Consider the following 71,604-nt stretch of genomic DNA (forward strand, 5'->3'; position numbering starts at 1 on the left):
TTTGCTTTTTGTTTCTGCTGCATTGTTGGGTCTTCGTTGCTATGCGCAGGCCTTCTCTAGTTGCAGCCAGCAGGGGCTACTCTTGGTTGCAGTGCACGGGCTTCTCCTTGCGGTGGCTTCTGTTGTTGCAGAGCATGGGCTCTAGGTGCGCGGGCTTCAGTAGTTGTGGTGGTGCGTGGGCTCAGTAGTTGTGGCTCGCGGGCTCTAGAGCACAGGCTCAGTAGTTGTGGTGCACGGGCTTAGTTGCTCCGCGGCACGTGGGATCTTCCCAGACCAGGGATCGAACCCATGTCCCCTGCATTGGCAGGCGGATTCTTAACCACTGCGCCACCAGGGGAGTCCCTATGTTACAGCTTTTAAGAAAAGATTTATATTTGGTCTGGCAGCCTATGAGGCTAGGGGCTCCACTCTCCCAGATCACCTTAATCCAGCCAAACACTGAGCTTCAGACTCTGTGTGAATCACTCACTTTTACTCTTGGGGTGTAGCCTTTGGGTATCAACTGAAAGTCTGGGATGTTTACCAGGACATCCTTAGTGGGCCCTGAATTCTAGAGTTTGTCCCAGATCTCTCGGAAGGCTGATTCAGGCTCTCAACTGTGTTCTCACTTTCTTAGGATCTCCTGGAGGAAAGTGGCCCCATGCTGGGGTCACTGCTCTGGGCTCCTCTGTGCTCATAGTCTGTGCACCCCAATTCCTCACTGCTGCTGTCAGAATTATGCACCATCACATAGATAAAACGACTGAGCAGAGAAGCCTCTGTAAATGGTGGCTCCTATTCCTAGTATCAGGGCTCCCAGGCAGACGAGTGCAGCAGCCTGAAGCTGGTCCCAGAGGGGCCCTGGCCACACAGAGGCGGGGCACAGGGGAGGTGGTCCGCGGAACCGGTGTGGAGAGGATCGCTAGGCTGGGGGACCTGCTGGGAGGGAACCTCAGAGACATAAATACCCCAGCCTCAATCTCCTCCCATCTCCTGCCGGGCTTCCCAGGGCCAAATCCACAGGAAGGTGGAGGGCCAGGGAGCCCAGATGGGTCTGCGTCCTGGGGCAGAGAGCAGGGCCGGCGAAGGGAGGCGCTGGGCTGCAAACTGAAGGCGTCAAGCACAGACCCAGGCGTGAACCTTGCCCTGTGCCTGCCCGTCTCGGAGCATGAGCCCGTCTCCGGTCTCTGGGAGCGAGCCTCCGGTCACAGAGTCGGGTCGGGGCCGGGGAAAGGCTCCCTTTTTCCCAGGGGATGGGGCTCAGTCATCCAGTTCCTCTTGGAAAGGTCAGGGTTAATGTATTCCTCCTCTTGACTCCGGGTACAGCCAAAGCTCACGCACCCAGACCCCTCAGCATTCCAGGCTTGGAATGATTCAGACGGGAGTTGGTCTGAAATTTATCTTTGCTGTATTTACACAGAAAGGCCTTAAAAAGCTAGGTGACGGTGTCAACAAGGAAAATTATAATATTTCAGGAGAGAAGGTTTAACATACCAAAGGAGGGAAAAGCAATTTTTAAAGCACAGCAACGGAACCCATTTCTGGCCAATGAAGGAATTAGAAACTGTTCTTTTTCACAGTAATCACCCAGATGTTATCCCATACGAGCGTAAAGGTGATTCGGGGAGCAGGCAGATACCACGTAGCCTTGTTTGCTTAGGGCCCTAAGAGTGGTACCCAGCGGTGGTTAACAGGGAGTTGGGTCCCTCTGGGGTCAAAGTCAGGCTCTTTCCACGTCGAAGCAGTGTGGGGTAGTGGTGGGAAAGCACAGTCCTTGGAGTCAACAGGACTGGCCTGAGACGTGCATGTCTCCTGGGTCCTGTGACCCCGGTGAGGCTTTACTTCCCCATCTGTGAAATGGGTCAGGCAACCCCCAGCTCATGAGCTTTCTCTAGGGATCACCAAGTTCCTATGGGGATGGCCCTACTGCATAATGGGTCCTCAGCTCCTGATTCCCTTTCTTCCACTGGATGTTCCCCAAGGATCCGCCCGGTTCGCATTCTGCATGTCTGCCTGGTGGAGGCCAGCCAGGGAGTGCTGGCTGGGGCAGGGAGGTCGCCAACCCCCATTGTCTGGCTCAGGCTGACCCAGCTCATCCCAGGCCTTGAATCCAGCCTCGTTTCTGTCTTAGATTCTGCCCCCTGAATCACAAGGGCAGTGTCACCCATGGGCAGAACACGGTGGCTTTAGAACGAGCCAGGGGTCATTTCGAATCCCAGCTCTGCCATTTACGTACCACGTAGCAAGTTTCTTAACTTCCCCAAGACTCTGGACAAGGGGGATGGCCAAATCCCTTGCCCGGGGTGTCAAGCGCCCGGGACTGCCCTTGGTCGTCGTAACGACTGGATAATTGGTAGCCATCACTACTGTTGTTTGTGGAGTGTGTTCAGACATTTCTAAATTGGACAGAAGTCTGGTTTTGCCTCTGGGATTTTTCCCTTGATGGGAAGTGGCAGACAGTTGGGAAAATCTGCCGATCTTGGGGGGTGGTGAGCGCGGCGAGGGAGAGATGGTGGCTGTGACGGGGCCACAGAGGCGTGGAAAGGACACTTGCTGTTTTGCCCAAGCCCTGCATCCAGGCAGGGATGCAGAGGTAAAACGTCCTGAGGCCCTGCTCCTGCCTCCTTTCTTCCCCAGGATGTGAGCGTGGACCCCAGAGCATGCGTCCCGGCCAAAGGAGCCCAGGACACTCTCACGCCGTGATCGCCCCCCGGAAGAGGTGAGTAATAAAGCACAATGGCTTGCTCAAGGCACCACGGAAAAAGGCGTCCGTCATCTTAATGGTACCTTTTAGATGTCTGGCTGAGCTGTGGCCTCTTCCTCTCGAACAGCCCCCCTCCCAAAAGCACTGCGTGGGAGCTACTCCTGGCATGTCCTGTGGTACAAAAGCGTGGTTCATCGTCTCAAGGACATGTGGGGAGGCTGAAAGTCATAGCCATTGGAACAAACCTTGGTTTTGGAGACAAGTCAAGAGCTTGTTATGCAAGGGCTTGCTCTCCCCGAGAAGTCAGCGCTGTTAGCAAAGCAGAGTCTGGGGGTTCGGCGATAAGGATGAAAAGGGAACGAGATGGATGCGGGACGTACCGTCTCCGTGGGGAGGGCTGTGGCCATCGCCTCTCGTGGAGGAGCTGGGTCTCCAGCATCAAGTAGGACAAGCCAGGTAGGGAGGGGCCGTGCCGGGTCACTCTGCCCCGTGAGGTCCTGGGGAAGAGTTGGGGTTCAGCTTGGCTTGGCTTTGGAAGAGCAATGTGTGCCCTGCCCTCAGGCCCACGGCCACCGCCTTCATGCACGCAGGGGTTGGGCGAGCAGCGCATGCCGCTGTGAAGAGAGGCTTGACTGAGGCTGGAGAAATCTCTCCTGCTCAACCGAGAGCTTGAACTTCTTTGGCCTCAGTTTCCCCATTGGCACAACAGGGATTCTATCTACTCACCTCTCCTCTGTCTAAAAGGTGAGCTGATAACAACGTCTGTTGATAACAGTGTCTCTTGATAACAGTGTCTCTTGCCAGAAAAGGTGTTCTAGCATCTCAGGTGGGCTGGCTGGACCACTGGTGTCTTTTGATGAAGGAAGGTAGGGCGTCGCCAGAGGACACGGGGCCTGAAAAGGGGAAGAGCCTGAGTGTGCTACTTTCAGAGGTACAGGACGCCCCATCAGGATACCCTCTGGACCGGGGGAGCGTGGCTGAAGGAAGCCTGCTGTGACGTGTTTTGTTTTGTTTTTTTGGGAAAAAAGAAGAGAGCAAGAGAGAGAGACGCCTGGGAGAGCTGGTGGAGCCTCCGTCACTGCCTGGGGGCTGCTGCTGGGCCGGTGGGGAAGGGGGAGATTTGCTCCCACACCTTTTTAAAAAGAAGAGAGCAAGAGAGAGAGACGCCTGGGAGAGCTGGTGGAGCCTCCGTCACTGCCTGGGGGCTGCTGCTGGGCCGGTGGGGAAGGGGGAGATTTGCTCCCACACCTTTTTAAAAAGAAGAGAGCAAGAGAGAGAGACGCCTGGGAGAGCTGGTGGAGCCTCCGTCACTGCCTGGGGGCTGCTGCTGGGCCGGTGGGGAAGGGGGAGATTGCTCCCACACCTTTTTAAAAAGAGAGCGACTACCATGCTTTCATCTCTTTTCCATGTCAGAGTTCTAATCATGATTTTCAATGGACAAAAGATTCCTTAACCGAGCGAGTTCAAAGCCACTGCTTGAAACTGTTGGCTAGCCGGCCTGGGGAATTCCTTGCAAAGCTCTTGCTTCTCCAGACCGGGATCTCTGTCCCAGGTTTCTGTGCTGCATTTCAAAACACACCGAAACACAGTGGCTTACAATAGGGAGTTATCATTTTCTTTTGGGAGTTGACTGAGCTCAGCCGGGCGGTTTTCACTTGGGGCCTCTCTTGTGGTTGTCGTGAGGTGGTGGCTGGAGCTGGAGTCCTGAGGCTTCACTGGGCATCTCATCCTACAGGGCTGTGTCACTGGCGTGCCTGGCATTCCAGCTGGGGTGACTGCGAGAACTGGGGACCAGCCGGGTAGCTCTCTCCCCACACGGCCTCTCTATATGGACTTCCTCCAAGCCTGGCGGGAGAGTCAGACTCCTTACATGGAGCCCAGCTACCCCCAGATGCATCACCCAGGAGACCCTGGCAGAAGCTGCAAGGCTTTTCAGGACTTAGCCTCAGAAGTCCAAGCACCACTGCCATCACATTCTGCTAGACAAAAGCTTCAGCCGTCACTGCAGGGGAGTGGACTCTGAAAGTGGGTGATACCAGAAGGCCAAGCTCTTTTGGAGGCCCTCTTTGCAGTCTGGCTACCAGTCCCAGAAGGAAGGAGGAGGGCCCAGGCCTGCCCCTTCCACGCCCCGCCTCTGCAGCTCTGCCAGGAGCTGGGTTTGGGGGCCTCAGTCCAGAGATCTGTCCAGCTCCAGAACTGGGGCTGGCAGAGTGGGCAAAAGGAAGCCCACCCCCTGCTCCTGTCTCCTGTTCTTTTCAGAGCGGATAAAGTCTTCTTTTCCGTAATCACTGAGATGGGAAATGTCAGTCCCCCTTCAGGAGAACAAACCCAAGTCCCCGCTCCCAGCCCTCTGCTGGGGAAGGTAGGTCACTCTTCCAGACACGTGGCCAATATGATTAGATGGGGAGGGCTGTTCTCTGTCCAGGCTGAGGGGTCCCCTCCACTAGCCTCTTGTTTCTGACAACTGTCCCTTCGGCAAATGGGACAGCAGGATCAGCTCAAAGGGGAGCCGGAGTGAGAGGCGGGGTTTGTTCTGGTCTTCCTCGCAGGATGCAAGCTAGCAGGAGACTTCTGGCTGCCTGGAATTATTGCTAAAACTCAGGCTCTCATCACGGTAAGTTTCAGACACTCGCTCCTCTCCAGTCCTGGGAAGGCCCTGTTTTGCTTTAGCTCCTATTTCGCAGGGATGGAAAGGCCTCCCCCGGACAGCCAGATGCAACCATCATTTGGCAAAGCAGGGTCTCAGCGAGTGGTTCGGAGCATCAGTGGCCTGAGAGGTCTTCCCCGCAGACACACTCCAATGCCTTGCGGCCCATCCTTGGTGGGAAGTGAATCTGCTCAGGGTGGGGGAGGGGGACTGGAAAACCGGGGAAGACGTCAGGATGGCTGCTTCGATGGGGGATGTTGTTGGGGGCCAGGTGCAAAGGGGCAGGGCTACTTCCTCTCTTGCTGAACTTGCAGGCAGCGTTGGTACATCCAGGGTTTCCACTGGACCTCTGGTTGCCTGGGGATCCACTCCTTCTCCTCCCATGGGGAAGGGGGGGAATGTCCTTGCAGCGGAGAGGGGAGAGGGTGGGTGCGAGGGAGAGTGTCCCAGTGTCCATGAAAGCAGCCACCACTTTATCCCGGGAGGGGACCCCAGGGAGCCCTTGAACTCGAGGTCATTTCTGTCATGCCTAGGGAGAGGCGCAAGTGAGCGTGTGTGGGGAAAGGGAACCGCCGAGAAAACAGTTCGCCTCTGTTAGTATTTGATAGGCAGCCAAAGCACTTTTGTTCCCAAGCCCGGCAAGCTACCCATGAAAAAATACATTGCTTTTCAAGAACATTCATCACAGCAAGTGGCTCATTTCCCTGTCCTCAAACAACCCCATTCCTAGGCCCTTTCCCCCATTAAAAACTCCTCCGATGTGGTGAAAAAAATAAAGAAACAAAGGGGAGGTGTGGGGCGCCAGTGGCTGTGCCGGAGGGAAGATGGACCTGGGGGAGACCCTGGGGACAGAGAAGCAGCAAACGCTGGGCCCTGGGATGCGGCCCTGCCTGGATGGTCCTTCTGACGCACTTGCCCCTGAACTTCAGAAACACACCCGTGGAGCCGGGTCCCTCTACTGTCTTGTGCAGTGTGTATCCCCGGATACAGAGTAGATTCTCAACACACCCTTGTGGGATGAAGGAATAAATGAACGAATCCATAATGGGATGCTTGGGGGCTTCCCTGTTGACGCAGTGGTTAAGAATCCACCTGCTAATGCAGGGGACATGGGTTCTAGCCCTGGTCCGGGAAGATCCCACGTGGTGCAGAGCAACTAAGCCCGTGCGCCACAACTACTGAGCCTGCGCTCTAAAGCCTGTAAGCCACAACTACTGAGCCCACGTGCCACAACTACTGAGCCCAGGCGCCTAGAGCCCATGCTCCACAACAAGAAAAGCCACTGCAATGAGAAGCCCACATGCCGCAATGAAGAGTAGCCCCCGTTCGCAGCAACTAGAGAAAACCCACGCACAGCAATGAAGAACCAATGCAGCCAAAAATAAATAAATAAATAAATTTAAAAAAAGGAATATACCTTAAAAAAAAATGGGATGCTTAGGGCAAAAGGTACCATCCAATCCAGGATGCCATTTTTCTGAGTTTTGGGGGTTTTTTTCAGCCACAAATTCCATGATTAATTGACCAGGCAGACCAGAGTCCGGGGCCTGTTGTGTGATCTCCATGTGATAGGGGTGAGCTAGCAGGTTTGAGGGAGCAGCTTACTGCAGGGGGAGGCCACTGGCCTTTGGCTTTACTGTGTGACTTTGAATGAGTCATATCACCTCCCTGCACCTGAGTTCTACAAAAGGAGATTAATCACTTACTTTGTGCTATTTCTGTAGAGACTATAGTCTTTGCAGGGATGTTATGGACTGCATGCCTGTGCCCCCCAGATTTTTTATATTGAAACCCTAACTCCCAATGTGATAGTATTAGGAGGTGGGGCTTTTGGGAGGTAATTAGGTTTCCATGAGGTCATGAGGGTGGGGACCCTACAATGGAATTAGTGCCCTTATAAGAAGAGGAGAGAACAGAGCTCTCTCTCTCTGCCATGTGAGGACACAGCAAGGAGGTGGTCACCTGCCAGCCAAGAAGTAGGCCTTTACCCAGAACTGAATTTGCTGACACCTTGATCTTGGACTTCCCAGTCTCTCAAACTGAGAAGTAAATATCTCTTATTTAAGCCAGCCAGTCTGTGGCATTTCATTATGTTATCCTGAGCTGAGACAGGGAAATGCCTAGTACAGGAACATAGCAAGCACTCAGTACGTAATGGTCACTTTTATTATTATTTTGACAAGTGTAGACCCTCTCAACTTAATAAAATATCAACAAGATATTCAGGAATTTCTGGGCATCCCATCCACCACAGTTCTAGAAAATCCCCGAGGTCTGAGATGCTGGCAGGAGCTTTCCTCCTTTTAGCGGTATCGACGTGTTGAACCATAGTGTCACTTAATACAGGACCCCACGTGGTTCCACTACCAGTGACGAGCCTCCCTTCCGGTGAATGTGGAGGACAGGGCTGTTGGTCAGACTCGTCAATCAGCAGCAAGAATGGCTCCAGGAGGTACTTCAGTGGCATTTTTGGATTCATTCATTCACTCATTCAACGTGTATTGTTGAGTGTCTACTCTGTGTCCTGGGATACACAGTGCACAAGATGGCACGGTGCCCGGCCTGGTGGAGCTGCTGACACTAGCTGGGGAGTAGACAGCGAACAGATGAATTAATGATTCCATCCTGGGATAAGCCCCGGAAAGGAGCTGCAGAGGTGTGCTGGAGAATGATGGGGCAGGAAGGCTCTCCTGCAGGTGGGTGGTCAGAGAAGCTGAGGCCGGAAGGAAGAGAAGCAGAAGCCGAGGAAGACCTTGCGGGGAACGTAGGGAAGGGCTCTGTGTGAAGAGCCCAGGAGCCCAGGCGCAGGGGGTGGTGGGTGAGGAGGACGGAGAAGCAGCTGGGCCGGGGCAGGGCTCAGGCTGAGGCTGTGAGGTCCGCTGTGAGGTCTGCAGGGGCCACCGGCAGCCCCGAGCCCCCGCCCACTTTAGGCCGCTCCAGAGGCGCTGCCGAGGGAAGGTCCCGGGAACCAAACTGGCGGAGGGCTGAAGCCGCCTGCTGCCAGAACCCCAGGGGATGCTCCAACCCCACAGATGATCTTTTCTCCTCGCCAGAGCCCAGCAGAGCAGAAACCACTCGGGTTTTGCCCAGGAGGCCCTTTTGGACACCCAGCACCCCGGGCCTGCCCGGGTCCCACCGACGCGGAACCGGGCAGACCACATCACTGTACTGTTTGGGTTTGAGATATAGATACAAAACTTTGGCTTCCTTATTAGACAGAAAGGGCTCCCTTTCAGGCCCTACTAAGAATAGCTAATTTATTCGTGCTCTCCCGGGCTGGGAAGGGGGTGGAAGCCTGTGGCTGGCCCGGCGCCCTGCCCGCATCCCCACAGACAGCGCAGGCCGGCAGGGAGCCCCCGTGAGGGGCATCCAGAGGACCCGGCCCCGCCCCACCTCGCGCCCATTGGCTCCTTGGGGGCCTTCTCGCGCTCTCATTGGCTCCCACTGGCCCTTGGCCCAGCCCCCTTAAAGCCGCGCCCCCTGTTGCCAGGGAGATGGGGAAGCCGAGGGCGCGCCGTTCTTTGGTGAGCTGGGCCTCAAGGAGATTTGGCCGCGGGGAAGAAGTGTAGATGCTGACCCAGCGCACAGCTAGGCATGTGGGCGCGGGAGGGGACAGGGACCCAGGGAGAGGGACGATTGCCGTTTGCAGGTATCTGCCTTGTACACCAGGCTTCCTGTTGTTTCATCCATTGCTTACAACAGTCCTGCAAAATCGGTGCAGCCAGACCTCATTTTATTGTACTGCACAGATACTGCCCATTTTACTAGTTGAAGGTTTGTGGCAACCTTGCCCTTGAGCAATCCTATCAGCGCCATTTCCTCAACAACATTTGCTGACTCTGTGTCTCTGTGTCACATTTTGGTAATTCTCGAAATATTTCAATATTTCTTTTTCTGTATTCTCCTATTTGTTAAGGTGGTCTGTGATCAGCAATGTTTGATGTCACTACTGCAACTCCCTGAACGCTCAGATGGTGGTTAGCGGTTCTTTTTAGCAAGTATTTTTAAATTAAGATATGTGCATTTTTTAAGACATAACGCACACTTAATGGAATTTGTATAGTGTAAACAAAACTTTTTACACTTTGTATAGTGTAAACAAAACTTTTATGTGGACTCGGGAACCAAAAAATTCATATGACTCACTTTATTGTGATATTTGCTTTATTGCACTGGTCTGGAATGGAACCTGAGGTATCGCGGAGGTGTGCCTGTGTAATTACATCCCTGGTTTACAGTTGAGGAAAGTGATGGCGGAAAGTTTAAGGGACTTGCCCAAAGTCACCCAGCTAGTAAGTTGCAGAGGTGGGATTTGATTTGATTGCTGGTTTGTGTGAGTCCAGGCTCTGCACCACTGTGGCAACCTAATAGGGGTGGGTGAGAGTAACCCACGGATTAGATGGGTGACAGTAGCCCACCGGGCTCTGAAGTACCAGCACACTAGGTACTAGCTGGGTCCCCTGTAAGGAGGCTTCCCACGGGAGACGACCCTTGGCTGTTCTTTGAAGATGGGGGGACTTGAGGATGGCGCTGACAGTGAAGAGCCTGGAGAAACAAAAATCAGCCAGAACAGCCTTTGGACTTTGCTATGAGATAAGGCCCTTGGTGCCTCAGCCACCAAGAGCACCAAATCTTTGTGCATAGTATTTTCCATTTGCAAATCCCTTCACCGACATGGTCTCTCTGAGCCACACAATCAAAACAGCTCTGCTCTGTTGGCACCACCTTAATTTTGCTGAAGAGTAAGCTGAGGACAAGTGAGGACGGATGAGGACAATGTATGGATGTTTCCTGTGGGTGGGGGTACTTTAGACCCCACAAATTCTCACAACAACCCTGGGAGGTGGGCATTGTCTGTCTTACTTAACAGAGGAAGAAACCAGAACTTACGAGAGGTTAAGTCATTTCCTTAAGGTAACACGGGGCTTTAAGAGCAAGTCTGCTTGACTCCAAACTCACCCTCTTTCAGTTATTCTACTGTTTCTTCAGATCCTGAGCCAGCTCAAGGAGTAGATGCAGACAGTAGTTGCGAAGCAAGAATGATTTAAAGGACGACCATGAGACCGCATGCCTGAACTTACCTTCTTTTATTCTTCACCTCATTGCAGATGGATGAAACACCACCACTGACACTTATTTTGTTGAGTTAAACATTGCTTGAGCCATGAGAATCTTAAAATTCAAATCTCCCTGTATGAGAGGAAGGCATTAATTCCCTAGCATGAGTGAGAAAGAAAAATATTTGGAAATTCCACTGGAGCTGTTCAACTAGCTAAAACATCCACCAAGCTGTATTATTGTCTTGACCACATGTTCACGTTTCTCCACCCCCTACATAAGGATGGTCCCATGATAGGCAGCAGTAAAAATGAAGCAGCCAGAGAGGTTCTACTTAGGGGTAGAATGTAGTAGGTAGCAGTCAACCTTTTCTCATGCTTCACCAACCAGGAAAAAACTGAATAAATTACATAAATCATATTTTATAGACATTGGAGCTCTGTGGAAGGTAAGAGGACAAAATGAAACTAAAATTCCAGAGGTGGAAGACTTCTTCCTAGGTGAGTTGGGTTCCTAGTCCTTTTCTTCCATGAGGACATTGCTGGGTCAGGGTCCACACTGAGTGTTGGGCAGAGAGGTCTACTGGCGGAGGGTAGAATCCAGCAGGACTTTGGACAGCCATGTGGACGAGCCTGAATGACTAGAGAATTGTGGTGCTCTACACTTTCCTAATGGACACTGTGTGCTAGGGTAGTATAGGATGCTGGGGGCTGGGCTATCAAGGCACAGTTTTTCAGTCCTTGGGATGCAAAATACAGCCAGAGGAAAAGGCCGTCAAGAAACAGATGATAATAGCACTGTTTACAGTAGCCAAGACATGGAAACAACCTAAATGTCCATCGACAGATGAATGGATAAAGAAGATGTGGTATAGATACACAGCACAATATGAAATAATGCCATTTGCAGCAACATGGATGGACCTAGAAATTTATCATACTAAGTGAAGTAAGTCAGAGAAAGACAAACACCATATGATGTCATTTATATGTGGAACCTAAAATATGACACAAATGAACTTATCTATGAAACAGAAACAGACTCACAGACATATAGAACAGACATGTGGTTGCCAAGGGAGAAGGGGGTGGGGGAGGGATGGATTGGGAGTTTGGGGTTAGCGGATGCAAACTGGTATATATAGAATGGATAAACAACAAGGTCCAACAGTATAGCACTGGGAAATATATTCAGCATCTTGTGATAAACCTTGCCAGGGGCCCAGGTTCGATCCCTGGTTAGGGAACTAAGATCCCACAAGCCATGTGGCATGGCCAAAAAAAAAAAAAATTACAAGTCATGTGAATAGGTGGAAAACATGAGACCAATAGACACGAGAAAAAATACAATAGCAGCAGACTTACAGAGTGTCTCAGTTAGCTCAGGCTGCCATCACAAAATACCACAGACTGGCAGGCTTAAACAACAGGCATTTATTTCTCAGAGTTCTGGAGACTGGAAGTCCCAGATTAAACTTCCGTTTCTGGTGAGATCTTCCTTCCTGGCTTGCAGATGGCCACTTTCTCTCTCTGTCCTCACCTGGTGGAGAGAGGATGCTTTGTGTCTCTTCCTCTTCTTACAAGGGCACTAATCCCATCATGAGGGCACCACCCTCATGACCTCATCTAAACAGAATAACCTCCCAAAGTCCCCACCTCTGAATATATTGAGGGTTAGGGCTTCAGCATATAAATTTTGAGGGAACACACACCTTCAGTCCATGGCACAGATTTTAATAAAGAGTCTGGCTCCATTGTTGATATTTGACTGCTGTTGTCTTTCAAGCCCTACCACTTCCTCTTCCCTCCTGTCTTAGATCCATCCAGCTCATCAGAAAGCTGGTGTGCTGCTTCATCAGGAAGTTCCAATCATGCAGGCCTGGTCCATGCATGTGAACCTTCACCCCCAGCCCCACCCTCTAATGACCCCAAAGCCAGTCTCCTTTCCCTCCTCTCTTAAGCCATTTTTGAACCTGCTTGGGAAGTTTCCAGGCTCTCCCCAGAAATCTTCATATGTGAGTAATACACCTATTCATATTCTCTTTTCATATCCTCCTTTTTTAGCTCTATATTCTTTTTTTTTTTTTTTTTTTTTTTTTTTTTTTTTTTTTTTTTTTTTTTGCGGTACACGGGCCTCTCACTGTTGTGGCCTCTCCCATTGCGGGGCACAGGCTCCGGACGCGCAGGCTCAGCGGCCATGGCTCACGGGCCCAGCCGCTCCGCGGCATGTGGGATCCTCCCGGACCGGGGCACGAACCCGTGTCCCCTGCATCGGCAGGCGGACTCTCAACCGCTGCGCCACCAGGGAAGCCCAGCTCTATATTCTTAAAATTTTTTTAATTAAAAAAAACTTTTTAATTGAAGTATAGTTGACTTACGATGCTATATTAGTTTCAGGTGTACAGCAGAATGATTCAGTTATGCATATACATATATATCTATTCTTTTATATTCTTTTCCATTGTAGGTTATTATAAGATATTGAGTATAGTTCCCTGTGCTATACAGTAGGTCCTTGTTGGTTATCTATTTTATATATAGTGGTGTGTATCTGTTAATCTCAAACTCCTAATTTATCATTCTGCCACCCCCTTTCCCCTTGGATAACGATGTTTGTTTTCTATGTCTGTGAGTTTATTTCTGTTTTGTAAGTAAGTTTATTTATATCATTTTTTTAGGTTCCACATATAAGCAATATATTATGGTATTTGTTTTTCTCTGAAAAACAGACTAAATTTTGATGGAATCCAATCTATCTATTTTTTCGTCTGTTACCTGTACTTTTGGTGTCAAATCTATGTGATTGTTGCCAAATTCAGTGTTGAGACTTCTATTCTTTCTTAGAAGAATTTTAAAGTTTTGGCCCTTAAGTTTAGGTCTTTGATGCATACTGAATTAGTTTTTGTGTGTGGTGTTAGGTAAGGGGTCCAACTTCTTTTGCATGTAGGTATCCAGTTTTCCCAGCGCCATTTGTTGAAAAGATTGTCTTTTCCCCATTGAATGATCTCGGCACCTTTGTCAAAAATCAGTTGGCCAATAACTAATAAGGACCTGTATAGCACAGGGAACTCTACTCAATACTCTGTAATGGGAAAAGAATCTAAAAAAGAGTGGATATATGTATATGTATAACTGATTCACTTTGCTGTACACTTGAAACTAACACAACATGTAAATCAACTATATGCCAATAAAAATTAAAAGAAAAAAGTGGTTGGCCATATTTGGGAGGGTTTAGTTCTGGGCTGTCTATTCCATCCCCTTGGTCTATATAACCTATGCCTGTGCCACACTCTTTTAATGACTACAGCTTTGTCATAAGTTTTGAAATCAAGAAGCATGAGACGCCACCCCACCACCTTATTCTTTTTCAAGATTGTTTTGGCTATCCAAGGCCCCAGGCAATTCCATATGAATCTGAGGATCAGCTTTTCCGTTTCTGTGAAAAAAGCTGTTGACGTTTTGATAGAGATTACACTGAATTTGTAGGTAGCCATGGATCATGTCTGTAATCTATTGTTTACAGAAGCACATGTACGTGGAAAGAATGTGGACACACTCTTTTTGGACACATCCAAGCCAGGAGAGTGGTTTCCTCTAGGGATGGAAGGGTTCAGTCTAGGGAGGACAAAGGAACTCAGAAGGGACACACAAGGGACTTCAATTATACCTGTAGTGTTTTATGCCTTAAAAAAAAATTGGAAGCAAACTTTGTTAAAATTATCACCACTGAACAGGTGGCAGATGGATGTGTGCTATTTTGCACTTGTCTGTAGCTTTGAAATTTCTCATTATAGAGGAGAGAGATGAAATGAGTGTCTTTGTCTCGTGGGAAGAGGGTCTGCTCTGGGAGGGAGCCGAAGGGTGGGCAGTGGTGACTGGAACAGGGGAGGAGGGGACATCAGGGTCCAGCAGGGGCTGAAGCACAGGGGTGGCCCAGCCTGAGTGGGGCGCCCTGGGCAGAGGCTGAGGAGGCCTCCTCCTGAGAGGCTCTCGCCATTCAGCTCCCTCATACTGTCCCCTCGCTGACCTGTCCATCAGGGACCTATTAACAGAGCTGAATTTAAATACAGGTGGGACTTGGCTTTGATCACTTATTCCTTCCAGCTTGTGTCACCTCCCAGGTTAAAACCTAAAGAGGGTCAGCGTGTTACCCAAGGACTCACCAGACGTGTAAAAAGGACCCTGCATCACAGTGCCATATAGATTCTCGGGATTGGGCCAGGCTCGTGAGAGACCACGGGGCCGTATTAGCTCAGAATTCTGGGAGCAGAGAGCAGGCTTGATGCCCAGGGACGAAGGTGTTAGAGCTGATGCCAGTCCTGGGGTGGTTTGTACGTGGTGAAGGATGCTTCTGGCTGGAGGGTGGGCACCCCAGGGATAAGGGTGAAGCGTTCTTAGGTCCACTGGAGTAGCTCCTCAGGACTGCCAGCCGAGAAAGACACATACAAGTGGCTCTATGTATGTGAGTGTAGGGGACAGAATAATGCCCCCCCCTCCAAAGATGTCTACATCCTAGGCCCCAGACTTTGTGAACATGGTACTTTCATGGCCAAAGGGACTTTGCAGATGGAGAGACTTACTGAATTATCCAGCTGGGCCCAAAGTCATCACAAGGGTCCTTCTGAGAGAGAGGCGAGGAGTCAGAGGCAGAGAGGATGTGGTAGTGAAAGCAGAGTGATGGGCTGTGGAGGTAGAGGAAGGGACCAGAAGCCAAGGGAGCCAGGGAAGGCAGGGGCATGGGTTCTCCCGGAGCCTCCAGACGAGCTGAGGCTGTGCCAGCACCTTGATTTGGCCAGCTGGACCTCTGACCCCGTTTGGAGTTTGGGCTCCAGAGCCATACAATAATAGACCTGTGTTTTTAAACACATCACACTTGTGGTGACTGCAATAGGGAATGAATACAACAACTTTTCGAGGACGTGGTATACATAAAAATTAGGATAGTGTGTATCAAAAATGGTTATTAGTAGGACAATCAGAAAGCAAATACAATCATGACAGTATTTCCTGTCCCACAAGCTCCTTGACAATTCTACACTCTCCTGTCAAGAAGTGGGGTCTACTCTCCTTCCCTTAAACCTCGGTGGGCTTTTGTGCCTGCTTCAAGGAGAGAAATGATGGGACTTCCAAGGCTGCGTTGTAAGAAGTGATACAGCTTCTGTCCTGGATCCTTCTTCCTCTTGGACTCGTGCTTTGGGAACCCTGAGCCAACATGTAAGAACTACCTACCCTGAAGCTGCCATGCTGGGGGGAGCACACAGAAACACACGGAGGCCCAAGGAGCTCCAGCTGTTGGAGCTCCCACTTCTTGGAATCTCCCCAGCCCAGATGCCAGACAGTGAGCAAGGCTTCATCCCCCAGCCTTCGAGCTTCAATCCAGTAAAGCCATTCAGGCTCGTCCACGTGGCTATCCAAAGCTCTGCTGGATTCTCCCTCCCCCTAGTAGACCTCTCTGCTCAACACTCAGTGTGGACCCTGACTCAGCGACGTCCTCATGGAAGAAAAGGACTACGAACCCAACTCACCTGGGAAGAAGTCTTCCATCTCTGGAATTTTTGTTTCATTTTGCCCTCTTACTTTCCACAGAGCTCCAATATCTTTAAAATGCTATTTTTGTAATTTATCCAGTTTTATTTTCTGTTGGTGCAGCATGAGAAAAGGTTGGCCGCTGCCTACTACATTCTACCCAATAAAGCCTAAGAGCTTCCAGTCAATACTTGAGTGCTCCACTCTTAAATACCAGCCAGTAAACCAAGATGATCAGACATCTGAGGAAAACTCCAACATGAGGAAAGAGAGAAAAGAAAACAAAGAAAAGAAAACAACCTGAAAGAACAGACTATGCAGAGAGAAGAAAACTTAATGAAACAAACCAAAAAAAAAAATTCCCGTAGCTCTAGTATTGATATTTTTAGAGTGATAAGAGAAGATATAGTACCCATTACATAAGAACAAGATGCTATGGGACTTCCCTGGTTGCACAGTGATTAAGAGTCCACCTGCCAATGCAGGGGACATGGGTTCGATCCCTCGTTGGGGAGGATCCCACATGCCATGGAGCAACTAAGCCCGTGTGCCACAACTACTGAGCCTGCGCTCTAGAGCCCGTGAGCCAGAACTACTGAGCCCGTGTGCCACAACTACTGAAGCCCACATGCCTAGAGCCCGTGCTCCACAACAGGAGAGGCCACCGCAATGAGAAGCCCGTGCACTGCAACGAAGAGTAGCCCCCACTCGCCACAACTAGAGAAAGCCCGCGCACAGCAACGAAGACCCAACGCAGCCAAAAATAAAATAAATAAAAATAAATAAATTTATAAAACATAAAAGATGCTATGAAAATGGGACACTCCGTAAAAACAGAACAAAACAAACCAAAAAAAAGAGAGCACAGAATAAGAAAGAAAATTAAAAGCTTTATTAAAAGATTAGAGGATAAAGAAATTACCCAGAAAGCAAGGAAAAAACACAGAAAAAACAGAGGAAAAGAGGATAGTGAGTGAAAAATTAAGGATCAATCCCCAGGGTTCAAAATATGAATAAAAGGAATTTCAGGAATAGAGAATAGAAAAAATGGTAGGGCGGAAGTCGTCAATAAAATAATTCCAGAAAATTCCCCAGCAATAAAATAATTCCAGAAAATTCCCCAGACTGAAATGGCCCATCAGGCCCCAGCCCAATGGAAAACGTAGACCCAAGATGGCAAACCATCGTGCAATTTCAGGATACGCAGGATAAAGAGAAGGTCCACAACTTCCAGGGGCAAAGTGGGTTGTGTGCGTACTTCTCAGCAGAACCTTGGCCTCAGAGCAAAGCTTTCAAAACTGTGAAGGAAAAGGATTTCCAACGCTATTTATTACTCTTGACTCGTAACAAATTACTCCAAAACTTAATGGCTTTAATTAATACACATTATTATTTCACAGGTTCTGGAGGTCAGGAATCCAGGAGTAGCTTAGCTGTGTGGTTGTGGCTTGGAGTCTCTCGTGGGATTGTGTTCAGCTGTGGGACAGAGCTGCAGGCATCTCAAGGCTCAGCTGGAGCTGCAAATTTGCTTCCAAGCTCGCTCACGTGGCTGTTGGCGTGAGGCTGCCATTCCTGGCGGCAAAGCCCGCTCCATGGGGCTGCTCGTGACATGGTCTACCAGCGTGAGCGTGAGCAAGGCTTCATCCCCCGCCTTCGAGCTTCAATCGAAGCTCGAAGTGAGCGATCCAGCAGGTCGGGAGAGCCCAAGACAGTCTCTTATCATCTAATCTTGCGGGAGATATTCCATCACCTCTGCCATATCCCAGACTTCAGACCACTCCAGTACTGCTGAACCACATGACAGAGTCACAGCAACCGCATTCTTGCCATCACGGGAGAATGTCCTGCTGCAGCCTGTGACGTGCAGGAGTCCTCTGGGGTTCGGGAATCTTCCCAAATTCCATCTGTGCCCACTTCCCAAAGCCACGTCAGCTCTGCAGCCTCTTCATCTGGCTGAACGCAAGGATCCTCTCCAGCACGCTGCCTATCCAAAGCCCACCTGCAAGTGAGAGGTAGGGACCCAGTCATCCGGGGAATTGATGAGCAGCATCACCTCTGAGCTAAGCCCAGGAAATGGGACAATACCCAGGTCTCCCCATTATCCGAAGGCTTGGTGTTTGTGGAGCACAGGAATGGGGGGGATGCAGAGATGACTGAATGTGAAGACATTTCTATGGTCCACCAGTTCTTTCATTCATTCCACATTTTTGGTGCACCTGCCAGGTGCTGGTTTTCTAGAAATACCAAGATGAAGTACAAACCCTCAAGGAGGAGGGAGGTAGGTTATAAACCAGTAACTCCTGTACCGGATGGTGAGGGTAACATGGATGCAAGGAAATAAAGCATTTATATCCCTAACCTACAACAGGCTTCCGTGAATTGATAAGAAAATTAAAACATAGTACACTCATTTCTTTTAAAAAAATTTTTATTGAAGTGTAGTTGATTTACAATGTTGTGTTAATTTCTGCTGTACAGCAAAGTGACTCAGGTATACATATATATATACATTCTTTTTTATTATGGTTTATCACAGGACATTGAATATAGTTCCCTGTGTTCTACAGTAGGACCTTGTTGTTTATCCATCCTATGTATAATAGTTTGCATCTGTTAATCCCAAACTCCCAGTGCATCCCTCCCCCTCCACTGCCTTGGCAACCACAAGTCTGTTCTCTACATCTGTGAGTCTGTTTCTGTTTTGTAGATAAGTTCATTTGTGTCATATTTTAGATTCCACATATAAGTGATATCACATGGTATTTGTCTTTCTCTTTCTGACTTACTTCACTTAGTATGATAATCTCTAGTTACATCTCTGTTGCTGCAAATGGCATTATTTCATTCTTTTTTTACAGCTGAGTAATATTCCATTGTATATATGTACCACATCTTCTTTATCCATTCCTCTGTAGATGGACATTTACGTTGTTTCCATGTTTGGGCTACTGTAAATAGTGCTGCTATGAACACTGGGGTGCATGTATCTTTTTGAATTATGGTTTTCTAAGGGTATATGCCCAGGAGTGGGATTGCTGGATCATATGGTAGCTCTAGTTTTAGGTTTTTGAGGAACCTCCATACTGTTCTCCACAGTGGCTGCACCAACTTACATCCCCACCAACAGTGTAGGAGGGCTCCCTTTTCTCCACACCCTCTCCAGCATTTGTTATTTGTAGCATAGTGCACTAGCTTCTTATTGCTGCTCTAACAAATTATCACAAACTTAGTGGCTTAAAATAACACAAACTTATTACCTTGTAGTTCTGAAGGTCAGAAGTCCAAAAGGAGTCTCACTGGGCTAAAACCGAAGTGTTATCAGGTCTGCATTCCTTTTAGAGGCTCTAGGGAGAATCTGTTTCCTTGCCTTTTCTAGCTTCCAGAGGCTGCCTGGCCTCCCTGGCTCTTGGTGCCTTTCCTCCGTCTTCAAAGCCAGCAATGTCAGGCTGAGTCCCCTTGCTGCCGTCTCTCTGGGTCTCTCTCTTCTGCCTCCTCTTTCAACTTTTAAGGACCTTGTGGTGACACTGGGCCCACCTAGATCCAGGGTGATCTTCCCCATCTCAGTGTCAGCCTATTAGCAACCTTAGTTCCACCTGCAACCTTAGTTCCCCTCTGCTACGTAACCTAATATATTCACACGTTCCAGGGATTAGGACACAAACCATTTTGAAGGGGGGGCATTATCCTGCCTACCACACATACCAATTAAAAAATGGACAAAGGTGGGACTTCCCTGGCGGTCCAGTGGTTAAGACTCTGTGCTTTCAACACAGTGGGCGCAGGTTCAATCCCTGGTCGGGGAACTAGGGTCCCGCATGCCGTGCAGTGAGGCCAAAAAAAAAAAAAAAAAAGGACAAAGATATGAATAAGCAATTCACAAGAAAAGTGCAACAGCACATAAATCTATGAAAATGTCATCAACTTTCTCAATAGTCAGGAAAATGAAAGAACAGCAAATGAGATCCCTTGTACACCCTCCAGATGGCAAATATTAAAAAGAGTAACACTGTCCAGAGCCGAAAAGGATGTGGGAAATGCACACCCTCACCCCCGCTGGGAGGAGGGCAACGCAAGAACATTTGAGGGAAAGTAATCTGACGGTCTGTTAAAATTAACATGCACTTACATTTTTTTTTTTTTCTTTTTTTTTTTTGTGGTATGCGGGCCTCTCACTGCCGTGGCCTCTCCCGTTGTGGAGCACAGGCTCCTGACGCGCAGGCTCAGCGGCCATGGCTCACGGGCCCAGCCGCTCTGCGGCATGTGGGATCTTCCCAGACCGGGGCACGAACCCGCGTCCCCTGCATCGGCAGGTGGACCCCCAACCACTTGCGCCACCCGGGAAGCCCCCATGCACTTACATTTTAAGTCCATCATCTCACTTCTAGGAATCTACTTCTTTCAGACGTAACACATTGTCACTCCATTCCAAACATGACAATGTGTCAGGCACTGAGGGTGTAGCCAACGAACTGGAAAGACAGGGCCCTGCTCTCATGGGGCTGACTGTCTCATGGGAGAGGCAGACCACAGATAAACAAAGAAACTAGAAACGTACTGGGTCGGGATTAGGGCTGTGTATTAGTTTCCTAGGGATTTGTAACAAATTACCACGAACTGAGTGGCTTAAAACAACTGGGATATACGCCGCCACAATTCTGGAGACCGGAAGTCCAGAATCAAGGTGTGCAGGGTTGGTTCCTTCTGGAGGCTCCGAGGGAGAATCCTGCCTTTCTCCTCGCTCCTGGTGGCCACCAACAACACTTGGTGGCCTTTGGCTTGTGGATGCATCCCTCTGATCTCTGTTGTCACATGGCCTACTCCTCTCTGTGTCTTTGTGCAAATGATCTCTTCTTGTTTGGACACCAGTAATTGGATTAGGGTTCTTCCGAGTCCATCTTAACTTGACTACATCTGCAAAGCCTGTTTCCAAATAGTCCCTTTCACAGGTACCAGGAGTTGTGAACCACACTGGTCTGACCTGTGTGGGTCCACTTATATGTGTGTTATTTTCAATGGTAAAGAACAGTACTACATGATCTGAGGTTGGCTGAATCCATGGACACAGAATCTCGGATTTGGAGGAGGCACGTATAGAGAGGGCTGACTGTAAGTTATACACGGATTTTCAACTTTGTGGTGGGTCCTGGCCCCTAGCCCCTGCATCGTTCAAGGGTCAACGGTATCTTTTTCTTTTAATTTTTTTTATTTTTTATTTTATTGGAATATAGTTGATTTACAATGTTGTAAATCAGCTGTATCTTATTTTATTTTTATTTTTTTATTTTTTGTGGTACGTGGGCCTCTCACTGTTGTGGCCTCTCCCGTTGCGAAGCACAATCCAATTCCCATCTTTGAACCCAAGCACCCAAACTCTCATCTACAGGAACTCAGGTTGGACAGCACCTTTGCAGGAAGTTCACGAGCTGGTTTGTTTTGTGCATCATCTTCTCTGTGGAAGCTGCCAGGTGACAAGCTCCATCCTGTGTGGTCCCCACCCACTGGCCCCCATTGCCCTCAGGTGCAGACAGTGGGTTCCAACGTCCGGATAGGTGTGACCAGCTGCTCCTTTGGACGGGGATGGAGAGGTTTCTGCACCCACCTGGCTTGGAAAGACAAGGAAGCCAGAGACTCAGACGTTTCTAGGGGTTTCTGTACTAACGACTGAAATAATTTCCAGGTTACTCTAAATGAACCCTCCTTGTCAGCCCATCCCAAAGACTGCTTCCTCTTGGAAGCCTGCGGCCCTGTCTTCCTTGGTCTCCTGCCCTTCTTTTCAGACTCCACGTGCTCAAGAAATCTGTGTTGATTTCTTGGCCCAGAAAGTGAAATGAATCTGAATCTCCGTTCCCTAAGAGGTCCAGGATCGGGTCCCTCAGAAGGACTATAGGATTTCTCTGCATTTCCCCACTTTCAAGTTAGCTGCTGTTTCCTCATGTTCCAGCTGCTTATCGGTGGTAAAAATGAGAGCTCTTCTTAGGACACCTACAGGAATTTGGGTGGTAGGACAGGAAGGGTGATTTGTAATAGCCTCCACCTGGAAACAACTCCCACGTCAGTCAACAGGAAGACGGATGCACACGTCGCAGTGTGGTCCACGGAGCCATGGTCAGCCCTGAGAACGAACGAGCTAAACCACAGGGAAAAAAAACGTGATTTAATCTCAGAAACCATTACACTGAATGAAAGAAGCTGAACTCAAAAGAACACGTAGGTACAATTTATTTCTGTAAAGCTGAAAAGCTGGCAGAATTAAATTACAGTGTTTAAGGTCGCGTGCTTGGGTGGCCCTATAAGATAAAAAAGAAAAGCTGCAAGGCCCGGTGCTGGCCACCTTTGCGGGGAAGGGGGATGCTGCCCGGGAAGGGCTCGCTGGGCCTGCAATCCCCACTCTCCAGCTGGCCTATGATTTAGCTCGCCAATTATTTGTTAAGCTGAAGAGTTACTTTATGCATATTTCTCTCTATATATTATTTTTCAAAATACAAATGCTTAAGAGAATAAAGTCCATACTTTTTTTAACACGGTAAGATTTCATGTAAGGGTTTGTGGGGACTGGTACTGGGACCCCACGAAGGGTATTTTAAGGGGTTGGGCTCTCTCTCTCTCTCCCCTCCTGGCCCCCTTCCTCCCTCCCTCCTTCAGCATCTCTTCCTCTCCCACAGAAAACCCCTGCGTTCCCTCATCCACACCACTTTGCTAAGCAGTCCCTCTGCATCCAGACTTTCATTTCCTGGAAAATTCTGTCTGAGTTCAGGTACATAGAGAAGAGCTTATGATTGACTGCTGTTGGGTACCAGCCACCCATGGGTCGGCTGCCCTGGGCCAGGCAGTTCTGATCATCTCTGGCCACGGGCCAGGGTAGGTGATGAACAGGGGCAGCCCTGGCCAAACCCTGGTGGCCTTGGTAGAGGGGCTGACGGTGGCTGGGTTCTCTGAGCGGGCTGAGTGGACAGGGCTGTCCCTCCAACACAAGGACTGCATGGTGTGAGCTGGGCACTCCATGGACTGGTAGGTGGCCGAAGGGAAGCAAATTATCTCAGGGCCCAAAAGGAACAAGAGGCCTAACGAGATGGGAAGAACCCAGGACCCCTGGCTGTCCAGCTCTATTCACCTGCTTTGGGGACCCAGGGCTGTGGAGCCCCCCAGAGCCCGTTTATCCCCTGTGACGTGGCCCTGGCCCCCACTCCGGGTCTGCATCCACAAGGGAAGCCAGGTCTGCCCCCCGCTGTGCTAGCGGCCACCTCCAGCAGCCAGGCCCCCAGCCCGTTCCTGGGGGAACGGATCCACAGGTTAGCAAACACTGGCATCTCCCCCAGACCTGTCATTTGTTTTGTTTTTTTCGCCTTTAAAAGATTTCTCTTCTTATTGCCTTGCCAACATCTCCCTCCCACCGTCCCCATTGCTGGGAGTCAGCTGGGCAGGAAAGGGCTCTCCTCACAAACCCTCGGTACCCCCTCGGGAGCTCTGCAGGAGCTTCCATCACCTCAGCCCCTCTCTGCAGCCTGTACCCTCCGGGGCAGCCGCGCCTCCACGTTCATCGCTCTGACCTTCCAGACCGCGAGGGCTGGAGCCGGGCCTTCTAGACAAGGATCCTGAGAGCAGCAACAGGGCGATCACCATTGCCGGGCACCCGCCCCACACCTGGAACCTGGGTCTACGTTCACAGATCCCTGCCAAGGAGCCACTTCCTTTCCCAGGTTTGCAGCTGAGGCTTGCGGGGGTCAAGCAGTGTCCTCAGGGTTCAGCAGTACCTAAGTAGCAGAGCCAGAGCTGGACCCTGTCCCTGTCTGGATTCAAAGCCCTGGGCTTGTCCACTCTGTGAACCATGGTCTTCTAGGCTTATCCTCCCGTTTATCCTTGACAGGCAGAGCCTGCTATCACCATTCCCTTTCTACGTAGAAGAAAATGGAAGGTCAGAGAAGCTGAGTGGCTCAGACCACACTGGGCCCTCCAGGTCAAGCCCTGAGCCTTTGCTTTGAAGGGTCTTCCCAGCTCTCCTGTTCTTTCGGGGACGAGGACTGCCCTGGATTCTGCCTTCCTTCCTTCTGTGTTATCTGAGTCCTTTCTACTATCTATCTGTCTATCTATCAAATCACCATCCTGGGGTCATAAGGGATGAACAGCTGGATATGCCTATCTATCCATCCTTCCCTCCATCCATCCATCCACCTACCAATCCGCCCACCTACCCAGTTACCCATCTATCCATCTATCCATCTATCTATCCATCTATCCATCTATCCATCTATCCATCTATCCATCTATCATCTCTCTCTCTCTCTCTCTATCACCTGTCTATCTATCTGTCTAACTATCATCTATCTATCTACCTATCATTTATCTCACAGCCCACGCTGTCAAGGAACTCACAATCCAGTAACAAGGATGAGCGCGCACATGTGCACACACAGACGAATACTCACAGACGTACATCTTCAGGTAACCACTCATCTATAAGAGAGGCGTCTATTCTGCTCAGGAGACTTCGACCTTGCACCCAGGGATGGTGAGTCAGAAGAGCTGCTTCAGCAGCCTGGTCCTGGTCCCTCGTCTGGCCAGACACAGCACTGGACACCAGGAGGATGGAGAAATGAAGCAGACAGGAGTCCAGCTCCCAAGGAGCTCCTGTCTTTAAGAGGGACTCTCAGATCTAAGCTGTTCAGGGTTTTGTGGGGGAGGGGCGGGTGGCAGGGCTGGGGCAGGGCCTGCCTTTCCTGGTGAAAGGCTGAGGATGCGTCTGCTCGTGAGATGACCCAGGCCCGCCCCCCGTTGGCTCCGTGGCTTGGGAAAGGGACACAGCATCTCTGGGCGGGGAGCGTCCCTTCTGCAGAATGACACGGTTTAGCGGCAGCTCCACCAGAAGAGCTGGGGCCCTTGCACGGAGGGGGAGCTGGTCCCCTTCGCGGTCCAGCCGCAATGCAGGCAGACGAGGCACTCTGTCCTTGCGCTGGAGCATCACTGTAGCCGGGAGGTACTCAGCTTGCTGGAGTTTCCCCTCCAACGGGGAAGGAGGCCCGGTGTGGCCCTGTGTGCCCCTCTCCAGCTCGGGGCTGGAGGCCTGTAAATTCCCAGCTTCCATCACCACCTGCCCGGCAGCCTCTCTCCACCAGAAACAGGAGCCAGGTGCTTCTCCCCCAGGAAAGGGGCTGTGGTTTCCAAGTCACTTGATCAACACCAAGGACTCTGGGTTTAGAGGGAAGAGCCAAGGGGTGAATGAGGAGGGGAAGCCCGCCGGCCTCGGGCCTGGCTCAGACCCAGCATGTTTGCTTCCTGTGTTCGCTGGTCGGAGCAAGCCTCCGGCCGGCCTGGATCAAGGGCTGGGCAGCAGACACCTCTCTCCCACCCCCTGGGGGAAGGTGCTGCAGCCTCATTGCATGGACTCGGAGACAGGACGGAAGAAAGCTTTCGCCTGCTGTTTGCGATCTACCTGTGGTCACAGTGAGGGCTCTGGGCCAACACCCACCCTTGCTCCCGTGTGCCCAGAGGGTCAGGAGCCAGAGGTGCTACACGTGGGGTGGAGGGTTGGGTGGTCTGTGCCAGGTCCTGGTGGTCCCAATCCACACTTTCCCAGACTGGGTTCAGCAGCTTCTTCTCGAGGATTAAGACACGGTGTGTTTTCATTTTCACTTCAATCTAAAAATGCATGTAACTGTGTTCTGAGCCATCTGCACGGCCCTGAGTCCCACCAGGAATTTCACTGTACTCAGCTCTGTGTTTCTTCCCCATCCGTGGTGCTGGGGGCCAAGCAGCAACATGGTGATGGCCCTGGGGGACTGAAGGAAGGGATAGTCTGATGCCATCGGGGCACGGGGCACGCACATGGCACCTCGGGCATTCAGAAAGATGAGAGCAGATGGAAACTGAGTCCCGATGTGGCCGAGTGACCTGGGGGAACCTTCTCCCAGCAGCTGGAAGAGTTTCCCATCATCAGTGGCGATTTCACATCTGCCGATGACAACACCTGCTGCCTTGAAGTGGTGCTGGGGGCAACGAGGCTGGGAGCAAACGCCGGGTGGGCAGTGAAGGTGCCTGCTGGGGTGGAATCAATCTGTGAAGGAGGTTGAAAGTGGTGGGTGGGTCTCCAGAACACCTGAGTCCCCAACAGCCTGACCAGATGAGGACTTTGTTACTAACAACAGCCACCTTTGCCTGGTCCTGGGTGCCAGGCCAACACTGTTTAACCAACAGCCCAGTGGAGGAAGTATTGCTATTTCCACTTAGCAGATGAAGACTGGTTCAGAGAGGTTAAGTAAGCTGCTCAGAGCTGCACAGCATTCCAACCAGTCCTGTCCTCCTCTGCAGCCAGGACCCTTCCAGCCCCGCCTCGACCTTCTCCTCTAGTCTTGGGGAGGGCGGCACCCCTCCTGAGACTTCTCAGGGTCACGTGAGAAACAAATGCATTTGCCCCACCTTGACCTTTGCCAGCCTGCCAGGCAACCCAGTTCATAATTAGGTAATTAAGTCCTTGAGTAAACACCAGAGAAGTCCAACCTGTTTTTGTCTTGCTTCAGGAAAACAAAGTCCCAGGAGCTTTCCAGTAAGTTCAGAGAGTTTCTGGCTTTGCAGCGAGTAAACAGGGACAAGCTGCTTCGGTCCTGTCCACCTGCCGCCCCCCACCCTGCCTTCTACCCAGTGCGCTGTTTGTTCTCCTGGGAGCATGAGCTGTGCATGGTGGGGGCAGCTGGCTCCCTGGGGTCTGGTGTCTCTGGGAGTCCCCAGGCCAGGACCCCAGGATTTAGGAACGTCCGTCAGGGTGCGTGTGACCCTTCAGGCCGGGGCCCACTGGCCAGCGCGGGGCTGGGGGCAGGCAAGGACTGGGGCTCTGTGAGTTTCTGGATCCCCAGTGATGAGCACATGGTCAGAGAAGGGTTTGTTGAGCAAAGTGTGTTGAAGATGCTTCACACTGAGCACCGTCCAGGGCTGTTGTGAAAACCTCCTGGGCTAAGACCTCGGACAGAAGAGATAGGGGCCCCTTCGGAAACCCTCCTCATTTGCCATCGTTTCATTTCATTGGAGATAGAGTCTGCCTCACCCCACGGAGTGCTCAGAAAGGGGGTCTGGGCACATAGTGGCCAGGACAGACAAGAGGGGGAGGGCATGAGAACGCCAGGTCCTGGCGCAGGAGGAGGGGGCAGCAGGGGGGCCAGCGCCACCCACCCCCCAGGACCGCTCAAGGCTGGCACTGCAGGGAGCTCTCAGCCCGCAGGTTCATTCCAGGGCCACGTTGGAGACACCTTAAGGGTCCGCGAGAGCAGACTGGGGCAGGCTATGGTGTGGGCACCTCCCCCGTCTTCACACCTCTGATGCTGCACGAGGGGCTGGCTTCTGGGCCCTACAGGGGTCTGTGGTCACTGTCCCTCACCTGGGGCGCTTGCCACCCCAGGTTAAAATTGTCTACAGACTTACCTGTCTCCCCACCAGAGTGTGGGCATCTTGAGGGCAGGCCCACGTGTGAAATGGCCCTAAATCCTCACCGTCAGGCCTGGCACCTGGAACGCAGGAGGGTCTTGGGATGCTCTGTGTGCGAACGTGTGAACATTGATGAAGGCATCTGTGCAAAGATGTGGTACAAATATACAACGGAATATGACTCAGCCATTAAAAAAATGAAATAATGCCATCTGCAGCAACATGGGTGGACCTAGAGATTATCCTACTAAGTGAAGTAAGTCAGACAGAGAAAGACAAATACCATATGATATCACTTACATGTGGAATCTAAAAAAAGATACAAAAGAACTTATGTACAAAACAGAAACAGACTCACAGACGTAGACAACAAACTTATGGTTACCAAAGCGGCGAGGGGGGAGAGATAAATTAGGCCATGTGATCTCACTGTGGCTCGTGGATAGTAGTGGAAGTGTGCAAATGTGGATGTGTTCTCATAGGGAAGGGGCAAACTCTTTTATCAGTTCTTGCTTTATGAGAAAGGGGCTGGATGAAATGCAATGTGATAGCTGGAGCTCCAGCAGCCATATTGGATCATGAGAATCACTTTGAAGATGGAAATCACACGTGGTGGAGCAATGCTGGTCTGTGAGACCAGGGGGCACCACACAGGCCCTGGGCTGACTCCTTCTGGACTTCAAGAACATGAGGGAGGAAGAAGCTATCTTGTTTGAGCCCTTGCTACTCAAAGTGTGTTCCAAGGACCAGCAGCAATGGCATCTCCTGGGAGCTTGTTAGAAATGTATAATCTTGCGTCCCACCCAGACCTGCTGAATCAACACCACAGGTTAATAAGATCCCTGAGTGATTTGTACGCCCTTTAAAGTTTGATAAACACTGGTGTAAGCCACTTTTATTGGCTGAACCTAATTCTGACTGGTCATGCCTGTGATGGCCTTGCTTATGGCCTTGCTTGAGTTCCCCATTATTTAAGAGTATTGAGGCAATGGCTTCTGGGAAAGCCACCCATGACTAATGGGGACCTGTTCTCATCCTGATGTTGCTGGGAGAGCTCTGTGTGAAGAGTGGGCCTGTCCAGAGTACCGGGAGAGATGAGAACTCCAAAGCCTGTGTGTGCGTATCTGTGCATACGCGTGTGCGTAGCTGTGAGTGGCCCCGTGTGCTTGCCTGTGTTTGCAGAGAGGCTGGTGGGGCCAATGGACTGTGCTTACCCACTAGTTGTTGTTGCATCTGTCAGGAAAACAGAGGCAGACAAGAGCAGGGGGACATCCAGCCTATGGAGACATGATTAAAATCAGATTGGCCCTGGGAATTCCCTTGTGGTCCAGTGGTTGGGACTCTGGGCTTCCACTGCAGAGGGCAAGGGTTCGATCCCTGGTCCCACAAGCCACAGGGCATGGCCAAAACCAAAAAATAAATGAATACATACATAAATACGAAAATATAATAAAATCAGGGAGGCCCTGTGGCATGTGCCTAAATGCAGCCGTGCTGGGCATCAGGCACCTGGGAAGGTGCCATCGCGACAAACAGACCTGGGGACCCAGGAAGAGAAGAAGTCAGCCTGTCCGGAGGATGGAAGCCATGTGGGCTGAGGGCTGATGCCTGAGGCTCCCTTGTCCCCAGGCGTGGGACCAGCCACCTGCCTGCACAGACCGTGGGTGGTGGCATCCGGGTGGAGGGGGCTGACGTCAGGGCGAAGGTCCAGAGCCTGGATCATGAGGCCTGGCCCATGTTTCCCCTGTCACTCCGTGTCGTCTACAGCTTTCTTGCCTCTCCCTGGTCCCTCTTGGAAGAATGCCTTCACGCCTGAGAGCCAGGAGAGCATCCAGTTCCGAGAAATGGGGGAGGTTTATTTTCTTGCTGCTGGAGGCTGTGCCCTGCCGTCACCCGCCCTCTCTAGGTAGGGAGGGCAGCAGCTAGGGAAGCAGAGGCAACATCACCTGACAGGCATCACTGCCGTGCCCGCCACCTGGCGGGGGTTCGTGGGCCAGTGTGCACTCTTTGCTGGACAAACATCCCCTGGACTCTGGCCCAGAAAAGCACCGTGAAGTCAGGTGGGGAAGGACCGCTGGCATCTGGACACCCTCCTGGGCAGGAAGGAAGTCAGACCTGTCAACAGTTACAAGAGTTTTCTGCTATAGAGGAAGTTGCTGTGTGACTTTGGGCAATGCACTTAACCTCTCTGTGCCTTGATGCCTTTATCTAGAAGATGAAGATGCTGATGTCTCTTTATAGAGTTAGAGGGAGGATAACATGAGTTAATATCTGATACCCTTAGTACGCTCCCGTCAGGGTCTGGGACAGACCAGAGGAGGGGCCCCCCGGGCCGTCTGGCGAGGGGCACAGGGGAGATGGTGCTTCACAGAGAGGCTGAGGATAAGTTGGGGTTTGCCCGTCAGAGACGGGGGAGGAGCATTTCGGACAGTACCGGCCAAGGCACCAAAGAAGAAAGCTGTAGAAGGGGAAGGGTTCATCGAGGCTGGAAGGGGTGGAGGGGGAGGCTGCAGCGGTGGGCGGGGCCTCGTCCGGAGCCTCTGAGACACGCAGGCCCGCCCGGGAGCCCTCCCTCCGGCATCGCACCCGCACCAGCGCTCGGCTGGGACCGTTCCCTGGTCCGGGCTGCTCTCTGCTGTGTTTTCTCAGGAAGCTCCTGAGGGCGCAGTCCTGCTGGCCCCTCGTGGTCTCATCCTCGGCCGGCCGCAGCCCGGGGCCTGGACGCAGGAGACTTCCCGGGAGTTTCGGCCAGCACATCCGTGAGTCTCATCCTGGGTACCCACGCCCCCGGCCTGCTCCCCAAGTCACCCTGAAACTCATCCTTCTTTGGGGCTCGTTGCCCCTTGCATGAAGCCTTCGAGAAGACAGCTCCAGGCTCCCTGTTTGGTCCCACGTCCCCACCATCCTGTACGAACTCCGAGCCCAGGCGTGGCCTAGGCCGGCCTAGAGCCCTCACTTGTGTGCGTGCTGCAGGGAGCAGAGGGCTGGGCCCGGAATGGGACAGCCCTGCACCTCCATCCCACGCAAAGCATCAAGACAGGAAGTGACGGAAGCTGCTGAGGACCACGTCTGACTTTCCCTGCAGGCCAGCGTCTCTGTGCTGAAACGCGTGAAGCCAGGTTCCCACCCTCGGGCCTTGACTACAGGTGGCTGTGATCACAGTGCCGGCGCCGACTGCTGGGCCCTACGTTTAGGGCCATCGGGCCATGCAGCCTGGTCGGATGCCAAAAGGAACGCGCAGAATCCTCCCAAGCCAGCAGCCTCTGACCTCGTCCTCTGCTTCCTAGGGCAAGTGTTAGGTTTGGTTTTCTCAAACCCATCTCTGACGGACAGACAGCCGACAAAGAGGACAAGGCTTAAAGAAGCAAGGCCTGGGCTGCAAACAGCAGTCCCGAAGGGCTAATTTGCCGGCCTGTGATGGACAGGCGTGCTCCGCGGTGAGCGCTGGGTGGTCCCAGGACAGGGCTTCGCCATCTGGTCGCTGTCAGTGGGGTGGGAGTGCTGTCACTGAGCTCTGAGCCAGCATCCAGCATCTCCTCCTTTTCCTCTCAGCACCGGCCGCAGGCCTGGGGTCACAGCCAAGGCTAACAGGAGGGAATTGGGACCTGCAGGTTTCCCTCTACAGAGAGCCTGTGGGAGACAGCGTCCACCTGGGCGGGGCCGCCTTCCAGATCGTCTTGGGGGGAGTTACACGGAAGAGGGTCGGTTTAGAGGTTTAACTACAACGCATGGCCGTCGGCAAGTTTTGTTGAATCGTTAACCACGTGGCAAGCGGATCGAGCAACTTTTGGTTAGTAGGAGATTCTGGTTTCAACCTCCCATCCCAAACTCAGTACATCTTACTTTGCCCCCCGCTCAGACTTGACGTCATAGCAGGAACGCCCCCAAAGGGGTCTCTTCTGAGGCATACACTCCCTCTCGCCTCACCCCAGCCTGGCTTCTGGACGTGGCCACCCTCAGGGTGAGGCCAGGAGAGGAGGACAGAGGGAAGTTGTCCCTGGTTTCTGCAGCTGGCAGGGAGCTGACGTGGTGGTCACACACCCAGTGCAAGGGTGTTTCCCGAGGACCGTTTCCCCTTCACGCGGATCCCTCCCTTATTTCAGGACTTGGTCCCGAGATCAGGGAGGCCAGGAAATGCCATGATCTGCCACCTGCAAGCTGAGGGACCAGAGAGTGGAGTTCAGTCGGAGTTGGAAGGACTGCGGGCCAGGGGCGCCCGCGGTGGAGCTCGCCATCTGAGGCTGAAGCCCTGCGAACCCGTTACGGGGGGTGAGGTGCTGATGCTGGTTCTCCACGGCCCTGAGAACCAGGGAGCCGATGTGGAGAGCAGGAGAAGATGGTCCCAGCTCAAGCAGAGAGCGCAGATTCACCCCTCCCCCATCTTTGTGTTCCGTGCTGCCCTCCTCGGATCAGGTGATGCCCACCCACGTGGGTGAGAGTGGTGTCCACCGGGTCAACTGATTCAAAGGCTAATCTCTTCTAGAAACACCCTCCCGGACACACCCAGAAATAATGTTTTAACAGCTCTCTGGGCATCCCTTAGTGCAGTCAAATTGATGTGTAAAATCAACCGTGGCAGGAGGCCACCCTTTTCTCCGTGGGGAGGGGAGGGAAAAACATTCCATCGCAAAACCCTTTCCTCCCACCAAATCCACAAGCCTCGAGTCCGCTCCCCTCCCCCGGCCCAGCCCTCTCCCTAGGCCCGGGCTGAGCAGAGGGTGGCCCTTGACTGGAGCAGGCCTAGGCCTTGGACCTCCCCGTTAACCCTGGCAGCAGGGGCCTGGCCACTGCTCTTGGCTGCTCTCTTGAAGCCGTGGGGTGGGCCCAGGGCCCCCCCCCCGACCCACAGGAAATGTCCCCGTGGCCGTAGTAGTCACCAAAGTTGCCCAGCCGCTGCACAAGAAGCCACAGGAAGGACCGTGGCCAGTTGGTTTTGCACTATACCCGGGGAAGCAAACTTTTCAAAGAACTTTCACAAACCCTTTCTCTTTTGATCTTCCTAATAGCCTGGTGAGACAAAGCATAGGAGCTAGCACCAGTCATCTGTAGGTTTAAGCAGTTAATTAGCATGTCTGCACTTCAGTTCCCTCATCTGGAATATTGGGGATGATTGAATCTACGTCACAGGGACGCAGAGAGCATTAAGTTTAAACAGTATGTGAAGCGTTCTAGCTTCTATCCTCCAAATGCACCAGCTGGTCAGACCTGGGTAGGAGACAGCCAAAAAGGCGGGGGAGCAGGGAAGGGTGGCTGGGGGTGGGGTGGGCTTAATCCTACACTGTCGGGGCTTCCCTGGTGGCGCAGTGGTTGAGAATCCACCTGCCGATGCAGGGGACACGGGTTTGAGCCCCGGTCCGGGAAGATCCCACATGCTGCGGAGCAACTGAGCCCGAGCGCCACAACTACTGAGCCTGTGCTCTAGAGCCCGCGAGCCACGGCTGCCGAGCCCGCACGCTTAGAGCCTGTGCTCCGTGACAAGAGAAGCCACCCCAATGAGAAGCCCGTGCACCCCAGCAGAGAGTAGCCCCCGCTCACTGCAGCTAGAGAAAGCCCGCGCATCAACAAAGACCCAACGCAGCCAAAAATAAAATAAATTTAAAAATCCTGCACTGTCACTTAGCAGCTGTATGCTCTCAGTCAAGTTGCTTACATCCTTGAGACGTTTATTTCCACTTCTGCAAAGTGGGTATACCAGCAGCACTGACCTCAAACCTGCATCCTCGTCACTTTACCCGTGTCACCAAAGGACAATGCGATCCACCAGCTGCTCTTGACAAAACCAGGGAATCATCTCTGAAATCTCCTCTTCCTCAGACTCCAGGGCACACTATCAGTGTGTTTTGTGGGCTCTATTTCTAAGCACGTTTCAAGCCTTGGGCTTTACATCGGGGGTGCCCCAGGGCCTTCCCGGAGATGCGGGTCCAATGTGCGTCCCAAGCAGTTGGAAGCAGCTCTCTTCTCTGGCTGGTGCCAGAAGCCTGGACTCAGTGGCGGCCACCATCGAAATGCCAGAAGCTCCCCGTAAAGCGACGGCTCTGAAGTGAGTCTGTTACACAGGAACTCTCCCTTAATTTTGTTCTCTAAGAGGCACCTCTGAGACCAGAAACACACTGGTGAGGGGCGTGCTAGCATCTTTGGAAAGTGCTGGGATGCTTGTTCTCTGAAGACCAGGGATGAGGTCGGAGACGGTGTGGCTGAACGGGCACTGACTTCAAGGATGCAGGAGCCTGAGGGGCACAGGCTGGGCAGTGGCACTGGACCATCAGAGGCAATGGGCGTGGTGACCCTTGGAGAGGGTGGATCATCTGACCTGCGGGGATCTTGGTTGTGGCTTTGATTTCGGGGGACTTAGGCTGAACTAGACAGACAGGTAGTCTGCTAACAGCCTCTCGGACATGGCTTGGACCATCGTGACAGAGAGACATGGCCTCTTAACCGATCAATCCCTAGACCTGATTCTATGCACAGACCCAGAATCAATGGAAAGAATCCATCACCCTTAAAGCCGGGCGTTGCAGGAATGTGAATCTTCCTCCTGACCTCCCACTAAGTGACCCGGCTCATTGGCCGGGTAATTCTGCGTTGGAGAAATGGCTATTGAACATTGGCTCTGAGCTGAGACTGATTCCTGGAAACTCAAAACATCACTGTGGGCTACCAGCTAGAGGATTTTGCGGCTAAGGTGATAATTGGAGTTTTGACTCCAGTCCACCTCGGTGAAGGCAATGGGAACCAGAATCTACCCCATGTTCATTTGCCAAGGTTTTGAGTGACTAATTTGATTGGACATGCTTGGGAATTGACAGAATCTCCACACGACTCCTTGGTTTGTGGAATAGTGACAATTATAATAGGGAGGGGCCATGGGGAAGCTTCCAGAATTCCACCTCCCTATCAAAGCTATCAGCCCATACAATGCCACATCCTTGAAGAAGTTCAGATATTTGTGCCAATGTGGAACATTTGAGAAAAATTCAGTGAAGTGATTTCAATTACACTATCATACAGCTTGCATGTTTAGTTGGTACAGAACACAGATCCATCTTGGAGAATACAGATCATGTAAGCTTATTCAAGTGGTCATTTCAATTTCAGCTGTTATTTTTTTTATTTATTTTTATTTTATTTATTTATTTATTTGCGGTACGCGGGCCTCTCACTGTTGTGGCCTCTCCCGTTGCAGAGCACAGGCTCCGGACGCGCAGGCTCAGCGGCCATGGCTCACGGGCCCAGCCGCTCCGCGGCATGTGGGATCTTCCCGGACCGGGGCACGAACCCATGTCCCCTGCATCGGCGGGCAGACTCCCAACCACTGCGCCACCAAGGAAGCCCTCAGCTGTTATTTTAGATGAGATATCCTGATAGGCATCAGAGCTGGTAAACCTTTTCCTTTTTGCAGTCCCTTCGAGCATAGAGGCATCAGGAATTCAGTAGAGTTCACCTGAAAAGGATTGCAGTGCATCTTCGCCATCTGCTGTCTGGATTACATCCGTCTCCTGGCTCTGTGGTACAATCACTCTAATGCTCTCATCACCCCACACGATATAACACTAGTGTACCGCCTTGCTGACCTCAAGCCCACAGGTCACGGGGGGGGTAGAAAATAACAGGTACTTAATGCTCTTGCAAGACATACATGCGCTACAGGATCAGCAATAAATCCCGTTAAAATTCAGGCTACCTCACTGAAGTTTCTGGATCCTGGTGTCTCGGACATATTGAGATACTCCCTCCAAAGTGAAGGAGAAATTGATTCACTATATCTTCTACTACAAAGAAGGAGGCATGATGCTTTAGGAACTCCTTTGGGCTTTGGAAGGAGCGTGGAAAGAACCAAATGTCATGTTTGGTTGTGCTCTTCTGATTCATTTACTGAGTGAGCTGTAAGGTTCCCAGTTCTGGGTGGGGCTCAGAGCAAGAGAAGCCTCTTAAGCTGGTCCAGGCTCTAATGTAAGCAGCTCTGTTCTTTGGGCCAATAACCCAATAGATTCAATGGTGCCAAGTTGCTTTAGTAGATCATTGATTGGAGAATCAGCAGAAACCCTAAGATTTTGGAACAAGGCTATGATCTGTTTAGCAAGCAACTCTTCTCGTTTTGGCAAGGAGCCCTTGGCGTTACCCTGGGCCTGGTAGAGAAATGGTACACCCGACTGGAAGGTGTCAGAAGGTCATGAAGCTTGTGCTTCTCTGGTTAGCTGGGTGTTATCTGCTCCGTCAAGCCATAAAATTGAGCATGGCCTGCAAATTCCATCACTTCTTTAAAGGGGTATAGACAATGAAGTATCACCTCACACTGGTCAGAACGCCCATCATCAAAAAGTCCACAAACAGTAAGTGCTGGAGAAGGTGTGGAGAAAAGGGAACCCTCCTACACTGTTGGTGGGAATGTAAATTGGTGAAGCCACTATGGAGAACAGTAGGAGGTTCCTTAAAAAGCTAAAAATAGAGCTCCTATATGACCCAGCATTGCCACTCCTGGGCATATATCTGGAGAAAACCATAATCTGAAAAGATAACATGCACCCCAATGTTCATTGCAGCACTATTTACAATAGCCAAGACATGGAAGCAACATAAATGTCCATCAACGGAGGAGTGGATAAAGAAGATGTGGCACATATATACAACAGAATACTACTCAGCCATAAAAAAAGAATGAAATAATGCCATTTGCAGAAACATGAATGGATAGAGATAATCATACTAAGTAAAGTAAGTCAGAAAGAGACAAATACCACATGATATCACTTACATGTGGAATCTAATTTAAAAAAATGATACAAATGAACTTATTTACAAAACAGAAACAGACTTACAGATATCAAAAACAAACTTTATGGTTACGAAAGGGTAAATGTGGGGTGGGGGGGAGGGACAAATATGGACCTTGGGATGAACATACACCTACTACTATATATAAGACAGATAACCAACAAGGACCAACTGTATAGCACAGGGAACTCTACTCCATATTCTGTGATAACCTATATGAGGAAAGAATCTAAACAAGAATGAATTTATATATATGTATAACTGAATCACTCTGCTGTACACCTGGAACCAACACAACATTGTACACCAACGATACTCCAATAAAATTTTTTTTAAAGGGGGTTATAGACCAGATGGGGCCCATGCAATTCCTGAAGATCAGTGGTGTACCTAGTGTATTTGGTACCCAGAGTCAGAGGTGTACTGGTATGTATTTAACAACCAGCTCTCTTGGCGGCGGGGGGGAGCCCTGATTTATCGTGTTTGCATTTCCCTGGTGTAAATACTACCACTGTGGCTGATGTCAAGCTACCAACAGGACATCACTGAACACAGAGCAGGAAAGAGATTTCACTATTGGGTCCCGTGAGCCAACACGAGCTGGGCCCAGCATCCTGCCACTCCGAGTGTATCCTTCTTTCAAATCCCCTTCCTCTAGGCAATAAGACTATTTTCAGAAAATAACCAGGAAATGAAATGAATAATAACGGCCAGAAAGGAAGCACAGACAGTGAAATAAATTCTTCTCGTAATCATGCTGGTAAATATTTTTTAAATAAAATTAATTTACAGTGCAAAAAGAGGAGAAAATGATAGGACATACGATTTCTGGGTCAGAATTTAAGGAGCTTAGAGGTGCCCACTTCATCCTAATAAATAAAAAGGCTGAACACACTAAAAAAAATCAACTACAAATTGCAGGGAGACCCACTCAAGGGGAGGTGGCCGCGGGGAGCACATTTCTGTGAGTTTTTCCTCCAGAGTTCCACCAGGTCCTCAGAGAAAAACCCCTTCCCGCTTCCAGCAGGGGGAAGGGAAAAGAACCATTTTTAAATACTCTAGAGCATTCTGGTTTTCTTTTTTCAAAAAAATTTTATCTTACATTGGAGTATCATTGATGAACACTGTTGTGTTAGTTACAGGCGTACAGCAAAGTGAACCAGTCATACGTACGTAAGTATCTATTCTTTTCCCGTTTAGGTCATTACAGAATATTGAGTACAGTTCCCTGTGCTTACAGTAGGTCCTTGTTGGTTATCCATTTTATGTTTTTAATAATATTTATTTATTTTGGCTGTGCCAGGTCTTAGTTGCGGCATGCGGGATCTTTGTTGCGGCATGTGGACTGTTTAGTTGCAGCAGGAATATGGGATCTAGTTCCTCAATCAGGGATGGAACCTGGGCCCCCCTGCATTCTCAGTGGGGAGTCAACCCTCTGGACCACCAGGGAAGTCCCCTGGTTATCTATTCTAAACATAGCAGTGTGTGTGTGTCAATCCCAGACACCCAAACTCCCAAGGGCCCCCCACCCTTGTTCTCAATAAGACCTGCCCTCAGGAGAGACTATTTTACCACAGCCTAAGCTTCTGGAATTTTCTCAGCACCTAACGGATGTAGGAGACGGGAAAGGAGTAGAAAAGTAACAGATTCATACTTCGGACGTGCAGGCTCAGTGGCCATGGCTCACGGGCCCAGCCGCTCCGTGGCACGTGGGATCCTCCCGGACTGGGGCACGAACCCGCGTCCCCTGCATCGGCAGGCGGACTCTCAACCACTGTGCCACCAGGGAAGCCCAGGATTCATACTTTTAAGTCACATCAGTGAATTTTCTTTTTTTTTAAATTAATTTTATTGAAGTACAGTTGATTTACAGTGTTGTGTTAATTTTTGCTGTACAGCAAAGTGATTCAGTTATATATATATACACACACATTCTTTTTCATATTCTTTTCTATTATGGTTTATCACAGGATATTGAAAATAGTTCTCTGTGCTACACAGTAGGACCTTGTTGTTTATCCATTCTCTATATAATAGTTTGCATCTGCTAACCCCAAACTCCCACATCAGTGGGTTTTCTATTTTTTTGAAAAAGGGAAAATACTTTTATCGAGATATTGGTCAGTCACAGTAGAGAAGAACATTACGGTTTCTGATTTTGAGCCTTAGCTTCTGCAAGTTCGTCAATGATTTCATCAGAATTGACTTTCTTTGAATACTAATGTTCAGTGGGCAGTATGGTGAGATTTGACAATCTTTGTTCACAGTTGATCAAAGAACACTTTTTGCTCACCTTGACTCCAAAAACTGTCTTACACAGGAAGCAACATATAAACAGATCATTTTTGTGCAGACAGTTTTAGTGGTGCACAGCCACACACATTCATTTACATTTTATTTATAGCTGCTTTTACGCTGTCACAGCAGAGTTGAGTAGTTGAGACAGATTATATTGCCTGCAAGCCTCAAATATTTATTATCTGGCCCTTTAAGAAAAAGTTGGCCAGCCCTGACCCGAAGGATTGAAAAGAAAGTGTAATTGTATTATATTTAAAGTGTATAAAATTTGAATATATTTCCATCAAAAAATCTGAATTATGATAAATATAAGGACAAAAGAGTTTGTTTCGTGTTTTCAGAAAAGTATTTTTTCTCTAAAAAATTCAAAAGGATCTGTTACAATTGTGTGTGTGTGTGTATGTGTGTTTCATATGTAGGCTGCTGAAGCATGGAGCCCAGGGCTGTGGCCCCTCTTGCTGGGTCTAAGGCACCTGGTCTGGCAATTGTCCTATGACCCATAGGCTGTTGGCTGTCATGCCTGTCATGTGGGACCTGACCCCAGGAAAATATCGAAGAAAGGGCAGACATTTAACCCATGCTGCCCAATCACGTTCTCTCTCAAAAAAAAAAAAAAAATATATATATATATATATATTTTTTTTTTTGGAAATTTAATCAAGGGACCAGAAACCAAATCACGTTAATGACAGAGTTCTGGACGGAAGGCCATGAACTTCCACCTTTGGGGTCCTCGGAGCTGTCCCAGACATTCCTGGATTCTGTCCTTTGGGTCTTCCTGTTGGGATTTCTAGTTCCTTCCTCAGATTCCACCAGGCCTCCCAGCATCCTTCTAATAGATTTTTTTTTTCTTTTGCTGGTTTGGTCTGTGTTACTTGAAATCAAAAGAACTCTAACACATCCCATGTGAGGGATGATCTGCGTGCCCAGATTGTATGACTCAGGGATAAACCAGCTGGGTGGAGTCAGATAGAGCTGAAATTGTGTCCTGGCCGAAACCACCTACCTGTGGTGTGACCTTGAGCAAGTTACCTAACCTCTCTGAGCCTCAGCTTCTCCCTCTGTAAAATAGCACCATTCCTCTGAAGGTACTGCCAACCTATGGAGCCTGTTTGTAAGAACGAGAAAAATGCCCCTCTGGGCACAGGGCTTGACCAGTGGACTGCAGGCTGGACCTGAGCCTCCCCACGTCCCCCCAGCTGGGCACTTTGGTGCAGTGCCCGGTCTGTATATTGAGGAGTGGTATCCTGGGTGCCGTGGACTCTTCATAAAGTCCACAGATCCCCTGTGCGCATTAACCAAGTCTCCCTTTTCCTCCCCCTCCCCCACCCTGTCTCAGCCCAACCACAAACAGCGCAGAAACCAACACGCAAGATGTGAGTGTTAGGACAGAAGGAATGAAATAATTATGGAGAGGAATGCCACACGAAGTCTCCTAACAGCTGGGCTAGATTCCATGTCACGCTGACCCTCCTATCTGTCCGTGTGCCTTTGGGCCCTTGGGAGAAAGTGAATGGGTGCTCGCCGATCCTTTCAATCCCGAATTCATTCATGTGGCCAGCTTTGGTGGACACCTGTGTCCGGGCTGGTTCTGCTGGCTGGCGGGAAGCCCAGCTGCCTGAGCCCAGCCCTGCTGAGTGGTGAAAATCTGGAGCGGAGGACCAGACAGTTCGTGGGGAAACTCCAGCATCACTATAATAGCAGGCTTCTGCTCTTGTGTACCTCTTCAGGGCTCACAGAGCCTTCCTGATACGTTTTCTCAGCGCGTCCTCACCCAGGTCCTGGGTAGGCAGGGTGGGGCAGCTGCTGCCATCTTATAGTGGAGTGAACCAAGGCTCCGAGGATTAACATCACTGCCCACTTAATAATAATCTCTGAGTGGAGACGGAAACAATTTCGATGGTCCCTGGGCTCAGCTTCAAATCAGAGGCTCGGAGGGGAAGCCGGCCTTCCACTGCCCCACTGGCTTCCTTGCTTCCTTCCACGTCCCTTCCAAGGGAAGAGAAGCTACTATTCTGCTCAATGGCAAAATGCACCAACGGGCAGGACCCTGGCCCTCACAGATGTGCAGTGAATGGGGCTGCCTTCTTCCAGGGTCTTCTGTTTCTCCTGGCCCAGGAAGAGGGCCCCGGCTTATCCTGGACTGTTTTATCCCTCTGCATGCTGACTAAGAGTTTGGTTTGGGCAGGACTGGCAAGAAAGATTCGGATTCACGTTTGGAGGGGAATAGGAAGCCTCTCCGGCCTGAGGACCCAAATGTGCTCTCCACCCAGCTCTCCGGATCTCTGCATGGAAACATGGAAGAGACCGGTTTTTTTTTTTTTTTTTTGCGTTATGTGGGCCTCTCACTGTCGTGGCCTCTCTCGTTGCGGAGCACAGGCTCCGGACATGCTGGCTCAGCGGCCATGGCTTATGGGCCTAGCCGCTCTGCGGCATGTGGGATCTTCCTGGACCAGGGCACGAACCCGTGTCCCCTGCATCGGCAGGTGGACTCTCAACCACTGCGCCACAAGGGAAGCCCAAGAGACCGGTTTTTAATAAAGTGTTCCTTTCTCCATCTCCTGCTTGGCATATGTTGCAGGTGTGGTCCCCGGGGAGCCCACTGCCATGGAGAGGAGGTCTGCCTGTGGGATGTTTATTGCGAGCGCTCTGGGGGTACACCCCTATGGAAGGGAAGGGCAGACGCAGGGGTGCGCAGCTGCCAGGCAGCCTCCACAAAGGCCTGAGCCCACCCTGAGGGGTTCCTGAGGATGCAATCCCAGCCTCTGTTACCTCTGAGGCTGTCCATCACTCAAGGCAGCAGTCCCACCGAGGAAGGGGGCGTGTCCTCGGGGAGGGGGATCCTGCAGGGGGTTAAGGTAGAGAGAGGTGACTGCGGGCGGGGGGCGGGGGGAAGGGGGGCAGCACTCCCAGCGGCTGCAGGAGTCCTCCCTTCCTGAAGTGGGACCTAGCGAGGCATCCCTGAAGCCACCTTGTTCTCGTGCTTCTTTGCGCGTCTCTCCTGAGGACCTCAGAGGATGCGGGGTGATGGGCGGAGCCGGATCCCGCATTGCTGGTCCTCTAGCCAAACGCCGGGACGGAGCAACAGAACCTGCCCTCAGCTCTGATGGGGCGGGGGCGCAAGCCACTGGCAGGAGTGGTTGTTGTGAGCCCAGGGCTTCCTGGGGGACGGGGATCTTGGTGATGAGTTTGGAAGAGGAGCAGTTATTTAGAAGGAGGACACGACCCGTGAGGCAGGCTGGGATGAGAGCAGTGGGTTCAGGGGCTCCGTGGGGTCCTTCCATAACAGGAAGCCCTGCCCCCTCCTCCAGGGAGGCCGCCAGCTTCTGCCACCCAGGAGGGCTCGCTGCGGGCAGCACAGGCCTAGCTCAGGAGGAAGGCCTGGGGACGATGAAGCCGCATCCCTGCTGGAGCATCCCTGCTGCACGGCGTGCGGGAGGCCCTCCTGCCCCACCCCCCACTCCCCACCCCCCGCCAGGGACGCCCGTTGCTGTTGTACGGATCCGAGGGTGTGGTAGGGGCCACCGCCCAGGCATGGAGTGGGAGGGCCAGGAAGGGCAGACACGGGGCGGGAGCCCAGCTGCGCTGGGGGCCGAGGTGTCCGGGAGAGCGGAGGACCGCGGGCATTCGGGGCGGCCCCACCGGCGTCGTCTAGCGCAGGTTTTTCCACAGCGGAAGGCAGATAGGGATGGCGGGGAGCGCTGATTGCTTTTGGGGTCCCTCCATGACTCAGAGCACCCTCCAGCTCGTTGAACCGGGGCCAAACGGCTGTGTGCCGTTCCCCCTGCGCTCTGGCGGGTGCATAATGAAGAAGGGATTTACCCCATATGTGATGACTCCTTCACCGTGAAGTCGCCCGCAGGCGGCATCTCTGGAGCCCGGTGCTGTGCAGCGGGACCCGCAGCCCTTTCATGAGCTGCTTTGCGCTCTCTCCCCACCCCTCCCCACCCCTCCCCACCCACCACTCTCCGTTTATGTTTAAGGAACGGAAGTTGTGTTTTCTAAATGGACTCAGACTTTGAAAGGTTCAAGTCCTGAATTCTCTGCTCGTGGGACTCCGGCCTTGGCCACCTGGCCTCCTCCAGCCGGGGACCTGGCTTTGCACGCACGGACCCCAGGCCAGGGTGGAGCGGAGCTGGGAAGATCGGGACACGAGCCTCTGGTCCTTTGCTGCGCATCCCCCGGGCCAGGAGCTGGCTGAGGGCAGAGGCAGAGTGGGGGAGGGGCGGAGGGCTCGAAGACCCCTCCCCTCCCCCACCCCAGTGCCTCTGCCGTCAGCGACCTCACCCATTTTGTCCATTCCTTTGGGCTGAGGCACTTCTCCCAGATCTCTAGTAGCGCTGCAAATATTTATGATCTGGGCAACCCACAACACGTTACGGTGGGTTCACTTTTTAGCTGGGAGACCATCTCGGGCAATGGGACACAAAAGGGTAAGTTTAGATGCAAGGAGAGGAGCCCCTACTGGGAAAGAGAGTGCGGCGGAGGGGAGGAGATGTCGGAGGTTGAAAGTAAAGCTCCTGGGGCTGGGGGGTGGGGGGTTGGGACTGGCCTGGGGAGCAGAGTGGGGGTGGGGCGTCCACCATGATTCCCCCAAGAAGAAGCTGGCCGCGAACGGTTTTGCGGCTTAGGCCGGGCGACACTTCCAGTCTGGAGATGGCGGGGCTGGAGATCCGGAGAGAGACTCCGACTGGAGATTCAGATCCAGGGGTTGTCCGCACAGGGGTGGGATTTAAAATCCTGAGCTGGCCCTTGACGGTCGTCGAGGAGGCCGGGGGTGCGGGTGGGGAGGGGCTTTGGCCGGGCTTCACAAATAGGGGGGCCTGGCGTTGAGAGAGACGGAGGGCCTTGAGAGTCGACCGGGAGACACGCTGGAGTGAGCTCGAGGCAGCTTTTGTCCCTTTGGGATGATGGCTTTTTCCCAGAGTCAAGGGCTTAAGGAAAGGAGCAAAGCACAGAGCACCTATAGTGCTGCCTTCCAGACTGGTGGACCCGGAGGGGAAGGCTCGGGTTCCTGAGCAACAGGGGAGCCCAGGGCTCATCCTTTTCACAGGTCCAGACGGGAGGGGCACACGCCCATGGCAGAGACCAAGGCTGGCCATGTTCTGGTGGCTCAGGTCCCAGCAGGCACTGGGGCAGCCTCTCGCAATGGGGTACCAAGGATGCTGGAACTGGGTCTTGCCTTATCGGTTCAAGGGAGCACACGTCCTTCAGAAGATCAGCTGCCAACAAGTGCAGTGCCAGCAGGCTGGGCATCTTGGGGCTCTGGGCACCCCAGAGAGAGAGACTTTGTGTCCTTTCTGCTGATGGGGCCAAGTGGGCCAAGGCCTGCCTCAGTTATCTTTGACAAGAGAAGGTGTCAACCGGGCACAAGTGACTCCCCCAGTTGGTAGCTAAATTCAAAGGATCGCATCACCACCAAGAGTGCATCAGTCAGCCTTGTTCGTGAGGCTTCAACCAGCTGAAGGGACAACCTGGTGCCTTGGGAAAGAGTCTCATGAAAAGGAGGCATTGCTGGAGGGGGCCTGAGTGGAGAGGACAACGTTGGGTCCCCTCCCAGTGCAGGGCCTACTCACCCACAGAGCGTCCTGAGTGGTGTAACTGAACAGCCCAGGGCTGGGAGGATTCCCTTTTTTTTTTTTTTTAATTTATTTTATTGAAGTATAGTTGATTTACAAGGTTGTGTTAATTTCTGCTGTACAGCAAAGTGACTCAGTTATACATATATATATATATGTTCTTTTTCATATTCTTTTCCATTTTTCTTTCTTTTCTTTTTTTTTTTTTTTTTTTGCGGTACGCGGGCCTCTCACTGTTGTGGCCTCTTCCATTGCGGAGCACAGGCTCCGGATGCGCAGGTTCAGCGGCCATGGCTCACGGGCCCAGCCGCTCCGCGGCATGTGGGATCTTCCCGGACCGGGGCATGAACCCGTGTCCCCTGCATCGGCAGGCAGATTCCCAACCACTGCGCCACCAGGGAAGCCCCCATTATGTTTTATCACAGGATATTGAATATAGTTCCCTGTAATATACAGTAGGACCTTGCTGTTTATCCGTCCTATATATACTAGTTTGCATCTGCTAATCCCAAACTCCCAATACATCCCTCCCCCACCCTTCTCCCCCTTGGCAACCACAGGTCTGTTCTCTATGTCTGTGAGTCTATTTCTGTTTTGCAGGTAAGTTTACTTATGTCATATTTTAGATTCCACATATAAGTGATACCATATGATGGTATTTTTTTTTTTTTTTTTTTTTTTTTTGCGGTACGCGGGGCTCTCACTGTCGCGGTCTCTCCCGCCGCGGAGCACAGGCTCCGGACGCACAGGCCCAGCGGCCACGGCTCACGGGCCCAGCCGCTCCGCGGCATGCGGGATCCCCCCGGACCGGGGCACGAACCCGCGTCCCCCGCATCGGCAGGCAGACTCTCAACCACTGCGCCACCAGGGAAGCCCCCATATGATGGTATTTATCGTTCTCTTTCTGACTTGCTTCTCTTAGTATGATAATCTCTAGATCCATCCATGTTGCTGCAAATGGCATCATTCCATTCTTTTTTTTATGGCTGAGCAGTATTCCATTGTATATATGTACCACATCTCATTTTTTATCCATTCATGTGTCGGTGAACATTTAGGTTGTTTCCATATCTTGGCTATTGTGAATAGTGCTGCTATGAACATAGGGATGCATGTATCTTTTTTATTTATAATTTTGTCCGGATATATAGGTCTGGGAGGATTCTAATATCAGTTCTGTCACTCACCCAAGGTGGGACTTTGCAATTTATTCAATTTCCTTATCTGTCAAATGGGCATGAAAATCCCCAGGTCGCCTGCCTTACAGGGCTGTAAAGCGAATTAGATGGGCTCATCGATAAGAAACTAATCTGAACATTAAAAAGAGCTTCAGCTTCCAGCTTTCCACGACTCCTCCGCCTGAGTCCACCCTGAAATCTCTGAAGGCTGCAACATCATGGCCCAAATGGGGGCTGTTCTGTTGCCTTCCTGGGCTTCTCCGAAAGGTCACATGACACTGCAGCTGGGAATTGGGAAGAACCAGCCTTAGCTCAGCCCTGAGCTAAGAGCAGATGACAAGATGGGAAAACTGGCTCTAAAAGCAGGTAAGTTCCTCCACGTGCCGCCTCCCACTCAAGGGTCATTTGACTTTCCATCAACAGCGGCTAATGATGCGGGGAGATACGACCCTGGGCGGGGAGTCGGGGTCCATTTCTGCCCCTTCCTGTGCTGCGGAGCCTCATGGTGGGCTGAGGGCCTCCGGAGTCTCTGGGAAGCCGCCCGCCTGTAAAGGGCCGAGAAGATTCTTCGGCAGGAAGTGGATGCAGTCCCAGAGGGTGGGGTTTTTCCCTCACTGACCATCCGGGGAGGCGCCTGTCTTTCCTGGGAGCATGGGAGGTGCCCACAGCTGCTTGGGCTGGGTGCTTCTGGAGAGGTGGAGGCCCCGGTTTCTGAGTCGAGGCCAGCCCCATCAGCCAGAGTTCATTCACTTCCGTAGGCGCTCCTTTGACAAAAGGTTTATGGAGCCCAGCGCTCCACACTGGACAGCATCGGCCCAGAGGGTCGGACGTCCAGTCTGATTCACAAGCTCCCTTGTCTGTTAATCTGCAGTTCTGGCCCTGGCGGGGGTCCACACGCAGCTGTGCTGTCACCTGGGAGCCTAGGCGGTCAAGGGCTGCGTTTCCAGTCTTCCACACACCCATCTTGCGTGGGGCCCGTGGGACTCTGTGTTTCTGAAGGCTCCCCTTGTTCTCTCTGTTCTGGAAGCCAGTCCCTTCCTCAACGGCTGTCCACCTTACTGGTACGACTTGGATTTGCTGGTGTCCATGCCTCCTCCACTTGTGGTTCAACGGTAATCCCAGCTATTCTCAGCCAAACATGGTGATCCCAAACTCCTTGTCAGTGATTGGTGTAGAGTAAGCATGTGACACAATTCTGGTCAATAGGGTGCGAGAGGAAATGAGCTGGGGGAGGAGCTTCCCGGAGTGGTTTCCCACTGACTAAAGAGACGCGTTAGAAGAGGTGCCTTCTCTCTCCCTCTGTGGTGTCTGTGTGCGATGCCTGGAACATTGGCAGCTATGTTGAAACCATGAGGGGAGCTAGCCTGAGGACAAAGCTCACACACTGAGGAACCGAGTTGGAACACGGAAAGAACCTGGGTCGATGTCACTGAATTGCTGAATTGATCAACCTGGTGCTGCTCTTCCTCAAGACTTCTTGTTCTGTAAAATTTTCTTCCGTGCCTTTTCTGGTTGATTTTCTCTGCTCCTTGCAGCGGGAGCATCCTCACTGATGGGGTCCCTGTCTCCATGTGCTTACAGCCTCTTCTGACTTCTTTGTGAGCCGGAATCAAGAGATTGGAATCACGTGGTCTCACACTCTGAGAAAACTGAGCTGAAGCTGCCGAAGTGTCCAGGCTGCACTGCTGGGTTTTCCCGAAGCTGTGTGCTTTGGTGACGGGGGTGCTGAGCCCAAAGGCCTTCCCCAGCGGTGAGGTGAGCCCGTGTCCTCGGCACCCCTGGCCCCCAGGGCATGAGGGCTGGCGGTCGTCATGCTCATCCCTTGCGTGGGTGGGGGTCAACCCTCCACTGCTGGCTCACACCGTGCCCCTCCCCCTCCAGGGCATCCACCCTCCAGGGGCCTGCCGCTGTTGCCCACCCTCCTGAGGGATGAGGGTCCTTGGGCTCTGCTGCCCCAGAGGAGTCTGTCCCGCCCCTGCCTTTCAGTCCGTGGCTGCTTTCACCCGAGGTCACTTTCAGCCTGGGAAGAGCAGGGCTTCCGGGAGCAGCAGGGTCAGGGCCTCAGGAACGTCTGGGCAGGAGCCCCCGGAACTAAGCCAGATGTGGAGGAGCCTGGGGTGCGGAGGGCAGCCCATTTGTCAGGGCTGAGGTTCTGGGTCGGGGCCAGGCTGACAACAAAGGGGACCCCCGGTTCTGGGAGCTCCTGGGGGTGCGGGGGGAAAGCCGTGTCCTTTTCATCTGAGCTGCCCTGTGCTGGAAAGTTCAGTAAGTGCTCAGGGGACGTGTGTCCAGTAGATGCAATCCTTCATTCATTCATTCAACAGAGACATTGTGCCATTTTGTGTTAAGCAAAGAGATACAGTGCTGAGTAGGACAAGCAAGGTCCCTGTCCTCTGGGTCCTACGACCAAGTTGGGCGTGGGGTGGGGGGCGGCGGACGTAAACCAGGAACCGAATAACTGATTAAGCAGCCAGCTAACTAGCTAATAAGGAACGACTATTTGTAGTTAGTAATATGTGTGACAAAGCATGACAGCCTGTGTATAGCGTGGGAAGGGAATACTGGAGAAGGTGGATGGGGGTCCAGGAAGGGCCTCACCAGGGCAGAGCCGGGAGGATGAGAGGAGGCCAGCCATCAAAACTCCGCAGGAGGGGTCCTGGGGGAAGAAGCGCCAGATCAAGGACCCCGGGGTGGGGGGAGGGGACCAGACAAGTTCAAGGCCAGGTGTCTGGGAACTTCGGGGACCCCGGTGGAGTTGAGGCTGAAGAGGATGTTGTGGGCCATGGTCAGGGGGTCTGGAGAGACGGCTGAATGGCTCTGAGTTCCAGAATGTGTGTGTGGAGCGTCTGTATCCTTCTCTGCCTAAGGTTATCATTAGTTCCAGAGACCTGACCGGAAGTGCGTCCACATTCAGGGACAAAACGGCACCGATGCAGAAGAGGAGACTTGTGTCCACACTCATGTGGACGTGACCTGTGATGTGCAGGGCTGCGGCTCTTCCTGCTTCGCCCTTCTGCCCACCCCCACCCAGCCCTCACCTCAGTCTGTCGGCCAGAGCTTACGTGGTTTTGCCCTGGAGGCCCTGTCGCCCACCTCACCCCCAGTGCCCCTTCCACACGGCCCTCCTGGTGGGGGGAGTTGGTGGACTCCGGCCAGGGACGACACCCAGCCCCTCCGTGGGAAGCCGGGCCGAGAAAGCTTGGCCGTGGGACGTTCCTGTCCCCATGCTCACTCCCTCCCAGGCCCCCCACCTGCCAAGCGCATCTGTGTCTGCCCAGGCCTGGGTTCCCGGACCTTGTGCATCTGGCCTGGCTCTCTTTCTCCAAATGACCCCTGGCCCAGGTACCCTGCTTGCCTGTGCTGCTGGCTGTACCCTTCCCTCCCGAGGATGGGCAAAGATGGCATTAGGAGGCTTTGGTTTGGCACCTCTTAAGGACAAGAGTTAATAAAGAAATGAAAAGAGGCCCGGAGGTGAAGGTAGGCCTGGCTGGAATCTCAGCGTTCAGGCCCGTGGGACGTGGAGCCTGCCCTGAGCGATACGTCTCAGCACAGCCTGGTGTCAGGAGCCCTTGGTGAACTGTGATACTGTTTTCATGTTGTGGGGTCGCTCCTTGTCTCCCCACTTCTCTGAGTCCCTGCCCCCTCCCTTGGGATAGCCCCCTCTTCTCCCCTCCCCCGCACTGAGGGTCTCCTTGCCCCGCCCTGCTGCCTCCCAGCATGGGCCTCGGCCCGGTGCTGGGCCAGCCCTGACAGCTATGCCTCCTACCTTGGCTCGGGACTCCCTCCTCGTCCTGGCCAGCTCTGCAGACCCTCCCGGAGTGTGAAGAGGCATGCGTGCCATCACCTGGGTGACCCGCTGTCACAGTCTCCCAAGTCCAGGGAGCAGTGTGCAGCCGAAGGCTGAGCCTCCGCTGGTCCAGGTGGCGGCAGGCTTGCTGTCCTCTGTGTGGCCTCCCTGGCCAGCCGGTGACCAGCCTCCGTCGCCAGCTCCTTCTCTCGAGCCTGCAGAGGCAGTGAAGGAGTTCACAGTGGCAGCTTTTGGGTGTGAGGCTCCAGTGAGTTGTGCTCAGATGCCCGTGGAAGGCTCCCTATATGCCAGGGTGTGACATTGCACGTTAGTGGCTATTAAGACCACAGGAGAGGACTTCCCTGGTGGCACAGTGGTTGAGAATCCGCCTGCCAGTGCAGGGGACACGGGTTTGAGCCCTGGTCTGGGAAGATCCCACATGCCGCGGAGCAACTAAGCCTGTGCGCCACAACTACTGAGCCTGCGCTCTAGAGCCTGCGAGCCACAACTACTGAGCCCGTGTGCCACAACTACTGAGCCCGCGTGCCTAGAGCCCGTGATCCACGACAAGAGAAGCCACCGCAAGGAGAAGCCCGGGCACTGCAATGAAGACCAAACACCGCCTAAAATAAATAAATTAAAAAAAAGAAAGCCCACAGGAGTGAGAGTGCAGTGTGGGGAGTGCGGCGTGGGGCCCCTGCACCCACATTCAGGCCGACAGAAAAGAAAGACACATGCCCACCTGCCCACCTCCTCCTAAGACACCGCACGTACCAAAGGCCACCATCAAAGACTCCCAATAACGGAGTGAAACCTGCCCCTTCCCAGGGGCCTCCGAGGCCCCGTGATCCCACACCCCTCAGCCCCCACCTGGAGCACACGACCTTCACGCTGTCCTTGACCTGGGGGAGCACGTCCCCGTCGGGGGCCTTGCATTTGCTGCTGTCTCCACTCTGAGCGCCTTCCCAGGCAGCCAGGCGGCTCCTCCCTCATGTCTCAGCATCTCTGGCTTTGGCTGTCTTCTGCGAGAGGCCGTTCCTGACTACATCATTGAAAATATCACCTCCGTGTTAACTCTCTGTCCCCTTGTCCCATTCCCCGCCGTATTACCTGAAGTCGCATTAGCTAACCGCGTGTTTGTTCGTTTGCCACCTGTCTCCCCCATGCAGATGTGACCCCTGTGAGGGCAGGCCCTGCTGTATCTTCGGTGTTTGGGGGCGTAGTGGAGCCTCAGGACACTGTGGAGGGCACGAGTGAAGGGATGGGTGGATGGGAGGATGGGCCAGTGGGAGCCTCTGTGTGTATGCCCAGGCTGGACCAGCTTTCCCAAGAAAGGGAGTGTCACACCACAAAATACGTTTCAGATGGGTCAAGCCTGTGAAAGGGAAAAACAAAGCTATAAAATCACTGGATGAAAAGAGAGGAGAACGTTTTCAAGGTCTTGGAAGATCCTCAGAAGCAAGACAAGATCCAGAAGCTAGAAAAGCAAAGCCTGACAGATTTGACGCCATAAAAACAAAAAGCTGACGCGTGGCAAAATTACACGAGGAACAAAGTTAAAGGACGTTTGACTATGAGAAAATATTTAAAACGTGTACAACGGACAACCGATTAATAGCGTGACGTGTAAAGAGATCCCGTGAGCCCATAAGTAAGACACGCACAGCCCAGTAGAGAAAACTGGGCAAAGGAGAGAAAGGGGCAACTCAGAGACTAAGAAACACTCCTGGCCGGCGAACAGTTGACTAGGTCCCTACCCTCAGCAGTCACGGGAAAAACCCACGGTGGGGGTGGGGGCAGAGCTGAAAGGAGGGTCAGGGATGCACCTGTGCCACAGACACGGGACGGGCGTAGTGCCTCGTTCAGCGGGAAGCTGAGCTGGGCAGGCTTAGCCACATGTAGAATGCACGCACTTTGTGACCCAAAAGTCCCACTTTTAGGAACATATCCTTGCCAAACGCCGAAGGTGTCGCATGCCTCATGGTCTGTACTCGGGCAAGAAGAAAGCAGAGCCACCTGTGTGTCCCGCGGCAGGAAGGTGGCTGCATGACAAAGAACTACAACAGCCAATAACAAGACTCTGCTCTGGCCCTGAGAAAAGTTCTCAGCTTTTATTTTCTTAGTAAGTAAGAAAATAAAAGCAAGATGCAGAACTACAGCCCTGACAGGACCCCCTTTGCATCTTCGTTCCCCCTTCGCAGCGTTTCCTGCACGTGCATTCACACAGATGTACACACATACCTGTGCAGAGAACCGTCACCAGCAGGGAGCTCTGGGGGAGGTGGGTTGAGGACTGACTTTTCATCTTTCCTGTTTGTTTCTTTATCATAGAATTTTAGCAACTAAAATATACCACTATTGTAATTTTCCAGTAAGGAAAAAATAACTCATTGAGGAAGGATGCGGCTGGGGTGTGTGATGCTGGTAGGTCAAGATGGGAGGCCCGAGGATCGTGGGCCGGCTGGAGCTCTTGGGTGACTGCAGGGCACCTTCAGGGCAGGTTTGCTGTCTGTGGAAATCAAGCAGCAGACGCCGCAGAGGTCTCCCTGGAATCCCGGGCGGTGGACTCCTATAGCCCCACTTTTCTTTTGTCTGGAGAGAGATGAAATCCAGATCTCCAGGGTGGGAGTCACAGAGGCAGAGCTGACCCCAGCAAAGAAGCAGGTACCCCTCTCCCGGCATAATCGGGGGCAGGGGTACCCTAGCAACAAGACGTGGCAGGATGCCAGCTCCGGTGTCACCCTTTCAGCTCAGCGATCGTGGGGTGGGGGGGTGTTCAGCAGCCCCTGTGCAGTCTCCTCCTCCCTCCGATGATTTCGGGTTCCCCTTCCTAGGAGGCCCAGACCCCCCTCTTCTCATAGATGCATAGATGTACCTGGTCCATACCCAGGGTGGCCGGAAGCTCAGTTCTGGACGCACCGATGTAGAGACGGGTACCAGACCGTGGGGCAGATGTCCAGCTCACAGGGGGATGTGTGTGTCTATGTTCAGGGGAGAAGCCCAGCTGGAAGCAGACCTTGGATGGGACTAGAGTCATGAGCTGGTGAAGACAGCCGGGGTGGGTATGCGGTGTGGAGCCGCGCAGTGGGCCCGGATGGAGCCCTGAGCCTCCTACATCTACAAGACTGGTAATACTAAGGATCGTAGTAATCACTGCTGTGTTGAGCCCAAAGGGCCGGGCCCCAGGGGGGGCAGGGGCTCACCCAAGGCTGTCCAGATAGCACCTAGGGCTGCCTGGTTCCAAAGCCTGCCATCTGCCCCCGGTCACTCTACTCTGTGTTTCTGTGTCACACCTGATATCTCATCTGTGTTTTACTGCCCGTCCCCACAACAACTAATGTGACTGAAGGCAGCTAAGCGGTTTTGTCTTTATTTCTGCCCCTGACCTTGGTCCTTGAGCTCAGGGAACTGATCAGCTGGCGATCCGAAAGGTTGGGAAGAACTGGAAACGACTGCCAGAGGCCAGAGGCCAGGGGGACCTAGCGGGGGCGCTGGGCAGGCACGCTGCTGGCCGAGGCCCTCGCTCGGTGCTGGCCGGGCACCGGGGCCGGGATGGTCGTGCCCGCTCGCACCGCTAAGGAGGACGAGGATACAGGGGAAGGAGGCCACGCCCGGGGCCAGCGGGAGCTCAGTGGCCGCTGCGCATGGACCGCCCTCTTCCCTCATTTACCCTCCCAGCCCCACAAGGTGGGCTTGTGGCTGTCCTGCATCTGCGGAGGGGTTACGGACACGGGCCACCAGGAGTCGGGCCGGGCCTGTCTGATGTCCCCTCTCAACCTTCTGACCACCAGGTACGTAGAGGCTCCCGTATTTGCTAAGCATCAACACACATCTTCTTTCTACACATTTTCTCTGAGGCCTCACAATGACCCTGTGAGTTGGGTATTATGGGCCCCGTGTCACACCAGGAGACAGAGGCCCAGGAAGGTCAACGAAGGGCACCCAGCCAGCAGGACGCAGCGCTCGCATTCCGACCCCAGTGGCCACCCGGGGTCTTGACACAGCCCAGCCAGCCCGCCTGGGGAAGAGCCCAAGGACCGGTCACTGCCAGGCTGGTCTCTCCTCAAGACGGCACCCACCCTCCTTCCTTGTCTTGCCATGTTTGATGGACTCTACGATGACCCTTTCTACATTTTGGCATCTTCGCAGTCTGGGGGCGTTTTACAGTCCTTGTCAGGCCAGGCTGCTGTTGTGACTCTGTTGTCTTTTCCCGGCACCCACGTCAAAATTTGCAGGATGGGCGTCAGTGGCTCAAGAGAAAATGCTGGGGCCAGTAGCACAGCGTTCTTAAGAAAAGGTGCTGAGCCGCTGTGCTTTGGACGGTGCAGAGGGCAGAACCAGGTGGAAAATCCCAACTCCGACAGCTCTTAGGTCCTAAGAGATTCTCAGGGGTCGGACTCCGCATACCAAGGGATTCTGGGTCTGCTTGACCTGGGGAGCCCCCACTTACATCTTATGGGGGGCTGTGCATGCTCATGCCCCGCCCCCGTCCTCCTGCCGGCTGGTGGTCCTGGGAGACTCACGCCAGAAGCCACACGGCCAATGTACAGCATCCCTCCCAGGGGCTCCTGTCTCATCCCGAAAGAGGGCAGGAAAGAGCACGTGGGTGCTCACAGGTGGCGAAGAGGGGGAGTCAGAAGGTCGGTCTGATAGTCTGTAGGGCTGACAATCGTCACCACCTGACTCTGAGCCAAAGCGGAGAGGAGGGTGAAGCCTGGGAGCCGGATCCTGCACCCTCTGCCCAATGGGTACCCACAGCCCTTCATGGGTGTGGCTCACGGCTCTGTTGCTGGGGCCCCATCCTGAGCCCAGCCCAGGGCAGGCATCTAACTGGCCCCATCCTGAGCCCAGCCCAGGGCAGGCATCTAACTGGCCCCATCCTGAGCCCAGCCCAGGGCAGGCATCTAACTGGTGTTCGCTGAACGCATGGCAGTTGCACATGGCTTTGGAGTCTCTACGACACGGGTTCAAATTATGCATCAGCCACTGCTCTGAGCCTCAGTTTTCTCATCTGTAAAATGGGGATATGATGTCTTCATGGTAGAGTTATTGGGAGGGTGAATTAAATGACGTCCATAAAGTACTGGGCTTCGTGGCCGGCAGGGATAGGTGGGAATATATCTGAGGAGACCAGGTATCACAATTTATCACAGCACAAGGGTGGGATGAAGAAGTGGGCCAAGTGTGAACTTTAAGTCCTGTCTTGGAAGGAAATTTCCAGAAGCTCCACGCAGCACTTGTGCTAACCTCCCACTGGCCAATCGCACGGCCACACCCAGGTGCCAGGGCGTCTGGGGGAACGTAATGTATTCTGGGTGGTTCTGTACCCAGTGAAACCCAGGCTTGTGTTACTGGGAAAGGTGGGAGAACGGACATGGGAGGTGGTCCCCACACGCAGCCTCAGCCCCGGGGCCTCATGTCCTCACCTCACCTGTGTCTTGCGAGGCAGGAGATGCTGGCTTCGTGGCTTGGAGAAGACACTGCAGCCCAGAGAGTCTCCGTGCACGTGTGCGAAGCCTCAGCCCGGGAGGGGCTGAGCATCACCACCCTCTCGGATCCGCCCCACACCTGCCGCTGCTTCGAGACTCCCCCCGGGTCTCAGAGAAGTCCAGTTGCCCGAGACTCACCCTTCACCTTCAAGACTTCTTGCCACTGGATGGACCTGGCAGTTTTCCCTCTTATTCAGGGTGGGAGCAGGGAGTGATTTGGCCCCCGAGACAGTGGCTGAGAACACCTAGGGGACACCGACGTCAGTGGAACTCCAGGCCTGGGGGGACAGCATCTCTGGAGCAAGGAGGAGGTGGGCTCAGGAAGGGATCCCTCAGGGGTGGAAGAGCTGCTCCAGAGACAGAGAGACCCCCACAAAACAAAACAGCTTGATCTCACCCATCAACAGGTTACTTCCTAGCCGCACTGTCCGCAGCATCACCCTGAGCCTGAACGCGGAAGTGGCTCTGCCTCACAAGCCGCCTTGTGTGTGAAGATGCATCTGGGGTTGATAACGCCGCAGCCTGGGGTGTTTTGGCTCCTCCTTATTTAAAGGGAAGATCTTGCTGCCACCCAGCCCCACCTCACCCTCCAGACTGGAAACTATGTGACCCTCACGACGGGGTTTCGGTTAGACACCTCTGGCCAGATTTCTGAGCTGAAAGGAACATAGAGCTTCCCCGGGGCCAAGCACACGCTCTGCACAGCTGGGGATGATGTTTTGTCCCGTCCCTTCAAAACAAAGCTGAAACCGAGCAAAAGGCATTGCTTTCAGATCAAATATTTGTTGGCTCTCGCCTGTGTCCTGTGGGTTAGAAAACATGTTTTTTTGGTTTTAAAAATAGACTTCCCTGGAAAGAACAATGGCAAAATCAAAGAAAAGTGTTTGGTGTGGCGGAAAAAAACAAACTCCTTTGCCCAAGAAGTCTTGAGGTCTGGCGAGCCCCGAGCGGCTCGCAGCGTCTGTCGCCCTGACTTGGGTCAGAGGACGGGGGCTCGTGGCTTGTCGAGGGCCACGCGGTGACCGCCTGAGTCCCTCAGAGGCCCCGAGGCAAAGCATCCCAGGGGCAGCGTCGCAGATGGGCGTCTCACAGCTCCTGTCAACCTCAGTTCCTGCCGGGCTGCGGCACTGCCCAAGGCTGCCCTGGGGGGCTCTGGGATCGCTGGGTGATCTTGGATGTGAGGGCTTCTGAGAACGCACCCCCCATGCACGCCGGGCTCTCGCCGCCCTCGTGCTGCCCCGAGGAGGGCCAGCACTTCCATGTGACCCTAGGCTCTGGCCTCAGCTGGGGACACTAGACTTGGAGCCTTGACCCCGGGCAGCTGTCAGTAGCCTGGCTTGAGCGCATGGCCCAGAGCCCAGGGTCTGTCCAGCAAAACAGATGCTCTCTCGGGGCTTTTGGATGCAAAACACACAGAGAAGCGTCCAGAGAGCAGAGAGAGGGAGGGTGAGAGTAGGCCGTGTGCAGAGACTGTGGGGCAGCGCCGCTCCTGGGAGCAGGGAGTGGAAGGTGCGGGGACTGGAGGCTTAGATGCACAAGAGCTGGGACACAGCAACTGAAGCAGAGGCCCGGGGCAGCCAGACATGTGGCTGAGCTTCCAAGCTGCTGCCAGGCAGCCAGGGATGCTGCCCCACGGACCACAGCCCCCGGGGCCGCTCCCTGGGATAAGCTGAGCCCTGTGCACTGAGCTACCCATTTAGCTGTAACCCTTAAATGTGCTGAAGGGGACGTTTTCAGGGGTTGAGAGCAGCAGGCACATACACAAAGGACAGTTCATTCCTTTCAGTTGTGGTCCCTTCCCCACCTCTTCCAGGAAGCCCTCCCTGACCACCTCTCCACCTGCGATCCTCAGCCCTCTCCCTCCTTGGAGCATCCACAGAACTTGTCCCTGAAGGTCCCCACCTCCCACTGCAGCCCAGCTCTCCATCTTCATCTTCCATCTCCCCGGAGGCAGGGGCTGCTCTGGGCTCTGTGAGTTCCTGCCGCTCTGAACTTGAGGCCCGGAGCGTGGCTGATGTTCAGTACTTAGCATAGGTGGGCTGGAGGGTTCACTGCACAGCCCACGGGTGTGTCCCATCTGCAGACAGTGCCACCTGTGCCCCCAAACAGAGAACACCAGCCCTGATGGCCTCTTGGCACAGCGATGAGAACTCTCTGTGGACTTTGCTCTTGGTGGAGCCCGCGGGGCAGCACTTAGCCTTGGCCTGAGGACTGGAGGTGGGCGGCAGAGGCCAGCTAGTGAGAAGGCTGGTACCTAGGAGACGGCCAGATGTACAGGTCAGGCTCCAGGCTGGACCCACTTGGAAAGGCGCTGAACCGTTCTTACCTCTCAGAGCTCAGTTTGTGCTATTAGCTTGGACAAGCTGTAAAAGAAAGGCAAGGCCCTTGGGCTTGCCTTGAACAGGGGAGGGGGGGCTGGAGACCCCAGCTTGGGAGAGGAGACACTGAAAGCCCCCCACCGCAGCCCAGACCCTCCCCTCCGCACGCCCTGCCTCCCCTGGAGGCTCTGAGGCTCCTGAAGGCAGGCAGGGCCGGAGTCCTGTGTTTCGGGGTCCACCAGCAGGCAGCCCCAGGCCCGGCATGGAGAAGATGAGGTTTGCCCTGCAGAGACAGAGATAAGGCAGGAAAGGGGGGCAGCCTGATCTCAGGGGCCTGCTGAGGGCAGAATGGGGTGTGGGGCCTGGGCTGGGCTAGAGAAGGGGCGCTGGGGATGCCAGGAGAAGGGCCTTGGGGAGTGTCCCCGAATAGGGGGACTCCAGGGTTGGTGGAGCTGCCAACCTGACACCTCCGCCGAGGTTCACACTCACACCTGCTCCTGGCTCCACGCCCTCACCCTCAGTGCGTGCACACACACACACACACACACACACACACAGGCATATGCACACGTGGGCGGGAAGACCTTGGGCAGAGCTCAGGAGCCATCACTAAGCTTCAAGTAAGGGGGGGCATTGAGGGCTGCTGGCCCCTGATGCCACGAAGGAAGCCGCCATCACCAGGGGTGAGTGAGAAGAGAGTGCAAAGGCTTTGTCATTCTTAATAGTCACATGTCTGGTCCATGGCAGACGCTGGAAACGTGTAGTTAATTGATTCTCACAACAAGCCTGTGTAGTGAGCATTCCTCTTCCCCTTTTGCAGATGAGCAAACTGAGACCTTGGGAAGTAATGACTCTTGCTGAAGTCTAGACACTTACTATGTGTGGACGCAGTTTCGAAGCCAGGGTGCTTGGGTTCCGGTGTCTACGCTCTTTCCACCCAGCCCTCAGCCACCTTCCGCAAAGTGGCCTCGAGAGGGACACAGAGACGGGACTCGGGAACATCTGGGGCCGTGAAGCCTCCTGACTTGGCTTTGGAGTGACCACCAGCCCTGCAGACTAACACGCTCAAGCTCCATCAGGCTGAAGGGGTTGGTTTCCCCAGTAGAGCCCCCTCAGGTCAGGTCCCTGGGCTGTAAAATCAGCAGCTTTGTCATGTTTATGTCCATAATTTGGGGGGGAAAGGAATGAAAAATGAAAATAAAAAGCAGCTGTGTAAGGGCTGCTTGGAAGCCCATCAGCTGTAAGGACCTGGCCCTGGGGTGTCCCATGGCATCTGCGCCAACACCATCCCACTGCCCAGGCTTGCCACTGCAGCTGTGGTCAGCGTGGGTGATGCTCCCAGCTCCCATATCCAACCACATGCAAGCCTGTGGTCCCTCCCTCGGCTGTGAGGCTGGCCACAGCCATTCCCACGCAGGGCTTTGTGACGGGACGGGGCTGTCACAGCCGGCAAGAGGGGGAGAGGCCATTTGTCTGTTTATTCAAAATATGCATTGAGTACTTTTTTATTCTTGTGCAAAATCTTTTTTTTTTTTTTTACCATTTTTATTTTATATTGGGGTATAGTTGATTTACAATGTTGTGTTAGTTTCAGGTGTACAGCCAAGTGATTCAGTTATACACATACATGTATCCATTCTTTTTCAGATTCTTTTCCCTTATAGGTTATTACAGACTAATGAGTAGAGTTCCCTGTGCTGTACAGTAGGTCCTTGTTGATTACCTATTTTATACTAGTAGTGTGTGTATGCTAATCCCAACCTCCTAATGTGTCCCTCCCCCCACCTTTCCCCAGGCAGCTCTGTTTCTGAAGACCCAACGGCTTTGCCTTGCAGTGTTCTGGCTTTTTTTGAGTCCCGGAAACCAGTGTCACCAAGCTCCATCTACAGAGGCTCTGGGGGAAACGGAGTGAGCGACTGTCCACTCTGGAGGGCAGATAAGGGGCTGTCCAGGTCCTGTGTGTGAGGTAGACACAGAGGAGGGTGGCCAGGGTGCTTGGGTGGGAACCTGAGCTGCAGTAGCCACAGGACCAAGACCCAGCCCCCCACAGGGCGGGACATAGCCAGGGTGTCACAGGGTCGGAGGGTGGGAAGCCACCACGGGGTCATGGCGTGGCCACTCCTGGGCCAATGGGCCCTCACGCCAGCCTCCCACTGCCCGGTGAGGACCTTTTGTTTGTGGTGACCGGCCGGCAGGCCTGTCACCTGTGTGTGCCCCGCTTGCGTGCACACCCAAATTCTCGATAGCCCTGGGCAACCGGACATCCCAAGACCAGAAGTCTGCTCTTGAAGATGGTAATAGTTAGGGCAGGCTGACCGGCTGTAGCACAGAGACCCCAAAATGTGATGGTTTAAGCCCAAGAAGGACATATCACTCTCTCGTCCAACAGTCCAGGAGACAGGTACTAGGTTAGCAGGGGCTTCACTCCACATAGCCCTTTGGGGATCCAAGTTGCCCACAGCTATGAGATCTTCAGCTCTCGGGGCCTCAAAGGCCACCCGGGGTGTTGCCAGCCTGGTCAGCTGAGAAGAGGAAAGAGCTGGAGGGTCTGCGTGGGCAGGCGCCCCATGCCCCTCCCTGGCCAGGCCCGTTGCCATGTGTTTACCCTACACCCCAGGGAGCACAGAAACTGAGTTCTGATCTTCTTAAAGAGGTACCAGTTTCAGTCGCTCAAACAGCCAGTCCACAATGAGCACCTGCTTTGTCCCAAAGCGCGTGCCAGCCCCACGCGTGGTCACAGTGGGGCATTGTGGCAAAAGAGCAAAGCACCACAGTCGCTGGGTGTTGGCTGCATCCGACTCCGGGCTCCGGGCTGCAGGCTGGGCTGGGCTTAGGGGATGCAGAGAGAAGATGCCAGAGAGATGAGCCCAGCAGACACAGAGCAGCAAGGCGGATGCCAGGACTGCAGTGACCCGAGGGGCAGTCAGGGCGCGAGGAAGGGGCAAGTGAGAGGTCACCTAGAGGGCTGGAAGGGGGCCTTGGGGGAAGGAGAGCCCAGGCTCCTGTCTGAAAGGGCAGCTGCTGTTCGGCGACAGCTGCTTGGTACCCGGCAGGAATTGGCACCTAGGGTGGCCCAGTCTTCTGATTTATCTAGAATAGGCAGAAATGCAAGGTGTGTGTCTGTGTATGTATGTGTGTGTGCACACTTGAGTGTGTGTGTGTATGCGTGTGTGTGCGTGTGTGTGAGAGAGAGAGAGAGAGAGAGAGAGATCTTGACTTTTTAAATACTGGCTGGAGGTTGGGTCAGCTTTACTGCAGGCAAGTCTGAAGTCTGAGTCCTGGGGCCAGCCCTGAGCCCTGTGCGACGGAGACACCCCAGGAACGAAGTGATGTGATTCAGAAGCAGCCGACCAGGCAGCAGTGTCCGGAGCCGGGGTTTGTGACCAAGGGGCCCATTCACTGTATTGAATGGGTCAGCCTCTTCATTCCAGGTGCCTGTCAGTGGTACCTCATTTTAATTTTCATAAGAAGCCTCTGAGATGGATTGGGAGTTTGGGATTTGCAGATGCAAACTACTATATATAAAACAGATAACCAGGACTTCCCTCACGGTCCACTGGTTAAGAATCCGCCTTCCAATGCAGGGGATGCAGGTTCAATCCCTGATCGGGGAACTAAGATCCCATATGCTGTGGGGCAGCTAAGCCCGCGTGCCTCAACTAGAGAGCCCACACGTCGCTACAAAGATCCCGTGGGCCACAACTAAGACCCAGTGCAGCCAAAAATAATAAATAAATTAAATAAATATTTAAAAAACGCAGATAACCAACAAGGTCCTACTGTAGAGCACAGGGAACTATATTCACTATCCCATAATAAAACACAATGGAAAAGAATCTGAAAAAGAATATATATAACTGAATCACATTGCTGTACAGCAGAAATTAACACAACATTATAAATCAACTAGACTTCAATAAAATAAATTAAAAAAAAAAAAAAGCCTCCGAGACAGCTGTGGTGATGCTCCTCTTTCCACGGCTGACAAGGCTGGAGCTCAGAGAGGTCGAGTCACTTGTGCAAGGTCACACAGCTCATAAGCAGCCGTGACAGACTTGATCAGCCTTGGGGGTGGTGGAGACCAAAGCCTCTTCAGGAAGGAAAGCGGAACTCAGAGCAGGGCAGTGATTTGCCTCAGGTTACTCAAGAGCAAGGTACACTTGGGGGCCAGGCTCCAGGCCACAGATGCTCACCTCCTTCCCACGGTTGTTCTTTCCCACTCAGCCCCGGTCCCTCTGCACTGTCATGACTGCAGATGGAGCTTCACCTCCCGGCAGAGCCTGCTGTGAGCTGAAGCCCGGGGGTCCCTTCGTATGGTGAGACTTGCGCAGAGTACACAACGCCTGCTGACTCATCTTCTGGCTGAGCCGGCGCTCTGGTCTACCCAGTTTCGGGCCTGGCCCACCTGCACTGCATCTCTGGCGGGATGTGGCAAAGCCAAGCCACGTGGGATCTTCCTGAGCCCCGGCTTCTGTGGGTAATCCTGACACGTGCAGCCTAAATGTCGGCCAGCTTGGCCTGGGTGGATCTTTGCCTTGAGGCAGGGAACTGGCCCCCGGGGCCTCAGGGAACCCTTCCCGCTGGGGACAGCCGTGACTGGTGGAGCTCAGAGCCACCGCCCTGCACCCCCCAAAGGGGATGGACCTAGAATCCCTGATGGGGTGGAAGGACTGCCACGTGTCTTTTCTCCCTGGCAAAGCAGGTGTCGGTGCTGCGTTCTTCTGTCAACCTTTCCTGAGCCCAGCTTGGGAAGGAGGTGACCTGCAGCTTTGGCCTCCCTCCTCGTTTTCCAGCCCCCACTCCCTCCCCTCCCTCCACTCAGACCAGCTCTGGATCAGCTCGGTGAGCTCCCAAACCCACACCCACTGAGGTACAAATCACTGAGCATGGTTACAGGATGCCCGTCCTGTAACAGGTTCTCGGGACTTCAGACTCAGACCGGGACTCACACCATTGGCTCCCTGGGTCCCCGCCTCCTTGGGCTTGGGCTGCGGCAACACCGCCAGCATCCCTGGGTGCCGGCTTGCAGGTAGCAGACGGTGGTACTTCTCGCTCTCCATAATCACATGCGCCGATGCCTATAATAAGTGTCCCCTTAGGTATATCACTATATATCCCATTGGCTCTGTTTCTATGGAGGACCCTGACCATGACATTCTCTCTTGTCAAAGTCCCAGCCGGCATGTTGCTCAGGCCCCTCTGCCTTGTCTCTCGCTGCTTCTGGAGTGAAGCCCCTGTTCGCATGGCCCAAAGGGGTCCCTGCCTTACCCCTGCATCTCACCAGGGGAAGAGGTGCAGGAGGATGGGCACAGCTGGCTGTGGCACCCATCCCTCCCACTCACATCCCGTCGGCCAGACCTCGGGATCATGGCCACGCCCAACCGCAAGAGAGGCTGGGAATGGGGTCTTTATTTGGGGTGAACACTGGCCAAGCTAAGAATCAGGTCTGTTACTGTGTGAGAGAGAGAATAAATGGTGGGGGACAACTAGTAGGTGCTGACAAAATTGGCGAATAAAACAGACATGCTCCTGCCTTGAGGGGACTCACGGCCAGGTGAGGTGACGGATATCAAATGACAAATGACCCTAAGAGTTATGCTTCCCACTATGCTGAGTGGTACCATGGAAATGCACAGGGAGCGCTAACGAGGGTCGGGGAGGGCAGGGATCAGAGCAAAGACCTGGAGGAGGATAGGGTGGGGGGGCAGTGGGGAGGTTCCCACCGAGCAGAGAGTGGAAGGACCTTGTGTCCGGCAGGAAGGTGGCACTTAGAGGGTTAGCAGGAAGGTTGCTACAGCCGGAGCCCTGTGAGCGATGGGGTGGGGAGTGGGGGCCGCTGTGAGATGAGAGGGGTGACTCGGGCAGGCAGGGCCTTGCAGCCAAAGTTAGGGGCTTCCTTCCCGGCAATGGTGGAGGTTCAATGGAGGGGGTGACACAGTTGCACTGCGGTTTCAGATCATTCCACGTTACTGCCTGGTTTTTCTGGAAACGGGGATACTGGAGCTCAGCAAAGATTACAGGGGTGCCATCGGGGACGTGGTCCCACTGGGGACAGGGGGCGGACAGAGGGCTTGCTGGGCTCTACTCCTTGCTGGTCATCTTGTGCCCAATGAGAATCCCAGGAGGTTGGATTTGGGAAGATGGCAGAGAGCATCCAGCCCAAGTCCTTTGTGGTCCAGACAAGGAGGCTGAGCACAGAGAGGGAAAGGGGCTCAGCCAGGTTGCCCAGCAGCCAGCGCTGGAGCCAGAACCGACTCCCCGGATGGCAGCAGGATGGAAGGGGTCACTGGGTTGAATGGGTGTCACCTGGCCCCTGGGAGCTACCTGTCTGAAACAGCTCCAGAAACTTAAGTCTGCTAATTAATTTCTAATTCCAGCCCTAAGCCATAAAATCAAACCACATACTGATCTGCCCACAGTTGCCTGACAGCTGGCCTGTCTGATCCTGGCTGTCTGCTCGCAAATTGGTATTAGTGGCACCAGGAGCAGATTAACGTGGTGACCAGGCACCCAGCAACTTGATGCCACCAGCTGAGCTGCTACAGCTGCCAGTCTCCCCCAGCTGCTAAGTGGCCCAGACACCTACATTTCCCCAACCTGGGGGTGGAGAGCAGTCCAGGGCCCAGCAAGAGATGGTCCTCCCTTGGCCACCAAGAGATGCTACTGGTCCACCATAAGATATAGGAGAGGATGCAGGGAAGCATGGCCAGGAAGGCCAAGATTTCAGGGTTAGTACAGGGCTTAAGAATCAGTGGGGGGACTTCCCTGGTGGTCCAGTGGTTAAGACTTCACCTTCCGATGCAGGGAGCATGGGTTCAATCCCTGGAGCGGGAGCTAAGATCCCACAGACCTCAGGGCCAAAAAACCAAAACATAAAACAGAAGCAATATTGTAAAAAATTCAATAAAGACTTTAAAAATGGTCCACATCAAAAAAAATCTTTAAAAAACAAAGAATCAGTGGGGTCCATGGACATTCATCACCTGAGCCAAAGCCCACATTGCCGAGCCAAAGAACTGAGCCCAGAGAGGCAGGTGCTATGCTCACGGTCACACAGCACAGGCCTAAAGCTCTGACTCCCTCCCTATCAATCTAATGTTTTTCCTGTTCCACCACTTGGAGGATGGGCCTTTTTCACCATTACTAACCTGAGTCTCTCTTTTATGGATTCGTCCACTTTGTCAATTACCATCTCCTAAGCACCTACTGGGTGCCAGACACTATACTAGGCACTGGGATGCAGGAAGCAATCACTGTGGAAAGGACTAGAGGCATGACAGGGTCATTCGCTGAGGTGAGCGCAATGTACATTATCTAACAGGGAAAAGGGAGGAGTGATGGAAGGGAAGATATCTCAGAAGGGATGAGTGATGATGTGGGTTGTATTAGATAGGGTTGGAAAACACCATAGTAACAATAGAGTAAGCAAAGCATCTCTCACTCATGTGAAATTCCAGAGCTAGTATGGTGATTTTGATCTGTAAAGACCTGGGGGACCCAGGGTCCTTGCACCTTCCTGCATCACTATCCCTAGAGAAAAGCCCTGGTCCTCATGGGCCAAGATGGTGCCTAGAGCTCCAGCCATCACATCTGCACTCCAGGCAGCAGGACGGAAGGACAAATAGGAAGGAGGCAAACATATGGTCGCCAAAACACGCGTTACAAGAATGTTCAGTGTCAAGAACTATGAAGGGGCTGAGATTTTACTCAACATGAAAACTAGTGTGTCAGCCTGCCACTGTTTTACAGAGGTTGGCAGAAAATGCGAGAACCATGGACTTTATTACGCACAGCACAGCAAGTAGCAAGAGCGTCAGCATATTTGCGTCAGTTCCTCTTGTTCCCAAGTCCCAGGAAGCAACGTGGATGGGCCCAGATGGATGCTGCACATGCAGTGAGGCGTGTCACAGGGGAGGAACCCTGAGATTAGGGAACCTGGAGCTTTTATAATGGGAAGTAAGCACACCCACCATTTGCTCCATTGGGAGACATGTTCTTTTCCAAGACTCTTCACAATAGAAACATCCTTCAAAAGATGGCTTTATTCACGATAGCCCAAGCCTGGAAACAGCCCAGGGTCCATCAACAGGGGCAAGGGTATATTCACACAGTGGACCGCCACTCACCAACAGAAAGAAACCCCTGATAACAGCAACAACAAGGGCGACCCTCGAAAACATGATGCTGACCCAAACCCCTGAGACTCAGGAGTATATATTGTGTGAATGATCCATTTAAATGAAAGTCGAGAGCAGGAAAAGCTAATTGATGGTGGAGAAAATCAGAACAATGGTTGCCTAGCAGTGGGGAGAAGGTCGAGGATTGACTGGGAAGGGGTGTGGGGGAATTTTCTGGACTGCTTGTTCTCCATATATTTGTCAGGACTCAGCAAATGTACACTTAAAGTTTGTTCATTTCATGATATGTAAAAAAGTATATATACACAGAAGTATTTGGAGGGAAGTATACTGGTGCCTGCAATTTACTCTGAAATGAATCAGACATAGGAATATTGATGGAGGGATAGAAGGATGAATAGATAGATGATAGGTAGAGAGATCGATGCTAGATCATATAGAATCTAGGGGATGGATGTGTGAGTGTTCACTGTATAACTCTTCCAATTTTTCTGTATATTTGAAAATTTTCATGATAAAATGGGAGAAAAAGAGGGGGTAGAGGTCATATACCAGCTGTCCTTTTAGAGGGTTCCCAGAAGCTGCCAGGTGATACTTCTGCTCCCACCCTATTGGTGGGAACCTAGTCACATGGCCATACCCAGCTGCAAGGGAGGCTGGGAAATGTAGTTCCAGGGGAACCTGGATCCTAGTAAAACTCCTAACACTGAGAAAGAAGGAGGGAACAGACACTAGAGATCAACCCGCAGCCCCTGCCACGAGCAGGACTGCTCTCAGCCCACACGGTGCCTTCATGGGAATTAGAAAAAGGCACCCCCTCCTCTGGGCTGGTGAGCTTGGGGCCTGGGCGCAGCTCAGAGGGGCTGGTGGCAGCCCTTGCTTGCCGCCAAGGCCAGATAGCCTCCAGTAGGTGGAGGGTGTCAAATCCCAGGTCAGACCCTTGGGCCCAACAACAGGTAGCACTGTGGGAAATCACCCACCATAGCTGAGGCCAGAAGAGGTGAGTTGTGCTTTTTTAATGCTTCTGGAACTTGTCTGGAGGCAAAAGAGGAGATATGGGAAATGGAAATGCTTGCTGAGCATTGCTTAACCCGTAGTGGACGCTAGGCAGGAAGGTCATCCGTGGGCTTTCCACATCTTGCGTGTGTGGTTTATGTCTGGGCTACACATGGGATCGAAGGGGCCTGGGATTTTTGTGGAAGGCATGGGGTAACCCTGTGCTTGGCTTGTTTGATGCCGGAAAGGCTGGATTGTTCTGGGCCTGGCTCAGAAACAGAGCAGGAAGCTCTAAAACACGGAGGGTGTGTGAATAGGGGCTAGTGCGACCTGGAAACCCTCCTTTCTTCTCCTTGGAGATGTGCTGCCTGGAAGGAGGGGTAAGACACAGAACTCTCAAAAGAGTTGCCCTTCTCAGCCCATGGTCCTTCCGTTCACCTCAGCTCAGGTTAGAAACATAAGCGTCATCCTTCACCCTTGTCTTTCTGGGTCTTTCCAGAATCTGACACTTTCCCCACGGCGGCACCCATCTCTTGCCGGGTGATTGCTACAGTCCCCTACCTGGTCTCCCAAGTTCTCCTTTTGTCCCTCTACAGCCTGGTCTCCACACACAATCAGCGGGATTGTCAAGAAAACCCTGTGTCAGAAGAAAACCCTGGGCATGTGGGGTGGGAGGCTGTTCGTGGGTGACACCGTGGGGCTGGAGCCAGAGCCTCTGGGCCCTGTCAGCAGATGCTGATTGGCTGACAGCAGAGGACAGGAACCAAGTTATACTTGACCGGTCCGGGAAGATCCCACATGCCGCGGAGTGGCTGGGCCCGTGAGCCATGGCCGCTGAGCCTGCGTGTCTGGAGCCTGTGCTCTGCAACGGGAGAGGCCACAACAGTGAGAGGCCCGCGTACCGCAAAAAAAAAAAAAAAGAGCCCTCCTTCAAAAATTGTAATCAGGCATTTGGTTTAATGTCCCGAGTTGTTGTACAAGCAGAGAAGATGAATCATCACCCAGGTGGTTCAGTATGTACAACGAGGTCCAGACAGCGCTCCCCTCGCATGACTGTGGTGGATTGACCGACAGAGATGGGAAACTGGCCAAGCATACTGAAAAAGCAGCTGCTTCTGTGTGCTTTCTTCCAACGCACACGTAAAAACATATACACATCTTAGCTGCAATGTATTTGGAAGGCAATTAACACGAACAAATTCAGTTGGAAATGAAGCTCCCCTTTGAAACTATCACATTTTGTAAAATCAGTGCTTAAAGACAAAAGGATTTAAACTTGAAATAAAGAAACCTTTATGTCAGGATGGCGGGTCGTGTTTGTTCTCTGCTCAAAACCTCAGCGGAGCCAAGTTTAAACTTTGAGCCATCCTGACTGCCAAGGGGATCCCCTGGGAGCTTGGCAACCCCTGACATCCAGACTAGGTGACCCCAGTGTCAGCCAGTACCCGGGTGCCCATCCCGGCCGCTCACACCCCTTTGTGCTCCTACATACCCGTCTCACCAGCCTCCTGGGTGGCTGCCTCGGGGCCTTTGCCCTTGCCCTGACGGCTCCCTCGCTTCCTTCAGTCTCTGCTCCCATATCACCTCCACAGAGAGGCCAGCCTGTCAGCTCTACCCTTTCTTCCTGCTCACTTTCCCTCAAGATATGGGCGTCCCCGGTTTTGTTATGGGACCCCCAGAGTCTAGAAGAGCTCGGGCACAAAGTGAGAGCTCCGTTAAGTTTCTCGAATCAGGAGGAATGAGGAAGGGTTGGGACAGTGCCTGGGTAGCAGAACTTTGCCTTTGGAGGTGATGTTCCCGGTGGAGGGAGCTGCCTAATAAAATAACGAAGGCCTGGGAGGCATCCAGGTGGATACGCGCTGGGTCGCCCGCCTGCTCGCCTGTGTGAACTTCACCGCCTTAGTGACTTCGGCTGTACAATGGGAATAACCGGGCTTGCTTCTGAGTGTGAGGAAGCGGGCTTTGGGCCTCATTCAAGGCTCAGTAGCATAATTATGGGTCATGAGCACGTAAGCTCAGATGAGAAGACTTTAGGACTCTTAGTACTCTCCAGTTACCTGATTTCCGTAACAATGAACTCCTAGTATTATGGACTAGCAACGGTGGCCCAGAGAGGTGCGGTATGTGGTCTCAAGGTGCACAGCTACACTTGAAGGACAGCATTAACTCCTGTTTTGCACAGTAACTGAATTAAATGCCACCCGTTCTGGGAACAACGCAGAGGTCCTCGGGTGCTGGGCCCCCTTGCGGTAGCCTCCGTGTCTCCCCACCAGACCCTCACTTTCCAGATGAGCTTGACCAACACGGTGAGGGGCGGGCGGGAGGCGTGTCACAGGTGGCATCTGCCTGTTCCCCGGTCACTGGCCCTGTGCTTTCTGTCAGTCAGGCTGCAGCCAGGCCAGGGGCTCTGCAGCCACGGCCTTCCCTTTTGCAGACCGGTACACACCCTCCGGCGTGATTGGTGGGGCTGAGATGCCCACTTCCCCCGCCCCCAGCACCACTGCCATCAGACTGTCTCCAGGCCCACCATGGAAGGGAGCCCTTCAACACTCGCCTGGTGCTTTTCTGCCCCAGGGTCCCCGCCTTAGGACCCCGGCACCACCACCCTCCCCTCTGCTGGGGCTGGAACCCAAGCAGTCCCCTGACTCTCTTTGCCAACACCCACGGCTCTCACCCCACCCACCCCCGCGCATGCGCAAAACACCTCCTGACCTGTCTTAATGCCACTGCTCCTGCCATCTCCTTGTCCGGACAGGTACCCTGAATTCTCCTTCTTGCTGCCCCTCTGGCCCTGGGATCTCCTGCCCGAGCAGGTGCCAGAGGCAGCCTTTCAGGAGGTAAATCAGATCCAGTCTCTGTGCCCCCAGCACCGCCAGCCCCTTCAAAGCCTTCTTGCACTCAGAAATCTACATGTCTTTCTAGGGCCCCCAAAGCCCCCATGGAATCAGCCTTCTTACTATCCCTCGGCATATTCCAAACCTCTTTTGGGAGAAAATGTTTAAGAGGAAACCTGATGGGTGAGGGGGAACCAGCCCGCTAAAGAGTCAGGGGAACAGCGTGTCAGGCAGGGGAACAGCAAGAACGGGGGCTCTGAGGCAAAAAAGCCCCCGGCAGCTTCTGTGATGGCCCAAGGCTTGGTGTGCAAGGTGAGCGCAGTGAGAGGAAAGGATGAGAGAGGAGCCGTGACCACGTGGCTCAGGCAAGAGGTGCAGATTTTAAGCAGGAGTGTGCCCTGATCTGGTTTCCGTGTTCATGAGCATTTACCCGCCTGAGTGAGAATCTTGAGGTACTTTCCGCGTTCCTCCTCCAAGAGTTCCCCTGCCCACCCCAAACACACACACACACACACACACACACACACACACACACACACACAGCCACACCTCCCATCTGTCCCCAAGCCTGGTGGATTCACACCCTAAATTGCCTCTGGCCAAGCCTGTCCCTTCTGTTGCCTCTGCTATGACATCTTGCCTGAGTGACGACAACCTAGGAACTGCCCCCCGTCCCCCCGCCTCAACTACAGCCTCACCCCTTCACTCCCACCCCAGGGCTCCCGGCTCATGGGCCACCGTGCCCCTTCACCCGCTCTGGTCACTGGATCCCACACCACATCCTCAGGTCAGCGGCTCATTTGATTGTCCCGTGCAGTGCAGGAGTGAGGGCCCAGTGCTGCCAGACATTTCAGGGGAAGTCTGAAATCCCCATTTCTATGGGCAATCTCTCGGTCTTAAAATACTAGCTCGGGGACTTCCCTGGTGGTCCAATGTCTAAGGCTCCACGCTCCCAATGCAGGGGGCCTGGGTTCGATCCCTGGTCAGGGAACCACAACTAAGAGTTCACATGCCACAACTAGGGAGCCGGCGAACTGCAGCTAAAGATCCCGCATGCCGCAACTAAGACCCGACGCAGTCAAATAAATAAATATTTAAAAATACCCCGAAACATAAGCTCAAAGCCAAAAATGTTTTAACACTGGTAGAACCAAACACATGCCATGCAGCAAAGCTAGTCCAGACCTTCTGATCCGCAGCTGCTAGTACGGCATCTAGTCCAGAAGCTGACAGTCGATCTGTTATTCAGTCAACAACCCACAAGTTGGGACTGCTCACGGTTGCCAGGCATTGAGCTGGAATAGCGAGAGTCAATATCTTCTGTTTTCTCCTGTTCCTTTAAGGCTTTCATGATTTCATTTAAACCTTCGGTTCATGTAGAATTTATTTTGGTGTAACATATGAAGTGAGGGTGTAAACTCATTTCTTTTACAGATGGGTAGCCAATTGTCCCAATACCAAATATGGATAAATCCTGTTTTTAAAATGCCAACTTGACTATAGAGTAACTTCCTGTGTGTATATATTGGGCGACTCCCCATCATTTCTACATTATATGCCTACCCATGGACTTGCACTATACTTTTAATTATTTTAGCTGTATAATAGATTTTAAATACACAGAAATATCTGACAGGATTATCTCTGCTCTGTATATTTCTTTTTCAAACTTTTCCTGGCTAATCCTGCTTGGGCATCTTTCCATATCAACCTTAGAATCAACTTGTCTGGTTCCATGAAAAATCCTGCTGGTGTTGTCGTTATGATTATGTTACTGTGTAGATTATAACTTAGGGAGGACTGACATCCTTATAATGCTGAGTCTTTTTTCCATGAATGTGGTATAAGTTTACGTTTATATTCTTTGGTAGCATTCAAAAAGTTTTCTTCACATAGCGTTTGCACTTTTTAAAAGAAGTTTATTTCTAGGTTGCTTTTGCTAATGGAGTCTTCTTCCATTGTATTTTAGTACTGGCTATTGTCTGTATATTTCAAAGCTATTGATAATAGAAAACTAATTTTGTATCCAGTTACCTTACTCAATTATTTTGTCATTTTCAATAAGTTTTCTGTTGATTCTTGTGGCATTTCCAAGTAAACAGTCAAATAATCTTCAAATTGATAGGTTACCTCCTTTCCAGTTTCTAGTATCTCCCCCCTGGCTTGGGGTTAAAATATATAAAAGTCAATTCACGGCATTATCTATCTAGTTTAACTTCTTAAAAACTTGCCTTTTTTTTTGGCTGTGCTGCGCAGCATGCAGGATCTTTGTTCCCCGACCAGGGATTGAACCCGAGCCCCCTGCAGTGGAAGCACGGAGTCCTAACCACTGGACTGCCAGGGAAGTCCCCCTTAAAAGCTTTTTTTAAATAAAAATAAACATTGAATTTTATTAAATAATTCTTTTAGAACATCAGAGATAAAGAGAAGATTCTAGAAGACTTCAGAGACTGAAAAGGACACATAATGTGGATCATTGGACTTCTTAACATCAACCCAGAATACCAGATGCTAATAGAGAGCTGCCTTCAGAATTCTGGGGGAAGATGATTTCCAACCAAGATTTAGGCATTCAGCCAAACTGTCAATCAATTATCCAATAACTGAACTCCCATATGCAGTTTCCAAGGAAGCTACTGGCGTACATATTACAGCAAAATGAATGGAGTCAACCAAGAAAGAAGATGGCTTAGTATCTAAGAAACAAGGAACCAACACAAGAAAGAGGTGAAGGGAAGTCTCAGGATAACGATGAACAGAAATGTCAGTACTTCTACTAGACAGCCAGACAGGAGAGCAACTGGTCAGGCAGGAGAGGGAGGACAGAGGGCTTTAAGAAAAAAATAGAACTGATACATTACCAGATGTGTCTGAATATACCACTAGATGT

This window comes from Delphinus delphis, chromosome 7, assembly GCF_949987515.2.
Source record: "Delphinus delphis chromosome 7, mDelDel1.2, whole genome shotgun sequence".
NCBI lineage: Eukaryota > Metazoa > Chordata > Mammalia > Artiodactyla > Delphinidae > Delphinus > Delphinus delphis.